Below are 72,089 nucleotides of genomic sequence, written 5' to 3'. Positions count from 1 at the left end.
TGTTGCAGTTTGCTGTTTAAAAATGTTTTTTGTACATAATACATATGTATATATAAACCCAAAAACTGCATAATAAACGCACAAGTTATTTATAGTAAAGATCAGGAGAAAGCGGCACTGACGCCATCTAGTGTCAGTAGCCTGCAACTTGTTAGCTTGCATCGCATGTGTGTGATTACTGTGTTTACTTATGTACACAGGGTATTTCGTAGTCGTACATCTTGACTAACGCGATCTGAAATAAAATCTAATAGAATTAAATCTTATAAAATTAAATCCTATCAGTTAAATGCATTGGTCATTTTCAAAAAAGGGGAGTTCCCGCAAATTTGTAATTTAATGAATGAAATATAGAAAATTCTAAATATTATTTAGTACACTGAAAAAAAAAAGACAATTTCTAAAATCAAGAACATTCATCCTAAATATTTTGTTCTTCAAATAAGATTATTTTAATACCAAATTACCAAAATTAAGATTATTAATCTAAAAATCTTAAATTGTTAGGAAAGTATAAATAAGTACAAATTCGTATTAAGCATATGGCGCTCTGGTTAGAGAGGCCGCTTCAGTTGTGAAGCAGTAGACGGCGGTTCGAATCCCACTCGTAACAAATTAAAATAACATTTAAAAAATTACTAATACACAATAAAATGTAAATAAATCAAAATTTTAAAATAAAACAAATTATTAAAATATATAATAGTTTTTTTTTATTTTATTTTTTAATTTTAATTTTATGAACATTTATTCTTTAAATAAAAACTTGGTCTAATTTTAAATGTTCTTAAAATCAAGATGTGTTCTCTTAATCTAAGAATTTTATGTTTAGTTCTGAGACCAAAAACTTGATACTAGAACATTTTTTTTATCAGTGCATAGCTCTCTGAGATCTGATCAAGAACATCTATTAATATATTTAACATGGTCAGGGTTGTCTTTTATCGCCTTAAGCTTATAAACCCCTTGCAAATTTTGGGTACAGGACTGTATTCGGACTATATTTACGTCTTATATGTAAGTAGTAGATAGTACCCAGTTCTACGCTCTATAGAGAATTTAAATGGATTGCGCTTGGTTTGTCTTCGGTCTGTTCGACAATTTTGACTTGTTTGGTTGGAGTGAGAAAACTTTGGCAACTTTTGGGCTTGCGGCCAGAGCCGAAATGTGCGACTGTCGAAAGTTTCTAGCAACTGTCTCACTTGCTCTCACTCACTCCCACTCTCTCTGCCTCTCTCTCGCTCTCAGTGGAGTGAAGTGCTCTGATTGTGACACTGTCTCCGGCTGTGGTTGCTTGTGGTGCACGTGGTGATGGTGGTGATGGTGGCCTAAGGATGCGGAGACAGACGACGCTTTCATGGCCACAGCGACTTGAGTTCAGCTGCATGGAGGAGGAAGATGTGAGAGGAGTGCGAGGAGTGGGAGAGAGGAAGTAATTAAAACACAACTCAAAAGGACATTTTAATTTAATCCCTTTGAGCTTGTCTAGCTGCTGTCTCGTCGCCATCAGAAACATGCGCCGACCGCCATGGCCAAAAATTGTATTTGCACCCGAGCCCCCACATGCGACTTGAATGTGCATCGATGGGGTAAGTCCCCGAAACCCAAGATACTCATTGTGCCTCCCGCTGCTGCTCCAGTTTTTTAAGCTGCTCGCTCTAGTCCTGCTCCAACTCCTACTTCGGTTTCATCGCCTGCTGTTTCTACTATTACGTCTGCTGCTCCTAGGGATGGATAACGATCTGCTGATTTGTTTATATAGGACAACAGTATTGATTTTTAGTAAGATATATGGAAAATATTCTCATACTTTTAATGAAAATATTGATTTTACATTTAAATGAAGTCATTTCGGCATGTACCTTCCAAATATACTTATAATGATTCATTCGCTGTTCCGATTATACAAATTTTAAATCAACATATGTATTTTTAGTTGGTCAATTTTTTTTTTTTTTAATTAATGGCTTCTTTGTTTAAATTGTTTCTTATATTTTTTGAACTCGTCTTGCCAATATTTGGTGGAAATTATTATTTAATTAGGATATTTTTGAATCTCTTAACGATATGATATTTTCGATACTTCAAAGAAAAAAAAAAAAAAATTAGGTATAATAAATCTTAGAAAAAAGGATATCGGAAAGTAAGATCGAGGATTTCCAATTTTAAACAACTTTTATTTTGATTATATATATTATATATATATATATTTTATTTATATACATTTTTTCTATGTGGAACTTTCTTTGTCAAGCGGAAAAAGCCTCTGCCCAAAATTTACGTGGATGGATTTATATGATTTTGGTCTTAAAATTTTCGTTATTGATTGATCTTTTGAAAGCCGATGAGCACTTTTTGAAATTCTAAAATGGCGGCCCAAAATGGCGTCTCAAAAACTTAAAAAACAGAGGTACCCGTATTAAAAAAATTTTAAAAACCAAAATAAAAGTCAGATTCGACTAGTTTTGGGCTTAAGTTATGAGCAATGAATGTCACTACAAATTTAGTATGATGGACTAGCAAGATCCAACATGGCGAATATATATATATATATATATTTTTTTTCACTTTTCAATTATCTTTTACCAGCTCCAACTCTTTCCCGCACTCCTACTGCTGCTGCTATGGCTCCCCTTAGTCCTGCTCCCTCTCCTGCTCCCTCTCCTGCTCCCTCTCCTGCTCCCTCTCCTGCTCCCTCTCCTGCTCCATCTCCTGCTCCCTCTCCTGCTTCTACTCCTACTTCTGCTCCAACTTGTTCTTCTAATCCGGTTCCTGCCTGTGTTCCTACTCTTGCTTCCACAGTTGTTTCATATTCAGCTTCAACTCCAGCACCTTCCTATATGCCCACTCCTGTTCCTTCTCATCCTCCCTCTCCGGCTCTCCTCCCTGTTGGCTTGTTGTGCTTCAGCCCTGGCATAAATCATAACGCTTCGGCGTTCGCTTTCGCCCGCGCTTTTCCCACATATTTTTATTTGCCAGCATTTGGTCGCCAGTGTGACCAGCTTCAGCTTCAGCTTCAGCTCCTTTTTGAGCTGCTGCTCGTTGCGTTTTATTTATGCCGACAGTTTATTAATGTCAGGCGACGACGCTGCTCCATCGCCAGCTGGAGCGTAAGAGGATGCCCAGCATCAGGCGCCAGCATTGACTCCATCTCCATCTCCATCAACGACTCCGACTCCGACTCCGACTCCATCTTCATATAAATATTTAGCTGCATTCTCTATTCTTCCGTCTCCAATTCTTGGTCTGCGGCTCGGGCTCAGGGCCAGAGCCTGCTTGACTTGTAATTGTATTTGTTTATGGCTATGTGGGTGGTAATACGCTCTCTCTCTCTCCCTCTCTCTCTCTCTGTGTGTGTGTGTGTGTGTGGTTGGCTGGCTCATTTCAATGCCGCAACTTTTGATTTGCACCACCCTGCCCCCGCCCCTCCCCCCGCACTATTTTAGGGGCTGGATGAGCGGAAGAAGCGGAAGCGTCAAACACTCACAGGCTCACATGGAACTAGGTTGACTGCAGCACTTGGCAACCACTTGGACTCCAACTGCAGCTCTTGCTGCATCTCTACCATCTCTCAGCTACATCCCCCGCTCCCCTCTTCCTGCCCCATCTCGAGCTCGCTTTGTTGCTTGTTATGCTAATTAGTTTTCGACGTTGACGTTTCGCCAACAACGCCGGACGACGACGACGACGACGACAGCGACGCTGCCAACGATGTCTTTAATTGGTTCTCATGTTGCACATCGCCAGCCCCCAATTGCCCAGCCCCCTCATTCCCTCATTCCCACTTCCCTCTCCCCTGCTTCTACTAACCCCTCTCGCCAGCACCAAACCAGTTGCCAGCTGCTGCCACTTCGGGCTTGCCACTTGGCAAGTGTTGCAAGTTGCAAGTTGCAACTGCCTCTGCGCTGAATTCATCTCCTTTTTGGACCCTGGACTTCAAAAAGTACAAAGGGTTCATTAAGTGTGTAAGAAATGTGATCAAAATTAACCCGAATAGCATTGAGCAACTTTTATTCGAATTTCTTCATTAAACTTTCAGGACTTTCAGGACGAATATTTGCGAAAAAGTCTAATAAACACAGCTTTATCCAACAGGGGGGCTCCTTCTTGATATATATACAAAATTTGGTTCAAATCGGTTGACTTTATCATATAGCTGTCATAGGAACAATCGGGGTCAAAATCACCTTTAGTATGGAAAACATTTTTGTTTTCTGAGATATCTCAACCAAACTCACAGAATATGCATATAAGTTGGTTCTGCATATTCTGATCAAATTTGGTTCAAATCGGTTGACTTTATCATATAGCTGCCATAGGAACAATCATATTTTATGATCAATACAATACCGAAATGCGATTAAAATGTATGGGAAAAACCTGTACCCTGTACTTCCCAGCGTCTTTATGCACCTCTAGATCTCAGAGACAATAGAAACTACAGACACCACACTTGGTATGTAGATTAATGTATATCCTAAGTAGTTAAATTTTTTTTTTATTTTTTTTTTATATCTTCTTTCATTTGTGTAAAACCAAAAAAGCAAATTATAATTTTAATTAAAATGAAAATTACATAGAAATTAGATTCTGAAAATTTCAACTCTATCGGGGAATAGACTCACAAGTTATTTAAGAAACAATTTTGGACCAAAGGAATAAGAGTAAAATCCTCACAATATAACACACAAATCTAATTATGCGTTTCTTCGCGTATGTATAAGATTTTACTGATAATATACATTTTTATTTATTTTTTTGTCACATTTATTATTAATATGAGCACACTACATGCTACTTAAAGCATTTTCAGAGTCATTTCAAGATTAAACTGAACAGGTAAGTTACAGATTTTTAACATGGCAGGATTCGAGCACAGTTATTTTTCCAAATGTAGTTCTAGTTATGTGACTCTAACTACTGAGCCACAGGACCACACATACTGATAATAGAAGATAGACAAGTACAGGGTCTCTCACAGTTGGGTTCTCTCCACTGTATTCTCTACAACTGGTTTTTTTTGCTGCCACTTTGGCACTGGCAATTAAGTGCAAACTGCATGCAACTTATTTGATTTGCCATTGTTAGCAAAAGCAGCCGCAATTTGAGATTCTACGCCCTCGCCGTGCGGCAAGCACTTGCCCCCAAATGTGTTGCAACATTGCCAGTTCGTTTGATACCAAAAAAAAAAATCCAGTTACTTGAAGTAAATGTTGTGTAAAACAATAACTGTTAGAGACTTTTAGAGCTGTTCTCTTTTCTTGAAAAAATCATCGCCCTTGTCAAGCTGAAACCCTTTGGGAATTATAAAAGACAATTTCTGTTTATTGCTGAAAGAGCTTGTAAAACTCAAAGTTGCAATAAAAAAAGAAAACACTGATCTGATACAAGACATGAGAAAGTTTACTTTTTTTTTCGAAAGATTTGATTTATTTAAGCCTCTTAACTTGCTTAAAAACTAAACATATCTGAACTTGAACGCCAGCTAATACTACTTACAATATATAACTATGCACATACCAAATTTGCTAGTCCTAACCCAATTAAATGCTGAGTTCCGTGAGGTTCTTTATTGGGAAATATTAGAATGGATACCACAATAATACCTATAACTAAACACAATCTAAATGAACAACTTTAGTCACTGTTAGTAGTCAAATATATTTGACATGCTGACACACACACTCACACATACTCACACACACACACATATACACACACACACACACAGTCATTTGCTAGTCGTTTCTGTTTTGTGGCTTTTGTGGTGTTCTGTTCTCGAAATGCATTGATAAAATGAAATGAAAGCTTTTTGCTTTGCATTCCAATTGAAACAGCTCTGTTAAGCACTTGATGTACTCGTAAATATCCAAAAAAAAAAAAAAAATAGAAAACCATTTGAAAATATCCAGTTAGAACTAGATATTTTGAGCCGGAAAATAAACGCAAATCTTTTAGCCGCTAAAATCCGCAATTGTGTTTTGTGTTTCTGTTAGCCTCGCAAAAAATTGTCAACATTTGCAGACACGGCTTGTCCATTGCAAACGTTATGATAATCACCAACAACGATGTGGCAAGCAGTAGGGTGCAACATGAGGGTGTAGCAGGAATCAGAGTGGAACTGTGGAACAGGGGAACAGGGAAAGTGGGCAGCTGAAGTTAAAGCCAGGTAATAAACAATTCCATTTACCGACAGCTGTCAGCAAATAATGAAAAATTTAATAAAAATATACGCACACACACACACACTGAATGTGAGAAGGATAACGGTACATGGTTGCAAGATACAAGGATGCAAGGATGCTGGAAATGCTGATGATGACCACAGTCGAACGTCCCAAACTGTCCACAAACTGTCCAAATATGTTTGGTTTTGTTGCTGTTGTTTTGCGTTGGGGCGTTGGAGTTGAGTGAAACGTTGCCAGGACACGCTTGAAACGGCGCGAAACGAAACGAAATGAAACGGAAGTGCGGGCGGATGTGGCGTGCATGGCACGGCGTTGCCACCCGATCCAATGATGAGCGAAAAATTGACATGCATGTAATTAGTGACATAAGGACATCGACCACTGTCAAACTGACGACTGACTGTCCTTTGCTTGATGACCTCCACACACACACACGCACACACATACACACACACACACACACACACACACATACATAGATATGCTTACATATATCAATTATGCCGTTTATGACGTCGACATGGAAAGTCGCCGTTGACTTTACGTGTGGGCGAAAAATTAATTTTTGGTTACGCAACAACACAGACACAGACACAAATGCAACAGCAACAAGAACAACAACAACAGTAAATACCGTTACCAGTCACATTGAGACAACCCTGGTTACATAACGAACTTTTAATGATCTACAGATGTTACGAGAGAAAGAGAGGGAAATGATCTACGCAGAGAATAAAAAAAAAGTGTATTTATTTTATATAACTGAAACGCACAAGAAAGTGTTTCATTCCAACATTCCACCACTTAAGAAAATGTTTTATGTCAATATCTCAATATTAAAAGTGAATCTAAAAACTTTTAAGTGACTAATTACAGCTAGAAGAGTTTAACAATTGGGAAATAGAGAAATTAGAAAGAAAGATAGTGTTTCATTCCAACATTCCACCACTTAAGAATATGTTTTATTTCAATATCTCAATATTAAAAGTGAATCTAAAAACTGTTAAGCGACAAATTACAGCTAGAAGAGTTTAACAATTGGGAAAAAGAGAAATAAGAAAGAAAGATAGTGTTTCATTCCAACATTCCACCACTTAAGAAAATGTTTTATTTCAATATCTCAATATTAAAAGTAAATCTAAAAACTGTTAAGAGACAAATTACAGCTAGAAGAGATTAATAATTGGAAAATAAAGAAATCAGAGAAGACAGAAAAAAACATTTTATGTTTCATTCCAAAATTCCTATATAAAGGCTTTTGACAGTCTCTTAACTTCTAATTTAAAGAGTAAAATAATTATAGCGCAAAGAGTTAGATTGAGCAGAAAAAAAGACAAAGCGGAAAAATCTTTTTTTTAACATTTTGTTATTAGAAGTATTGTGGAGCTTGCTTAACTTTCTAATAAATTGAGATTTTTAAAAAGGAATGGGAAACTGATGTATATTAGATCAAATAGTGGTTTTAATTTTATTTTTAATTAGGTATATCGAGTTTTAAGCTCAAAATCGATAGTTACCTGTTGATTTCAAGGTTTTCAATTTTTTATATTTATAAATGCAATCGAATAACTTGGCATTTGTAAATGTTATTTGTAAATCATTTGTTATGCCTAAGCTAATAATTCAAACGGGTATTTCTAGTTGATGAATCACAATTCTGTTTTGAAGTACTCAGTATTTGTGAATGTATTCGAATAATTCGTTGCATTCGAAATGCTTAACCAGTCTGGGCAGCAGAGCATGCGATAAAGATGAGGACAACAACTGGCTGGCAACAAAAGGACCAGCTTGGCCGTTGTCCGAGGTGTCCGATAGACCGGGAAAACCAACAACTCGGGCTCGTCTCGTCAGCATCCGCGGTGACCCCTTCACTGTGGACAGCGACATAGGCGTTGGCGTCGTCGTCAGCGTCAGCGTCGTCAGCGTCAGCGTCGTCAGCGTCAGCGTCAGCGTCAGCGTCGACGTCGTCGTCAGTTGTCACATTCACGTTGACTCTTGTGACACGTCGACAAATTGTCAACAACGTTGCCACAGCGTTTACCATGAAGAAACCGAAGCGGCGACCCAAAAAAAAGCTGGTAGGCAACGCTACAGTAGATAGAGCCCGACTTAAAGAGACCCTGTACTTGTTTTTCGAAAACTCACACAAGATTTGTGCGCTATAGTGTCAGTGTTCTACTTTTTTCTTTGGTCCGATCTTTGGTCCGAAATTTGTTACTTAAATAACTTTGCAGTTTATTTTCTGATCGAGATGAAATTTTTAGGAAGATCCCAATTAGCATACCTATCACGTTTCCAAAGACCCTAACACTAAAATTATTTTATAGCTCTAAGGGCAGGTTTTTCAATGTCTTCTTAAATTTTATAGGATAGTTAAATTCAAGTTTGACATTGATTTCTATACATTTTTTAGTCAAAATAGCTGTTGTATGGTTATCAAACCCCTTAAATAGACATTGAAAAACCCTAAAATTCTAAAGCAAACTATATCTGTTTGAATAATAATTTTTTTGTCTCTAGCTTTTATAGTTTCTGAGATTTTATTGTTTTTAAGGACGAACAGACAGGCCTATATCGAAATTTGTTTATACGAAATGTAACTCCCTTTCAACTTTTAGGGTACAGGATCACAAAAATAAAGCAAAAAAAGTAGGTTCATCGTGGTAGGGTAGGGTAGGGTGGGGTAGGGTAGGATAGGGTAGGGTAGGATAGGGTATGGTAGGGTCGTATAGGGTGAAGCGTTGGACTGACCGAAAAAAAAAGGGGCAAAACCTCAAGGCAATGAAGGTTGCTTCTCTATTAGCTGCTGTCCGGCATTTTCACGCCGGATGACGCAACATTTTATGCCGCTCAGTGGATTTGCCACACTTAACAGCAACAACAGCAACAGTGGCTGCCACTAACTGTGGCAGTGGCTGTGGCAGTGACACTGTCCCTGGCCATGCTTCTGTTGATGCTTGCTTGTGATTCTGGTCTCGACTAGTCTTTGGCAACTGGCGTTGGCGTCTGCCACATTTATCAACGCCTCGTTCAGCCAACAACAAGAACACCAATGGTTAGTAGGTGGGGCAGGGTCATCATTGGTGGCGCCACTGCTGCTGCTGCTGCTGCTGTTGCTGCAACTATTCAAGCGCCTCTGCCTATAAAAATGTGCAGTTTTGTGAATTTTGCTCTCGCTACGAAAAATGCAATTCAGCACGATTTGCATTTTGGGTTCATGGACACAGTAGGATCCATAGATGCCATGGATGCACCCCTCTTTGGGTCACTTCAGCACGACGCGTGCCGAGTGGAGAGCGGTGGCATCAAATTGTCGCATGTGGCAAGCCCAAAACTCTCTTTCCCCTTCCCCAAAAAAAAAGCGATAAGCTTTAGGGAAAATCAGCTTGACAAATTTGACGAAAACAAATATTTGTAACCGGTAAAATCGCTCATAATCCCTCTATTTCGTCAGATTTTATCCACTTGATCTTCAACACAAATATATTGAGGCTCCTTACATACATTCACCTTTCTTTTACGAACTTAAGCTCCATTTAGTTAATTTTCCGTCTGTGCATTCACCAAAACTTTTATTATAATTTTGCAGCATGCATTATTATTTTTTCTCTTCAACCAAAGACTCCCCCTTTGGAATTGATTCTGAGTCCTTTCATTTTTCTGTAAAAAATCATGTGAAATCGGTCAGAAATTTTGACTTGTAAAGTTGCCAGGTCAAAGGCTCGACCAACTTCAAACTGTCATAACATTGTCAAATCTGGACCGATTTTCAATCGGAATGTCATTTTGATCTTGGTTTGACCTCTAAATTCATTCTACATTCAAATTTAATTAATTTTACAAAAAAAATTATTTTCCTTTAGATTATGATTTTAATGCCATGGGGTCCCCCCTTTGAAATTTTGAAAATTGAAAATTTTAAATCTCAAGTTTTTGCTTTTAATCGAATCCTTATATCGTAATTAGTATAAAACAACACTTTAAATTTGATTCTGAGTCCTTTCATTTTTCTGTAAAAAATCATGTGAAATCGATCAGAAATTTTGACTTGTAAAGTTGCTAGGTCAAGGGCCCGACCAACTTCAAACTGTCATAACTTTGTCAAACCTGGACCGATTTTCAATCGGAATGTCATTTTGATCTCGGTTTGACCTCTAAATTCGTTCTGCATTCAAATTTAATTAATTTTGTAAAAAAAATTATTTTCCTCCAGATCATGGGTTCGATGCTAAGGGTCCCCCCTTTGGAATTTGGAAAATTTAAAATTTTAAATCTCAAGTTTTTGCTTTTATTCGAATCCTTATATCGTTATTAGTATAAAACAACACTTTAAATTTGATTCTGAGTCCTTTCATTTTTCTGTAAAAAATCATGTCAAATCGGTCAGAAATTTTGACTTGTAAAGTTGTTAGATCAACAGTCAGACCAAGTTCGAACTTTCATAACTTTGCCAAAACTGGACCAATTTTCAAACGGAATGTCATTTTGATCATTGTTCGGCCTCTAAATTCATTCTGCATTCAAATTTAAATAGTATTTCAAAAACATTTTTCCGCTCTTGATCTTGGATTCGATTTTAATGCAAAAATTCAAAGTCGGACCACCTTCAAACATTCAAAATGTTAATTTCATTTGTAGAGTTAGAGCCACAGTTAAGCTTTAAGAGAATCGATTCTGTTTTGAGTGTAAGTATTTAACATTTTATTTTGTGGAAGCTGCACTTGCCACTTGTCGTGGCACAGACAATTGCATTACATTACTTTGGTAAATAATTAAGTGGCGCCTTTAAGAAGAAGAAGTCTGAAGTTACGGCTTCAGCTTCAGCTTCAACTTGACGTGGAGCTTTTAAAGCAGACAGGTCACAGGTCGCAGGTTGATGGAAGAAGAACTCGAGCTTCACATATTTTATCAGGAGCGATTTTAGCCGGCACATTAATCAAAGCAAAAATGCAGGCAAATTTCCATGCGAATGTGTTTCAAGTGCCTTTTACAGTTATAAATTTTTGCACACACAAGTTGCACATACACACACACACACACACACACATGCTAGGGACAGACACATAGACACACTCTTGAGCTGCTCACTCGCAGTGTATGGGATACACTCGAGGCATGCCACACGGCAATGGGGAAAGTGTCAAGTTAATGCCAACAACAACATCAACAGTGTTGCAGGCAGACGTACCTTGACAACAACACACACCCCTTTCCACCTTTCCCCCTCCCCCACCCTCCTCTACCGTTTACACACTGCTCACCGCCCTGCTTGCCACTGGGCGTGGCATTAAGCCACCTTACCAGCCATCTAATGACTGCGTTGACGTCCCCATTTGCTTCACAAAAAACATAACACAGAGAAAGATAGCTATAGAGCCAGAGAAAGCGAGAGAGAGAGTCAGAGGGAGAGATAACACATTGCACTTGGAGAATAAGCTATAATTTAGAATACTACAGAGAATTGTAGATTGTTTTCAGATTACTCTAGAGTCCTTAAGATAAAGTATGTTCCAGATAATTTTCAAGAATGTTTGTTTAAAGTAATGTAATGTTTATAAGAACCCTTTCAAAATACAATATAGTTTTATAAATAATAGTTAAAAATAAAAGATACAAGAATAAATATGAAGAATCGTACATATAAATAATTTTAAGTGGAAATGGGCTATAATTTAACTAAATTATTATATATTTATTTTATATAATGTTAAAATTAGGAAAATATTATTATAATTAAAATAAAAAGTGATATATTAAAAATAAAACAAATTAATACGAGTTCTTTAAATAGATGAATAATTTTACAGAACTTATGGCTAATAACTTTGTAATGGAAATTAATTCATAATAGGGAGACCTTTATTTTATAGCAGTATACTAAAATATATCTTAAAATTTCATTCGTTTCTTAAGTATTCTTTGTCAATTTGCGTCGATCTTCAGGATCTCAGTGCACACAAACAGTAATAGTTTTAGTAGTAATATTATATTTTAAATAATTTGGTAAAACTAACTATTGAACTATTTAACTATTAGATAAATGTGCAACTTGTTCATGCAATATTGCCAACTTGTTCAAGCCGAGTTGCCAGCTTGTTAATTTACAAAAGTTTTATTAATCTTTATAATTATTATTAAAGTTATCTGGCAAGATATTTAATTCAATAATAAAATAGTTTTTAATGTCAAATTTTTCTGAGTGTATGCCTAGTTTATAATGATGCTCATGTTGTTGCTGCTGTTGCTGGTGTAACTGTCGTTTAGTTGCTAAGACGATGCCAACAGTTGGACCTGAGTCTTTAGACAAGTCAAGCGAACTGAAGTTGAGTCACGGGCGTGCACTGACAATGATATGTGCCCTAGGTGAGAGTTCTACACACACACACACACACACACACACACACATATACATCTACTGTCAAGGCCACACGCACACACAGTTGTTGCGCTTCTTGTCAAGCAATTGCTAAGCGAGATGGCCAAGAGATGGTAAAGAGGTGCAGGTGGAGCGCTTTGCACCGGAAATATTGTTGACAGTTGTGGCATATTATCATACAACGGTGTCCCAGGCGCGTGCTTCGTAATTGCTCAACATTTGTCGCCTGGCATTAAAGAGCAACTCGAGCACTCGAAAGTGGAGCGTACTCGTACTTTCCCAGCCCCATTCCCAAGTCCCATCCCAGCCCATTAAATTATATGGAGCATGGTCGTTATGACGACTTATCAATGTAATTGTTATGCCGATTATGGGTTTACAAATCGTATCGTATCGTAGTCTATATTTAAAAGTGCTTTATTGAACTCTTAACTGAGTTCTCTTATTACTTTTGCAAACTTTTTTTGCTTTTAAATAAATATTTAGTTCGCTGGATTTTTAAATTATACAAAATATATTTTTGAAATTATACAAGTTTCTATTACCTTAACTAATTTCTTAGTAATTTATCATATTTAACGTTTAAACTATATTGAAAGAACTGAAATAATTTGAACTCATTAATTTTCTCCTCGTATTGAATTACAATCTGTTTTTTAAAAATTAACTAGTATTTTGGTTCCAAGTTTTTAGATAGAAACTGAAGAAAAAAACTTTGCTTAAAATTGATGGGCTTTAATGTGCTAACTTCAATTTGTTTTCTAACTTTACTTGATAAAAATGTATTATTCTAAATATAACTTCAATTAAAATTCGATAAGAACATGTTTTACAGCAGAATATTAAATGATTAAAATGCAATTTAAAACAATCTCTGAAATATTCTGCATGCTCCAAAGCTTTTAAGCTCTCCGCAAGCTTTTGATAGCTAAAGCTTTTAGTTGAGCTGGCGCCATCTGGCTGCAAGCTTGCAGGCGGTTCAAGTCTGAGCTTAACAAAAGCTTTGCTTCAAAAGCACAAAAAATTCAAATAGCAGGGAAATTTGCCGTCAGAAAATAATTGAATAGACTCAAGCTTAATATACATATGAGATTGTATATTAAACTAACAGTAGGCTATATAAAAATATCAACAGTTATTAAACAATTAATCGATTTATAAAAAAAACATATGAGAAAAATAAGTAAAAGGAAATAAAAATAATGGAGACATTAAAAGAAACAAATATTGCAAGATTATTTTGGCTGGGCAAACAGGGTATTATATGGAAATCATTGAAGGAAAGAATACAACAGGCCAGGACCGATCTGGAGATATATAGGGAATATATAACCCTTTGTCAGATGAGGCTAAACAGTGACGTGCAACTACGCTTTGAGGCGAAGGCGACTATTGATCATCTGGAGAGTCACAACCTGAGATTGGAAAATCAACTGAAGCTGGCACAGCATGAGGTACATGAGGCACATGCCAAAATCTGCAAATATGAATCCCTAAACAAAGATCTTGAGCAGCGTCTTCAACTCCAAGCGGACAAAATCGAATTTCTCGAAGAGAAGTTAATGAAGCTGAGACGTGATACTAAAGATGCCGATCGCAATGCCCAGCAAAGTATGAATCGTGTCAATCAGTTGACGGAATCTCTCGCTCGCACTGATAAAAAGCTGGAGGAAAGTCGCATCAACAATGTCAAACTCGAGGGGGAATTAAGAGCCGCCGCCCGGAATCTTCACTGTGTGGAACGCGCCTTCGAGCGATCTTCCCAACAGGTTCGCAATGCAGATCGCAAGAACGCCGAACTCCAGCAGCGTCTCCACGAGACCGAAACTCGCGCCTTCCAGGCCGAGTTGCACGTCCAGCAGCTGCAACACAACTCCGAGAATCTCAAGCAGCAACTCGAGAAGCGCTCGTACCACACTCTACGCAAATTCATCATCTCTAGGGACTAATTTGATACTCTTTCCCAAATTTTATCAGTGTACCAGGTAGCCAATAGTATATCTAGCACTTAATTTTAATAAATATGCTATTAGTAGTGAGATAAAAAATTATAATCATTTTATTGAATATGTAAAAAAAAAATGTATCTTCGATATGCCGAAGTTTCAATACTCTAGCAGAGTTCAAATTCAATGTGATCAGTTGTTATAAATATATTCATTAAATTTTAAATGTAAGACGTCTTCACATACTTATTCTCCTTACAAAAGTTTTCACCTTAAATTGAAATCTTATATTTAGGACAAAAAACTAAAACTAACTACCATATTAAAAAAAAAAAAAAACATTATTTGTACAACTGTCTTTTTATTTCAAAATTAAAGCTTATCTTATGATATAATATTAACATCAAATTTTAGATATATTTAATATTTCTTGAGTTTTTCTAATGATAATATTTCAACAGCTACACATTATAATGAAAGAACTAAAAAAAAAAATTATAATTGACTGTGATAGATTGGGCTTCTTAGCTTCTAATCTCACTCTGCTAGGGTATTATTATACAGAAATAAGGCTATGCATGCTTATGTGGCTGAATCTGAAAGAGAATATCATCGGTGTTGCGAAACTTCAGCGAAATACCCTCGACAAACTGAAGCTGATCCAATTGCAGATCGCTGTGGAACTCAAAGCTAGTCAAAAGTTTGACCAAAAACACCTTCATGATGAAGAAACTATAGCGACGACCTGAAAGACAGGTGATTATTTAATCAATAATCATCATAAATCAGTACATCATTTAGTTGACTTGCCAATACAGGTTCGCAATCCCTTGGAAAAGGGCAAGAAACTGTAGGAGTGTCGACGCTGAGAATTTTGTCCTCCTGTCTGTTCATGTTGTTCCTCCTCCTGCTCCAAGGCCTGTTGATGTTGCAGGAAACGTTGAGGCTCAAACTGTTTGGCTCTATCGCCCCACCAGGCTGCATCGCGTTGCATGTTGAACGTATCCAAGACAATAATCGTATTCTGTGGCACGATTGCCTCACGCTCAGCCAACTGAAAATCGCGACTCACATGCCGCAAATTCATCGGCACTGTCGCCAGCAGACGCAACGCCTCATTAACAAAGGCGTCCAGATATCGCAGCTGCTGCAGCTGCTCGACGCCCACATAGCTGGCGTCGTTGCCATGCGGCAACACGGTGGCAATTTCTGCACGCAAACGTTCCTGGCAATCGCCTTTGTGGGTGGCCAGGCAGAGCAGAGCAATCATTATGCTATTGGACACCGTCTCAAAGGACTGTGAAATGCAAAAGTAGATAAATTATCAATGCTAATGCTAATGCTTATGCTAATGCTAATGCTAATGCTAATGCTAATGCTAATGCTAATGCTAATGCTAATGCTAATGCTAATGCTAATGCTAATGCTAATGCTAATGCTAATGCTAATGCTAATGCTAATGCTAATGCTAATGCTGATGCTGATGCTAATGCTGATGCTGATGCCAATGCTAATGCTGATGCTGCTGCTAATGCTGAATGCTAATGCTAATGCTGATGCTGATGCTGATGCTGATGCTTCAGTGCTGATCTGATGCTGATGCTGATGCTGATGCCAATGCTGATGCTAATGCTGATGCTGATGCTTGCTTGATGCTGATGCTAATGCTTCTGATGCTGATGCTGATGCTAATGCTGATGCTGAATGCTAAATGCTTGCTGATGCTGATGCTGAGTGCTGATGCTTGCTGCTAATGCTATGCTGATGCTGATGCTGTGCTGCTGATGCTATGCTGATGCTTGCTTGCTGATGCTGCTGATGCTAAATGCTGATAATGCTGATGCTGCTAATGCTGATGCTAATGCTAATGCTATGCAATGCTAATGCTAAATGCTAATGCTAATGCTAATGCTAATGCTAATGCTAATGCTAATGCTAATGCTAATGCTAATGCTAATGCTAATGCTTATGCTTACCACCAACACCATCGACTGTGCCTCATCCTCAATATCCTGTAGTGTTAGTTCCCCATTGGCCGCCAATTGAAACATTTGCTCGATGAATATGCGACGCTGCCAGGTGACATCCTCAGCATCATCGATGGAATTGCGTAGCTGCCAGTTGCGATGTTTGCGCTGCACAATTTGTGCCACAAAATCCACAAGCAGCTGGTTGCATGCCTCAGCCTCGGCATACAATTGGGGCTCCAATAGGCGATGCAGCAAATCGATTTGCAGCCAAGGCTTGACAGTCTTAATAGCTGAGATTTCGAGCAGCCTATTAAAAGTACACAGACACACACACCCATGATTACGAGAAACTTTTGGGGGGCAAGTGGGGCAATTAGTGTCCGGATGGGGCCACATACTCACCGCTTGTAGGTGGTGGCAATGTGAGCGTCATCAGCTTGTGTGAAATTTGTTGGTGTTCCCATAATGGTGACTGCAATGAAAGGTAACGTCGCATTAAAAATGAGATAGAGGAAGAAAGAGAGGTAGACAGAGACAGATGACACATTTGTGGCAGCTTAGAGATGTCAGTTGTCATGCAGGTAAAAGTGTTCACATCAACTGACGACAACAGAATTCTCAATAACCTCTTAAGCTTTATATTTGGAATACCAACCGATTGCCTTTAGTCTCCATCTGCAAAAGGTCATTAAATTCTCTATGACAACTAATTTAAATTAGCCTCAAACTGTAGCCGGACTATAAAATGCGTTTCGTTAGTTTCAGTAAGTATATTAAATTATATGATTTCATAATTTTACTCTATACATGCTACTTTCTAAAAACACAACTAAAAAGTTGAAATAATAATGTTTTCATAAAATATTTATTTTCTTTGCGCCAAACAATTTGAAGTGCTGAGAAAAACTCTCCCGAGACGAGTGCTTCCAGCTTTTATTATTTTAATGCAGTGTACCCATTGAAAATGAAATTAAACTTTTAAAAAAGAATAACAGAATATTTTATGTCTAGACATTTACCAATTTTTGTACATTTTCAGATAGATATTTTTGTCTCCTAACAATATTTAAAAAAAAAATAAGTTTTTTTTCTGCAAGGAAATGTTTGTAGGGCATCTTCTTAGCCGAGCACTGTCTGGCACATGTTCTAGCTTATTTTCTTTGAGGTTTCAAATCCCTGATGAGACATCAACTCTTAAGCACTTTCCTCCGCTGCACTTAACTTTGTTTCATGTTGTTCACTTAAATTTCCCTCCATCTCCTTGTACACTTATTAAACTATTAAAGTTAGAAGTTATCATAAACTATTAACTTATTAAATTACCATTTTCTTAAGTTGAGACATTAAACACAAAAGAAGTTTTCCTTTAGCTATCGACTTTCATATTTTAGCCTAAAAGCTTAAGGACAACAAATGTAAATGTTTTAACGTCAAATTATGTAATTCAATTATGATCACTAAAGTGAAGCTTATGTGTGACAAACTTGAGAGGAGTAAACAGAGTGCTAAGATGCTGAAACTGATCGCTAGACCGTGTTACCCTTTATACAAAATAGTTTCTCAAATATCTTATGCAATTATAATGCGAATCTGATGAAATTTCTAGATTTTAAGCAAAAAGTTTAGACGTTGTTATTGTGAAGAGGTCGTGCCAAAATTGAATTACTATATCTGTATATCTGTACTATAAGGTTTGCTGAAAATACCTTTTTTGTATGGGTTTCTTCATGGCATAAACCTATTTCTGTTTGCGGACTGTTATGGCTTCTATATGTTACCAATTTTATTATTCTGAAGTTCCAATCTCTTATATATTTTTGTATACATTATTGAATCGAATATCATCATATGCTGCAGTCAAATCATAATTGACAGCTACTATAAACAGAGAAGACATGTTAACATTAGACCCCCTACTCCTCTTCCGTTCTGTGAGGTCTACTATGAGTATATTTACTAACTGAATGACACTTTGTCTCAATGCCTCAATGATTGTTGTTGTTGTTGTTGTTGTTGTTTGGGTTCCGCGTACGTGAGTCGCATGGAAACTGGACAAACGTGTCGTCGCGCCGTGATAGCCAACGACTGACCTGCGACTTAGACAGGGCTTTCTAGATGGAATTATGGAATTACGGATTACTCACGGCAGGATACTTCTAGTACCGCACGGCTCAGCATATCCTCGGCATCCTTGAACTTAACGGCATCGCCATGCAACTGAGATTGTGTCGCAAATTGCTCGACAAGCTGATTGCCAACCGAGTTGAAGACATCAAAGAAACTGATCACAATATTGTGATTGAAGGCGGGATTCAGTTGCTTGCGACGCAGTTTCCACTTTTGGCCTGACCAAGTATATAAAGAATTCAGTCACTTGCCACAACTGACAACAACAACAACAGCTTACCACGCGCATGCAACAGTCCCTTGCGTGCAAAGAATCCCTCCTGCATGAAGGTCTTGTCCAGACACTCGGCTGCATTCAATACGCATTCCATGCCAGCGGGATCATCTATATAGAGTAGGGCCCGCGTGCCGATCAATATGGCCAATGGACGTTTAAATAAAACACGCAGACGCGTCACCTTGTCCAAAATGCCTGAGAAAGAGGAAAATACTTAGTAGAGTCACCCTAATTTTCTGGTTTTACCTGCTCTTTTCACTACAAAATACATGCACATTTTTCTACGTCGCTACACCTTTTCCATTTAAGGCCTCGAAATTCAGACCAGAAACTTCCGTTGGGGAAAAGTTTTCTATGAAAAAGTTGTCAAATTCTTCTGTTTCTCTTTACGGCACCGTTTATTAAGTTGAACTTTAGACCTACCAGAACATTTTCTAATCTACACCATTTACATTCATTTTTTAATAATCTCTCTCTATTACAAAATGTTTATAATTTTTGTTGCGTTATTTACAAGTTAATGAAAAAATGTACATTTATTTCTCAATAATCTCTCTCTATTACAAAATGTTTATAATTTTTTTTTGCGTTATTTACAAGTAATTGAAGTTTGTACATTTGTAGGGAATTATACAGGCAACAATTGTAGACTTATGTATACAATGTAATCCATTTAAAAAATTTTTATGTCTAAGGAATTTGTAATTCCCTCTTTCCACCATTAATTCAATGTATTTTTTTCCATTTTAACACTTTTTTTTTTTAACAATTATAAATGTACATTTGAAGATTATCATATTAACATACGTAGGAAAATTTGTACTATTTGCATGACAAAAATATATACACAAATTACAATTACTGAAGAGAGTACTTTTTTCAAAAATAGCAACATTTGTTTAAAAACGGAGCAAAAAAAATAAACGAAATATAACTTGTAGTAGAAGAATAAAAGTATTGCAATAATAACTCAACTGTCTGGATGCAAATTGATGCAGAGCAGAAACCAGAGCAGAGGCTGTTGTGCCACGCCCCTCCAGCCATTCAGCTGCCAAATGAGACGCCAACATTTGCGCTGCTGCCAACCGAGCAGCAGCGTCAGCAGCGTGCCACACACCCACAATGCCACGTACAAGTGCATCACTCTTATTGTTAACAATTGTTATTGTTGTTGTTTGGTTTGACGTTAATGCGGTGCTTTATAGGCAGCTCAGACTTTAATATAAACGTTTCTTAACCAATTTGCCCGATTTCGATTAGAGCTCCGTTCGCTTGGCCAACAGAAACACAACTGAAACGCTTTAAACAATAAATGCGCCCTCTTGGCCAACAATATTCAGCATTCAAACAATCAGTTAATAAAGAAATTTGCTTATTAGTTACCGCCACACACTTTAACACATTGCACATTTGCCTTACACTTTGTTTCTATTTTTTTTTTCCAATTAATTAATCTTTTTTTTTTTTGGGCAACGCTACGTGTTTCGTCAAATCGCCAACATGCCGCATTACTAAAGCGTCGTTAAATTATCCAAATACAAGTACAGTCAGGTCTACATATAGTGAATAAATTCTTGCAAGGCCAGTTCACAATATTCAGATTCTTCACAATTTAGAATTAAAATTTTGTATGTTGTTTGTACGTATGTTATTATTAAAATAAGTACACTGAAATTGCTAAAACTAAGATTATTAATCCAAAAAATCTTAAAATAAGAATAAAAGTCTTAAATTGTTAGGAAAGTATAACTTGGTACTATTTCGAATCAAACAAATGGTGACACCGTGGCGCTCTGGTTCGAATCCCACCCGTAACAAATTAAAATAACATTTAATAACTTACTAAAGCAGAATAAAATGTAAATAAATTAAAATTTAAAAATAAAAAAAATTATATAGATCAATAATAAAATTTATTTATTTTTTTTAATTTTAAGAACATTTATTCTTAAAATAAGAACTTAGTCTTATTTAAAATGTACTTAAAATCAAGTTGTGTTCTCTTAATTTAAGAATTTTGTGTTCTGAGACCAAAATCTTGATTTTAGAACATTTTTTTTATCAGTGTAGTTAAATCACCGTAAAAGTAATATTTTTTCGAACTACCAAATTTAAGTGGTTTTTCATAAACAAAAATGTAGGTGTTCATTATATCGAGTGCTCACTATGTTCAGACATGACTGTATTATCGAATTTCGATCGACGTTAGTTATTAACAATTAAAAATATTTTAAGCTTTTGAGCAAATAAGCAGAAATAGGCATTCCTTTGCAATAACTCCTCCTACTACAACTATTAGTTAATATACTACTTTTCTACTAGTTTTACTAATACTATGACTGAATATACTACTTTTTTACCAGTTCTGCTACTAATATTGCTTAATATACTACTTTTTCGCCAAGTTCCACTACAACAGTTTCTTATAATACTTCCATCATAACCCTACTACTATGACTTATTATACTACTTCTACTACTAATAATACTACTATTATTATTTATCTTAAATGTATAAAAAAAAAGGCTTTTATGAAATGTAGCTATCTAAATTATAAATATTAAAATTAAAAAATTATGGTCTTATTATCACATTGTCAAGAGCGGAAAGTGAAAGTTGCAGTTGAGCAATGCCTTTAATAGACATGCCTGAGAGCAGGTAATACCGATGGAAAAATGCAAACAGCAAAAGTCGCACGTGGCATTTATAGGAATTTATTAAAAATTCCTTGTTGAAGCTGAGCGAAAGAAATGTGAACCGCAACGAGGCAACGGAATGTCAAAGTCACTTTCATTATGAAAAACAAAAGGCACGGAAACCACAATAGGAACGACAACGACGGCCATTAACGCCATTGATGTGATGACGAAAGCGGGCAAAGAGTGGGAGAGAGAGAGAGAGAGAGAGTGGGAGAGAGAGAGAGACAGATATAATCGAAGGGACAGGAACATGAAGAATTTCTTGATTAAGTTATGGGAATGTCGAGTTTACAAACGTCATGAGTGTTAGCTTCCTTTGTCTGTCTTCCTCTCTCACTTTCTCACTCTCTCCCTCTCTCTCTCCCACTCGGTGCTACTCTTTTGTTTGTCCAATCGTGAGCTGGCAGCATCAAGTCAATAAAGCATACTGATTAATGTCAAATTGTTGTTGCGTTTCGCCTTTTTGCATAAATTATGCATAAATCGCAAGCATTTGCCATCCGCTGTTGTCCTTTGTCCTCTGTCCTTTGTCCTCTGTCCGTTGTCCTTTCTCTGGTTTTAAAGCCCGAATACCAATGTGTCGCAATGTGTCCTTGTTTCTGGTTTGGAGTCCCTTGTCTCATGGTTTTTGTCGCCACGCACATTCCAAGCCAACTTCCCTTTGAATCCCCCGCCAGACTTCATTCTTTACAGCATTTAAGCTGTTTTAAGTCGCTTAACACACACTGCAAATAAAGCAATCAAATTGATTCAAAAACGCAACTCTCGTATACCCTGTAAAAACGATATATATCACAATAGGTAAAAACGGTGTAGGTTCTAGTATCAATAAATATTTATTTCAAAATTTTAATATTTCCAGCTCTGTCTAGCCCAACATAAAAGCAATTTCATTTAATCGCAACTAGCTTAATTTCTATTTTAACCACACCTATTCTAAGTCCAAAAACAATCTATGAATATTTAGTGAATACTTCAATATATTATAATTTAGTTCTTTTAACTGTAACTGAATTTTTTATCTCTTAATTTGCTTGCATCTGTTACAACTCTATTAATTTAAAATATATTTTTAATTATGGAACAACTCTAATATAAAATATATTTTAAATTATGGAACAACTCTATCAATATCAAATATATTTTTTCAGCACAAGTTAAGATGCTTTTGTGGGTAATAAGGGTAGAAAGCGGTTACAATGTAACTGAAGTTGATGTAACCCAAAATAACTGAATGACTGAATGTGTCAGTCAAATGTTGTTGACTTCTTTTGGATCGTCTCTTAAATATATATCCTGTAAAAATAAAATGAAATTAAAAAGAGGATATATGACTTATAAACTCTAAAATTATGTTATAATTGCAAAGAAAACTGTAATCTATTAATTTATGTGTTAAGTTACGGATTAAGTACGGATAATAATTCAAATATACCTTATACAGTAAATTTAAAAAATTATCCGTATGAAAATTTTAGGATAATCAAACTCAAGATAAAGACTACACAATTTGTTATTGGAAACGTATTTTATTTATACAAAACTATTCAGATTTTAAAATATTTTTTTTTAATATATTTTTTAATCATTAAATAAATAAGGTTAAGTTATACTGATAGGAGGGTATCTAATAGTTGCGCCAAGAACCCAAAATTCTACTTATTTGTTTTTCTTATATTTTTGTTTTTTGGATTGTTTTTCGCCGCTTTTCTGCTTGATGCCGAAAATGCGGAAAAGCCATCATAAAAAATGAAAATACGAGACAGCGCCAGCAACAACAACAACAACAACAACAGCAATAATCAGGCACAAAAATTGTGAATCTGTGTATAAATTTAATTTCCCCACACGAGAATTTGACATAATCAAATTTTTTAAATGCAAGCGATTTAAAGGCCACACTCCAAAAAAAAAAATAAAGTACCCCGAAATGTGTGTGTGTGTGTGTCTGTGTGGGGTATGATGGGTTCGTCTCTTGCGTTGACATATGAAATATTAACGGGTCCAACGCACATCATACAAAAGTCAAGTGCATGGGGGGCGTGGCAGAGAGAGAGGAGGCGGGCGGGGCGAGTCGCGCAATTTGCCATCAAGCGTAAAAACAAATTTACTTTAACGAGGCCAAAAAAAAAAAGCGGCACAGACAAAGAGAGGCAGTGTAGGAGAGAGCGAGAGTTGCCAGACTGTTGAAACGGCTGAGAAAGTGCCAGACTGTCAAAATGCCAGTCAGTCAGACTGTTTGTATATAAATTAGAGTACATCAAAAGTTTGCGACATTACAATTTTCTTCTAGACACACACACACACACGCACACATATGTGCGATTCGTGTGCACAGATAAATGTTTTAGCAAAATGAAGATGAAGACGATGATGAGACTGTAATGATGTCCCACCTTCCACACACGCATTGCAAAAATACTTGAAGTGAAGACAGTGGGCGATTTGACCGATTTTGCGTAACGAAAACCCATAAAAAATTGTTAACCTTTTTATTTTATTTTTTAAATATAATAAATTCATTTTCGTTTTTAATTTAAAATGTTTTTTTTTTTTAACTTTTTTAGCTACTATTGAATGTTAAAATAATCCAAAATTTTGTTGTAATCAGTACTCGAATTTAATTACGATTCATCACGCTTCTTAGGAAAATAAATAAGATATATATTATATATATTTAAATCAAATGTAAATGGATTTTAACGATCGGAAAATTTTATTTTGATACGACAGATCGGCCAAATCGCCCACTGTGACACAAGAACAGGGATGGAAAGTGGAATGGGTTGAAGAAGGGGGAAGGCAGGGGAAGTAGGAACTTAGAAGCACCTGATTAAATGTGCTTTGCATGCGTGTGCGTGTGCGCAAATGCAATGACAAGCAGCCAAAATACATATACACCACACACACACACACACACACACACACACAAACAGACACACACACACAGACACACTCACGTATTGCCTTTATGTTGCGTTACGCATGTGGCCACTTGACTTTCTACCTTGAAATTTTTTGATTCACTTACGGACTGCGCCACAGAAACTCTGCTGCTTTACTAGGCGAGCATGCTCGACTAGCACATACCCTACCACATACCCTACCATGAGTAGTTATAGTGCTTAATAAGCGCCTGTTTGCATATAATCCCTATACGCATGACTAAAGGCAAGTTTTCAAATTGCCTGACCGACTAGTAGATACCCTAACATGCCCCACATATTTTTGTTAAGCAATTGTTTTCAAACTGCAGCAAAAAGCATACATGTACTTAATTTTGTCTGCAATAAGAACAAAGCCAGTATTAAAATGGTCTGCTTGACTAGCAGATACCCTAGAAAGACTATCACATAAATACCATCTGCAGTAAACATTAAGCATGCTTTTACAACTAGAAGATACCCTAGAATGTCCTACATGCGATTTTTTTTGGAGTTTTTAGCAGGAAACTAACACATACTTAGCAATTTCTTCAATAGGTGATAAACTTGCCTGCTCGGCTAGCAGATATCCTAGCAAAGACTTATTTTAAAAAAAGCAAAGCAAAATTTCAAAGAATCAAATTTTACAAAAGTACATCTAAAATACAAATCTATAATACCCTTTATAGTCTATGACAGGGTGTCTAACAATATATGATGTGCACATAATCTGGAAAAACCTTTGTCCTGCTCACGATTCACTTGGTTTATTACAGTAGCTGATGTCGTTGTTGTTTTTTGTTTGTTGTTGTGCTCTAGAAACGCCTGTCAAGGAACTGTCAGTTGTCTCCATGTGGTTCATAGAATACCACAAATGGAATGACAATGCTCATATTTAAATATTCACTTTGGCTGGCCTCAAAAGTGAAACAGTCACTCCCTCTTTTCCCCGCGCTGTACCACAAAGGGTTAAGTTATTTGTCCTGAAAGTCACAAAATGAATTTATAGTGCAAATCTACTTAAAATCATTGTTTATATTGAGTCATAAAGGAATTATTTTAAGAATATCTCGACTAGCAAATTTTTGTATGCCCTGTTGTCTCTTGTAATAGAAATCAAACCTATTTCATGGATTTCTATCAATCATCATTTCAATCATTTCATCTCTAGGCTTATCATTAAAGAATATATGTATGTACATATGTATGTACTGACGTAAGAACTTTGACTTTGACTATCTGTATAATTATTTATATTAATAATATTTCTTCATACATATTTATTCAGACAAAAAATGTTCACTTAACAGTATCAATCAAACAACAATATGTATATACATATGTATATGGAAAATATATAGAGTGTTTTAGCTTTAGCTATAAAACTGGCAAATTGGCGATGGCACTACGAGATTCGCATTTTTACTTACATTTATTTATTTGCAAAACCTTTTAAAACCTGGCGGTTCTCCTTAGAGAACCTTCACTGTGTACTCTTGATATATTTAATATTGGAACATTGTTTTGTTAGAGTGAGCAGTTTTATTTGCGCTGCAAAAGATCAAGTTCATTTAGGACAACAACTTGCCTGCAATTTAATACAAATGATGATCGCTATCTATACCCTATAACCATTGAAAATTATACGATGGTATTGAGCAATTCAATAAAACGGGAAAAATCAAGTTAGTATCTGCCTAATTATTTCATCACAAGTAGATAATAATATCTTCAAAGTTGAATATCTGGTCGTGACAAAATTTGTAAGATTGTGTACAAAAGTAGTACGACAAATTTAGGTAAGCGTATCTAAGGGCCTGGGTGCAGGGTATCTTGTAGTCGTTCACATGCGGTCTTACTTGTTGTTATTCTGTCCGAACGATTTTTTACGATTTGCTTATACACATTCTACTCGTTCATTTACATATACATACATAAGTATGCAGTTACTTTATGCTCAATTTACGCCTTAAAAATTCTTATCTGCATTTGTATCATAGAACTAACTGAACTGTCTAGAGATGTGCTCTTGATGATAACAATGAAAATTATAAGAGTTCAATAAAATGTATCAAGATATTACAATCAATAAATTAGAAAACATTTTTATTTATTTATTTATTTATTTATTTATTTATATAATTGAATATTAGAAATTAAGATAGTTATAGCCAGAGCAGCAAAAGCCTTCAGACTGTTTTTTTTTTTTAAGTTTACTAGTTAAAGTACATTGATTAATGCTGAGATAAGATTCACAAAATTATTAATATTTATTGGCCTCTGTGAGGAGTTGGGATGGAGGGGGATTTTCAAGAGGGTGCATTGATTAAGAATTTATCGACAGTGATTCGTGAAGCGTTCAATCTAGTGTAACATTTATTGCAATCTGAATCTAGTGAAGATAAACTTTTTTAAATTTCAAAAAAATATTTATTATTAAAATATTAAGTAATTAAAATTATATGGAATTTTTTTCGTGAAAGTTATACGATAGTTTCACAACTCATCGACTCACGCACATCTGTAGCTTGAAAAGCCTATCGGCTCCGATCAAGACGATCGATGTGATTTGAAGCGATCGAGGTGAATCAGTGCAAGTCGAGAACTTCAACAATGCGGACGTGTTTAATCCTATTGATCTTTGTGGCGGGTGCTCTGTCCCTTTGTAGTCTGAGCCCTCGGGATCCGTTCCCAATGGTCGCCAAGAGAATTGGCAGCAAAACGGCGATCCTCAAAGGATCTTCAACGCCAACGTTGCGTCTCTCTCTCAATGAGACGGTAATTTTCTATTGTCCACAAGGCCTTGAGATCGGTAGAGAGGACTATGATTACTATCGCGACGCAATAAATAGGCCAACGGCAGAACTGACATGTGCTGAAGATGGTCTTTATTCCAATGGCCAACGGATCCAAGACTATACACAAACTATACTTGTAAAATGCAGTACCGCTGACAGTCAAATTTTTTATGAGAGCACTAAAAGCTTGTCGGGCTGCGATGCGGATGCAATGACACTGATCGTTGGCTATAAGCTGCCAGGATTATCGGATGTGAAGCAATTGGCCATGTGTTACGATTTGGGTGCATCCCGACTACGTTTCGTCAAATTCATGGCATATCCGCCCCAGAATATATTGTTGGACATGTCGAAAACTGATCAAGTGCTCAATGAACTGAATTTGGACAAAGTTATTGATAGTTTGCCCGATTATTTTCACTATACCAGCGATTCAGAGTTCCAACAGCTCGTATCTGATCAGAAACAGTTTGGGGAACTCTACGACTCAAAATTATTTGAATATTCCAGCCTGTTGCAGGATCAACAACAGTTAAAGGATCTAGACGACTACAAATATCTGCTAAAAATTGTGTGGCTTCGATCATTGCGCCAAGGCAACTGGAAGCATTGGCTGGAAGCGTTGCGCGTTGCCAGCGATGACAATGACGAGAAGTTCGAGTTGCGCATAGGAGTTTCAGGGGTGGCAACACTGCCACTTGCCCAACGGTGCAATGTCAGTCGCAGTTTGCAGCTGGAGGACGGAAAGGGCAACTCTCTCACAGTGCCTGCGTATATTTGGGCTCATGTTCGCTCTCTGCAGCCAGAGGGAAATGCCGCCGATGAATTTGTTCTTGTCGCACACAATTCCCCTTACGTAAGCGCTCTCTCTTTCTCTCAACAAGAATTTTTAACACTCAGCACTACATTTATTCGCACACACAACAACAGTTGACTAAAACAAAAATATATATATTTTTTTAACAATATTAAGGAATATTATTAATACATATTTTTTAAGCAAAAGAAATTTAAAAAATCGATAAATAATAGTATTAGGAAGGTTGAATTTTGTGCGGTTTTTCGACAAATTATTTGTGTGTGCGAATTAATGTTGGGCTGACTGTACATGCACTCAAGCTCTCCTTCATTATCTTTCTCTCTCCATCTCCATCTATCTCCACTTTCGTCTTTCTGCTTGCAGTCCAATGTCTTGGAGTTGAGCACATTCTGTGATGATATTTGTGCTGAGATCCCGTGGCTGAGCAACAGTCTCTTTGGCGAATTACACTTGTTGCCGATGTACGGAGTTGTTCACTGCTGTCGCATGGATGCAGTTGATAAGCTAACGGAATTTCCATTTGATAAACAGCAACAACAACCGTTGTTATCAGAAGAAGCATCGACTACGAAGCCGACACCTACTGGAATTTAATGAATTAAATAAATTACAATTCAAATAAAATTACTAATTGCAAATCAATTAAAATTGTCAAAAATAACACTAAAGTAACTAAATATATAAAATTTTTGCAGCTTCAATTACTTGTTTATGTTTAAATAGCTAATAACAAAAACATTTTTTACTACACCTGGTAACTCTGATACATTTATTTTATAAAATCGTCGCGAACTCAAGAATTCACTAATACATTTTTTTTTGTTTTCTGTTGGTTTACAATTTTAGAACTTTTACATATTAAGAACTTTGCCTCCGTCAATCTGCAATATTATTTATAAAAATATCTTTTCCTATATACGAGTACAGAAAATGTTTACACAGCATTATCAATGTAGCAACAAATTTGTTTTTCATATATGGCATTTTTCATTTCCTGGGTTAATTTTGCTTCCTTTTAAGATCTCTCGCTGATTGGTTCAATATATTAAATATTTCGGATTCCTCGTCTTGTTTTTTACGCTGTGACCATCAAAATTTGTCAACAAAAAAAAAATGTACTATGGTATTGAGCAGTTGAATGTTATTTAAAAAGTGTATATACATTTCTTTGATGATTTGGAACTTACATATGCTTAAAATATAAGTATATTTGGATCTGAAATTTTCATCACAATCACATAATATTGTCTTCCGAGTTTGTCCAGTAATGCATATTTTTAAATATACTAATGGAAGGAGAAGATAACTTTGTGTGTTTGTGAAATACGTATACGTATTAGCTTATCTAAGAGCCTGAACCATGTAGGCGTTCACATGCGATCTTACTTGTTGTTTTGTTGTCTGAGCGACTTTTGCTGATTTGCCTGAAACACAGCATTTAATACATACATACATAAATTTCTTATCAGCACTTGTGACATGTTTGCACATACATAAGTACATATATAGCAAATTTATTAAAAAGGGGGTTTTGAATTATAGTTTCCCACAGTGTCGATATGTTGATGGAACTAACTGAACTGTCTAGAGATGTGCTCTTAACGATTACAAGGAAAATTATAAGAGTGGCATTAAATTTATTGTATTAGTTTTACAAAATTTTTATTTGTATGTAATGTATGTAACAGGCAGAAGGGAGCGTGGCAGATCCCCCAAAGTATATATATTCTTGATCAGGATCAACAGCCGAGTCGATTGAGCCATGTCCGTCTGTCCGTCCGTCTGTCTGTCCGTCTGTTTGACCATAAGACCAAGAGCTAGAGACTTCAAGCTTGATATGTAGGTTCCTGGATACCATACGCAGATCAAGTTTGTTTTTATTTTTGGATCGGGCCACTATACTATATAGCTGCCATAGGAACGATACATCGAAAATGAAGTTTTAGTATGAACATGGTTTTTGTTTGTTGAGATATCAGAGCCAAACTGATAGAATATGCATCTTTGCTGGTATTATGCATACTGAAGAAAAAAAAACTTGGTTTTGTCTAACCCGGCCGAAATTCGTTCAAATCGGGCGATCATATCATATAGCTGTCATAGGACCGGTCGGTCAAAAATCAACTTTTAGTATGAAAAAGTTTTTGTTTTTTGAGATATATTAACCAAACTGTTTGCATTTAAGTTGGTGCTCGACTGTAGCCGCATCTCACCGCGAGCGAAGCGAGCAGGGGGCGGAGTGCCCTTGTTTAATATTAATGTCTTGATATTGCTCAGCTGTCAAGCGCAACTTCTTTGTTTCTATTTAATTATATGTACCCTATATAAAATATTTTTATGAAATATTTGTTGAATTTCCGTGATAACTATACGATAGTTACATAACTCACGCGACTCACGAACATGTTCAGCCTAAAACGCCTCTTGGCTCAGATAAAGACCATCGAGGCGAATCAGTGCAAGTCGAGAGCTTCAACAATGCGGACGTGTTTAATCCTATTGATATTTGTGGCGGGTGCTCTGTCCCTTTGTAGTCTGAGCCCTCGGGATCCGTTCCCAATGGTCGCCAAGAGAATTGGCAGCAAAACGGCGATCCTCAAAGGATCTTCAACGCCAACGTTGCGTCTCTCTCTCAACGAGACGGTAATCTTCTATTGTCCCCAAGGCCTTGAGATCAGTAGAGTTGAAAATACCAATTATTATAACGGGTACTATAACTCAAACAACAATTACAACGATAACAAGAAAAAAATAAATGGGCCCACGGCTAACCTGAAGTGTGGAAAAGATGGTATCTATTCGGATGGCACCCGGATCCAAGAATCTATAACTGGTAGTTATATTAAATGCAGTACCGCTGCGAGTCAAGTACTTTATGAGAGCACTAAAAGCTTGTCGGGCTGCGATGCGGATGCAATGACACTGATCGTTGGCTATAAGCTGCCAGGATTATCGGATGTGAAGCAATTGGCCATGTGTTACGATTTGGGTGCATCACGACTACGTTTCGTCAAATTCATGGCATATCCGCCCCAGAATATATTGTTGGACATGTCGAAAACTGATCAAGTGCTCAATGAACTGAATTTGGACAAAGTTATTGATAGTTTGCCCGATTATTTTCACTATACCAGCGATTCAGAGTTCCAACAGCTCATATCTGATCAGAAACAGTTTGGGGAACTCTACGATTCAAAATTATTTGAATATTCCAGCCTGTTGCAGGATCAACAACAGTTGAAGGACCTAGACGACTACAAATATCTGCTGAAAATTGTGTGGCTTCGATCATTGCGCCAAGGCAACTGGAAGCATTGGCTGGAAGCGTTGCGCGTTGCCAACGATGACAATGACGAGAAGTTCGAGTTGCGCATAGGAGTTTCAGGGGTGGCAACACTGCCACTTGCCCAACGGTGCAATGTCAGTCGCAGTTTGCAGCTGGAGGACGGAAAGGGCAACTCTCTCACAGTGCCTGCGTATATTTGGGCTCATGTTCGCTCTCTGCAGCCAGAGGGAAATGCCGCCGATGAATTTGTTCTTGTCGCACACAATTCCCCCTACGTAAGCTCTCTCACAACAACATTTACTCGTACATCCAAAAATTTTTGTGAAAAAAAGCTTTCTACTTTATCATTATTTGGTCTCTAATTTTATTCTGCATAAAAATTGAAAAACTCAATCTTTTGTTTCCCACTGTCCCTATTTTACGTACTTTCCTCTTAATGCTATTTCAGAACTTCAAACTGTCATAGCTATGTCAAATTTTAAAATTTAAATTTTTAAAATTTTATCATTATTATCTTTTTTCTATACTTTTCCTTCTTTACAAAATATAAAATATATATCTTATTTGAGCTGTTTTCACAATCTTTATATTATTTTAATGCTTAATTCGTTGTGTAAAAGGCCGATTATATTTAATGCGCAATTTATTTCAAAATAACTGATTTTATTATCTGTAAATCAATTAAACTTTGAACGTTGAAGCTTTAAAACTCCATCAGTAACTCTTTCTCCCTGTTAATCTTGTTTTGTCACAGGTCAATGTCTTGGAGTTGGGCACACTCTGTGATGATATTTGTTCTGAGATCCCGTGGCTGAGCAACAGTCTCTTTGGTGGATTACACTTGTTGCCGATGTACGGAGTTGTTCACTGCTGTCGCATGGATGCAGTTGATAAGCTAACGGAATTTCCATTTGATAAACAGCAACAACAACCGATGTTATCAGAAGAAGTGTTAACTACGATTTCGACAACTACTAATGATGTCGATTTTCCAAAATTCGATTTCGACAACTACTAATTTTATAAAGAATAAATAACAATTCATCAGTGTATAATATACACTGTATATCATAAAATATATAATTTAAAATTAATCAAACTTATCAAAATAAAAAATATCCATAAAAAAAAAGCATTTTTTTTTAATTTAAAAATCTGTTTTAACATTATAATTTATTTTTGACAACCTTCCAGTACGAGTTATATTGAGAGTCGAATTGAAACAAGTATTATACGAAATAAATACTAAAGTGGCAGCTGCACTGTGGATAATTTAAGAGCTGAGAAACAAGAGGGACACTTAAAATGCGTGTACAATGATAACAAAGTGCATAAAAAACGTTTTGATTTATATATATAATTTAAAATAAAAAGGTCTCACACATGTGGCGTTTGTAATGACCGTTCGCTGATTCGAATTTAGTTGGAAAAGAGGTTAAAAAAAAAAGACAACAACATCCACAGAGTCCCATATCATTCATTTTATATATATGTATGTGAATCTGTGTGAGCACTGCGCCAATGAATATTAAAACAACAACTTTGTGTAGTATGTGTGTGTTTGAAGTACCCTGTACCTATCGAAATTGGTTCTTAACTTTAGGTGACAGCTTGCAAATATATATGTAAAATATACTTTTTTAACTGCAAAATGTATATACTTTTGTTCCTATTATTAAAAAATGTGTAATTTCAAACATTATTAAAAATGTAGAACTTTTTATTACATAAAGCAAAGTATGTAAAACATGTATATGTATTATCAGACATTTTAATAAATTCAGTTGCAGGGTATCTGCCAGTCGAGCACACATTTAATTTTGTTTTATTTTTTGTCATTTTTGTTTTTAATATGTATGATACTCGTACCGTTAAAAACTTTTAATTGGATTGCAACCGTTTTAATACTTTCATAACGCCAAACGCGCTTCCTTTTCGTCGTACACAACTGAAAATCAATTAAAATGCCGCTCAGTCAACGCGTTGAAGGCTAAAATCAGCGACCAGTCAAACAGAGCTTCCCCCCCTCCCCCTCCTCTCTTCCCAATAACACAGACATAGACTGTAGGCCATCATCTGGCGGCCAAGTGGCCGGCCAAATCGATTTGTAACCACAAAGTATTGAGCCCACAGAGTTCAACAACTATCTATCGAACAAGGCAACAGCAAAATAAACAAAAAAAAAACAAAAGGTTTCATTCAAATGAATAAACTTACAATTTTAATAGGTTAGAAACCAGTCCGGATTACACTTTCGTATTCATTTCATATTAAACAACTTAATCGAACAGTTGGAAACATGTTAAGATGCATTGAAATGGAAGAAAGATAAAAGTATTTTTGGTGCTAGTGACTAAAATAAATTTATGCATATTCCTAGTAAGTTTCTTTCTGTATTTAATATAGATTTTGACTTCAAAACAATCCCAGTTGAATTCCAATAATAGTTTTGAGTTTTTTTAGAATAATAAAAGTTATTTTTTTTAAACTAAAATATATTTTATTATTTTTATTCCGTCTCTTGTACTTTAATAAGTTTTTAGGAAAAGTGACTTAATTTTCAACTCAAATAACTTTATAAAAGCGAAAGTGATTTATTTAGAATATTAAATAAAAATTAAATTGAATTTAACTATTTTTTTTGCAAAATATTAACCTTTTCAAATGTTTTTGTTTGTATTTCAAATCAACTGCTTCGTTCTGATCTCATGTTGATTTTCTGCAACTAAAAGTTCAACAGTTGCCAGTTTTTGGGTTTCAATTTGAAAAGCCTGCTTAAGGCAAATTACTCTTTGATTCCATCTCCCAAAAGAATTAAAACAATAGTTTTTTTAGTTTTTTATACTGGTATGGTGGTCATTTTTTTTTTATTTTTTTATTAGATAATTGATTTTTGGTTTAGCGCGAAGGCTTTTGTATATAGTTTGTATTTTATTTTATTTTATATATATTTTTTATTTTTTTTGTGTTATAGTTTTCTTTTTATATAAATTTTCATCTACATACATATACATATATAGTTTTTGGGTCTTTTGTTTTGGTTTTGGTTTTTGTTTTAGCCGTAGAACAATTATCACATCTTACATATATGTAGCTACACTTAAACGTATCCATTAAATGTTTGTGCATATGTATTTCTCTTCTTTCCGTCTGTCAACATCATTGTTTTACTTGTCATTTTGTATATATATAAATCCTTGTAAAACTATGTGGAAATTCTCAGCTTTCCCATTACGACATTGTCAGCTGGTCATCAGCAGCAACAACAACAATAACAATAGGCTAATTTGAATGCCAGTTTCATTCACAACACTTTGTTCAAATGAGTGTGAATAAGTATGATTGATTGTGCGAATGTGTGCGTTTATTCAAGCAAATTTCTTAAGCTGATGCTATAGTTCATGACGTGACAAGTTCTCTAACGTGACACGTATTTTTGAGTCGTGTCACGACTCATGTGCATCTCAAAATACAAACAGCATGAATGTTAATTGAAACTAAGTATTTATGAATACATGTAGTTTGTTTGTATTGATCTCAAAAGGCTTTGAAGTCTGTGAATAGTGACGAATGAGTATGTGAATATGTATGAATAAGAGAATGTCAAAGCTTCAACTTCAAGTTTAAATTAGTGTGTGAATAAGTGCATCAAAGGTTTGAATACTCACAAATTGTAGTGCATTTATATTTCACGTTTAAGATGAGTGTTTGATTAGCTTGTGAATACATTCAAAAAGCATACCTAACTATGTGAATGAGTTTCCTATGCTTGATTAGCTTGTGAATGCATTCAACATTGGCTTTTACCATTTACTGTGCATGATTAGCTGTGCTGAATATGAATGTGAGTGTTGTGACTGTTGTGAGTATTGTGAATTCAATTGAATCGGAACTTTTGCCTGGCTGTTGGCATTGTCCGAAAAATGCAGCCCCAACGGATAGATGAACATTCTGTACATTCGTTTTGTGTCGTTTTGTGCACCGCACATGAGACTCCTTCTGGGCCTTGGTAATTAGAGTTGGCCAATTCATTGTCTCGCTGTTGCAATTGCAGTCGCATCCTTTTATCCTGCCACTCATGCCGACTGACTCAAAAGTTGGCTCATTTATATTGTATAAACAGTGCCGTTAGCTCATTGAAAACTGAACTTTTCCAGCTGCTGCCTTGCCACCTTGCCACCTTGCCACCTGCCCCCGAGCGTCGGCCTTCCACAATTTTTCAATTCCCTTTCCCTTTCACTTTTGATTTTTCTTTTAGCTTTCTTTCTCATCGTTTTCTTTGGCCTCTCCTTTTTTATGTCATTGCGCTGAAAAGTATGCTACCATTTTCTCTGCAAGCATTTCAAAGGCGGTTTCTCAAACAAAAATAAACAAAAAAAATATATTTAAAAAAAAAAACAAATTCATTAGTTATTTAAAGAAAGTTTTCACATTCGCTCGCTTGCTTCTTTTGTCTTTTTTGCCGATTTCATTTCACGATAATGTTGCTGCTGATGACAATTTACAAAAAAAAAAATAAAACTGAAGAAAAACAGTGTCTTTTTAAGTTCTGCATTTCACTTTCGCAACAATTTCACATCAAAGTGGTAAAAAAAAAAAACGGGTAGAGTTTGAAGCGAAAGCGAAATTCAGAATTAACAAACAGTGTGTCTGTGTGTGTGTGTGTGTGTGTGTGTGTCCCACCCGAAATCCCAATCCCGCCCCCACCGAAAATGCAATCTAATCCATTACAACTACAATTCGAATCAGTATTCGCATTCGCATTCGCATTCGTATTCGTATTCCATTCTAGTAGATGCATTCGCCGAGTAAATCGCATTCACCCTTCTCCAATGGCTTTAGCCAGAGTGGATTGTAGTTGGGGCACAATTTGCGATGGATGGGCATTTTGATTTGCACTGGCGTCGTTGATATACCCTCCCAGTTGTGACCCTCAAACCGCTGTCCGTCCGATCTATTGCATTGCATGCTTAGAGGCTCCTGGATATACATCGTATATAGCTGGTCAACTCGGGGCTGTGTCCATTCGATGCTGCGATAATTCACAGAACGTGCACCGTTCAAATGAATGCCATGCTGATGCTCCTTCCTATGCGTTAGAAAGTAACAGAAACAACAACAGAGAGAGAGAGAGAGAGAGAGTGAGATAGCGAAATGAGAATAGCAGATAAAGTCATGTGACTGCCACGCAGCCAACTGAATGTCGCCACATTAGGTGGCATTTTCAATTAGAAAATACTCGCAATTTCCTTTTATTCCCTGGCTTAAATGTGGCATCTCATTGCACTCATTGCAAATGACTTTAAATATTTTAGATAAATGCATGTTATATTCAAACTTATTTCAAGCTATTGCTAATATAATGAGCTTACATTTAAGATACTTTCTTTTTGTTTTACAAGTTTACTTTGAGTTTAATTTAATTTTAAAAGCTGACTTTCAAAGCAAATATGTTGTGAATAATTCCGAGTGTCTTAAGCTATATGTATAAAACTATATGTATAAAAATGTTTGTCCTGACTGACTGACTGATATTTGTGCAACCCAAACGGTAAGAACAAGAAAGCTGAAATTTTGACACAACATAACTAAGTTAAATAATTTAATTTTCGAACAAAGCTGTTTAGTAAAACATTGTCAAAATTTTACAGCATTTAAAATGTATTTGAATAGTTCAATTATCAATCCATCCATATATATAAAACTGTTTGTCCTAACTGACTGACTGACTGACTGATATTTGTGCAGCCCAAACGGTATGAACAAGGAAGCTGAAATTTTGACACAACTTAGGTAATTCAAATAAATTAATTTTCGAACAAAGCTGTTAAGTAACACATTGTCAAAATTTAACAGCATTTAAAAGGTATTTAAATAGTTCAAATATCAATCAAAACTGACGGTAATCGGAAGTTAATTTAATTGATTGATTGAACCTGAAACGATTAAAAAGTTTTTAGAATAATGGAAATGTTTAACAAGTCTTGCGAGTATTTGTATAAACAAATTCAAATAATTCTTGCGTTTTCAATTGAAAACAAGTAACCAATTATATGCAAATGATTCAAATTATTCAAGTTAAAAGCCCAGCTTAACTTATTTTATAGTTATTTGGTTAATCGAATCTTGACAGTATTTAAAACAAATGCTGCAATCAAATGCACTTAAAACTACTTGAATTCAAGTTTGTAAAATACTAAGTGAAATATGTATTTCAAGTGCTTTCTTTGCTCACAGAATAGCTTAAAAGTGTTGGAAACTTTATAGAGATCTACGCAAGGGGCTGTCACACAGTTATCTTTTCTTTTGTTTCATCTCTTATCCATGGGCAACTCCTTAAAGTGTCAAATTGTACAAAATATATACTTTTGTAGTTTACAGGATTTTGGTTTGCGCACCTTTTGCTATGCTTAACACCTCGTAAATCTTCATAACTTGGTCGGTTGGCCGTGCAGCTGCTTATTGAATCAGCTGGCTTTTGTCTAGAAGCCTTTAAACCATTTTAGGCCATTGTATATTTACCGCAATTCTCACCCAAAATGCCCCACAAAATTCAAAGCCAAAACTCGCAAGTCTCTAATCTAATGTAAACTTTTTTTTGTTTTCTTTTCTATATTTTGTTTGCTGTTGTTGTTATGGCTGTTGTTGTTGTAGGGACCAAGCCCAGACAGAATGATTCGGGGTCTGGCCCTAACACGAACTTGGGAGTTTTCTGGTGTCGTTATGGTTCTCATTCTCCTTTTCGCTCCCGTTCTGGCCATGCCCATTAACGTTGGCAATTAGCGTGCACCTTGGCGTTGCTCGCTTTTGAGACAGGCAGGAAGTTGAAGACATTTCCGTTATGAATACTGCGTACGAACGGAGACCGAAGAAGATGAAATGGATAGAGCAAGAGAGGGAAAGAGGGAGAGTGGCAAAAGGGGCCACAACCGGAGCCACAACAAACGCCGGAATGCCAAAGTTTTGCCTTTGATGACGAAAAGCGTAGAAAAAGCAAAAGAAAGAACGAAACGCTTCAGAGCACAGTGGGACGAGATGCAAAATCTCGTAACAAAAAGTTACTTATGATTTCTTACAATCAAGAACAAATGAGACGATAGAATAAATCTAATTTGGTAAAAAAAAAACAACTCAAAAATAAATTAAGAAAAATAAAGATCAACTTCTAAAATCAAAAACACTCATCTTAAATATTTTGTTTTTCAAAAATCTTAGTTCTGAGACCAAAATCTTGATTTTAGAAAAAATTTTTTATCAGTGTACAATTTTATATTTAAAACAAACAACTCACTGACTTAATTTGCTTTGAAATCAATTTTAGTCATTTAAATGATTATTGAAAAAAAATACATGTAAATCAACTAGAAATAAATTCTTTAAAACTTAACACTAAATTAATTAATTTTAATAAAATAATAATATTGAGTTAAAAAGATATGATAAGAAGAAATAATTCTAAATATTTGCTTTAATATAATTTTACTACGAAATTGCTGCATTTGACCCACTGTGTGATGCCCTTGGCCACACCCTTTCCACCCACTATAACCGAAGACAAAGATCCGCTTACCGTTTCATATAGATAAAGTAATTCTCGAGCGTCTCCTCCGACACAGAACTCTTGCACACTTCCAGCTTGGTGGCCGGATAGTAATGGATATAGTTGACGCACATTTCATCGCTAATGGAGAAACCTCCCAACGTGGCATTCGTATCGGCAAGCGTATTATAATAGCAGGTGGTCACCAATGCATCGCCCTGGCAAAAGACGGATTAATGAAGAATCAGACATAAAAAGTGAAATACGTTATTGAAAAAAAGAAAGAAAAAAAACATATCTTTGGAAAGTTGAAGATTTTATGCCCTACAAAGGAAAGCCTAAGTAATAATATAGGTTAAGTCTCATTTAAAAGAAAACAAAAAAAAAATGTTTTTTATTAAGTTAAGTACTCTGAAAAAAAAAAGAAAATTTTCATATAAATCTTTCATTTTCTTTCAATAGTTGCTACGAGAGTCAATTGATATTGTAATCAAATTTTAAAAGAAAATTGATTTAGGATCCAAAGAATGTCATTTAGTAGATAAAAGTGTAGTACTCCGATTGAAATAAATTTTTATGAAAATTTTTTGAATTTTTTTGAATCAGAAAAATTTTGTATGAAAAGGAATAATTTTTAGCAATTTTCAAAAAATCATAAAAAATATAAGCAAAGAGATTTTGGAAAAATTCTTTTTGCAGTCACTATTAGAATTGTTTGAAGTAACTCTTTGCATTCAAATATTTTTTAAGCCCGAGAAAAAAAGTTTTAAAATTTGACTGAATTCTACATCATTCGAACAGGCTTAAAATGAACTTTTCATTGATGTTAAAATGTTGAAGTTAGTTAAAATTATGAGTAGATTTAACTTTACATTTTGTCAAAATAAATATGCCGACCACTGTAGAATATATCCTTATATGCTACGTGTACCGTGTATAAAATAAATGGAGATATCTCGAAAATATCTCGACTTACCGGCAATACTCGGGGCTTATAATGCAGCGTGCGCATCTCCTGAAAATGATTGGAGTAGTAATCATCGCGATTCACCTCCCTCAACTCCTGTTCGCCGCGAAAATGTCGCGTCAAGACGCGAACACCACGCAAATGTGTGTGTAACTGCGATCCAAAGATGATGATGCCCGTGCGCGGCAATGCCGAGCGTGTACAGTCAGCCACACAGTAGCCGCTCAGTGGGAATGCCGTCTGTGCCGGCGGTATGGCCATTTTATCGGTATATTCTAGTCCCAATTCCATGACAGCGGCATCGTATTGCCGTAGAGTCTTTGACAATTTGATGCGAAATCCGGAGTTATCCACAAGACCTGCGGGGCGTATGATTAATAATAATGCAATTGCTGACAAATTGGGTGGTTGTGCGTGTGCGTGTGTGTGTGTGTGTATACACTCACTCACGCTCTCAGACTCACACACTCTCACAAGTGTTGAGTGGTGCACTCGACATTCTGTTTGCCAGGCTCTTGTGGCCATGTAATGCGCGAGGACGATGCCAACACAAGGACACTTCAAGCAGCAATAATGACATTGCTCCTGTTCTCGCTGGCAATGGCAATGGCAATAGCAATAGCCCCCTCCCTCTCCCTCCCGCTCTTCGCTCTTGTATTTATTTATACAAAAGTTTTAATGAAATCTCCCCTCGGAATTCCTTAGCCTCCCTCATTTCAACAACTCTTTTCACTCTCTGTTTGTTTGCAACACTTGAAACTCCCACATTTCAAGTGGCCCCACGAGAGGGAAGAACTCTTCACCAGTCCTCAAAATCGAATTACGACATAGTCAATGTGACCAAACTTTCTACGGTTTCCAGTGTTGGTAAATTAACCAAAATACATGTAGAACGCCAAAAAAACAGGAAGCTCATCAATCAACCAAATTTAATTACAACATTGTCATTGTTAATGCGACCTACAATACTTTCTGCCAGTGTTGGTAAGTTAATACAAAACTCTATTGTCCTAAAGTATGAAGAACAGTCGCATCAACTTCAAACTTTCGTAACTTTGTCAAAACTTGACCGATTTTCAAACAGAATGTAATTTTGACCATGGTTCGGCATCTTTATTCACTCTACATTCAAAAAAAAAATATCTAAAAAAATATTTTCCCTTAGATTCCACTGGATACTGATTTCGATGCTAAGGGTCCCCCCTTTGGAAATTTGAAAATTTAAAATTTAAAATCTCAAGTTTTCACTTTTAATCAACTCCTTATATCATAATTAGTATAAAACAACACTTTAAACTTGCTTCTAAGACCTTTAATTTTTTGGTAAAAAATCATGTCAAATTTGACAAAAAATTTGACTTGTAAATTGTTAGGTGAAGAGTCAGACCAACTTTGAACTTTCATAACTTTGTCAAAACTTGACCGATTTTCAAACAGAATGCCATTTTGATCATGGCTCGGCATCTTTATTCATTCTGCATTCAAATTTTATTGAATTCGTTAAAAAAAATATTTTCCTCTAGATTCTACTTGATACTGAATTCGGTGCTAAGGGTCCCCCCTTTGAAATTTTGAAAATTTAAAATTTTAAATCTCAAGCTTTCACTTTCAATCAACTCCTTATATCGTTATTAGTATAAAACAACACTTAAAATTTGATTCTGAGACCTTTCATTTTTCTGTAAAAAATCATGGGAAATTGGTCAAAAATTTTGACTCGTAAAGTTGTTAGATTAACAGTCAGACCAACTTCAAACTTTCATAACTTTGTCAATACTGAACCGATTTTCGAACGGAATGTCATTTTGATCATGAGTTGGCTTCTTTATTCATTCTGCATTCAAATTTTATTAAATTCGTTAAAAAAAATATTTTCCTCTAGATACTGATTTCGATGCTAAGGGTCCCCCCTTTAAAATTTTGAAAATTGAAAATTTTAAATCTCAAGTTTTCACTTTTAATCAACTCCTTTTATCGTTATTAGCAAAAAACAACACTTTAAACTTGATTCTGAGACCTTTCATTTTCTTGCAAAAAATCATGTGAAATTTGACACAAATTTTAGCTTGTAAAGTTGTCAGGTGGAGAGTCAGACCAACTTCGAACTTTCATAACTTTGTCAAAACTTGACCGATTTTCAAACGGAATGTCATTTTGATCATGACTCGGCATCTTAATTCATTCTGCATTCAAATTTTATTGAATTCGTTAAAACAAATATTTTCCTCTTAATTCTACTTGATACTGATTTCGATGCTAAGGGTCCCCCCTTTGAAATTTTGAAATTTGAAAATTTCAAATCTCAAGTTTTCACTTTTAATCAACTCCTTATATTGTTATTAGTGTAAAACAACACTTTAAACTTGATTCTGAGACCTTTCATTTTCTTGTAAAAAATCATGTCAAATTTAACAAAAATTTTAGCTTGTAAAGTTGTTAGGTAAGGAGTCAGACCAACTTCGAAGTTTCATAACTTTGTCAAAACTTGACCGATTCTCGAACGGAATATCATTTTGATCATGAGTTGGCTTCTATATTCATTCTGCATTCAAATTTTATTAAATTCGTTAAAAAAAATATTTTCCTAAAATTCTACTTGACTTTAAATCAAATTCTTAAGTCATAATTAGTATAAAACAGCAGCTTGACATTTTTGAATTTTTAAAAATGATGTGTTACACCGTTGTACCTACCTGTCTGTAGTTCCGGATTATTGAAATGCACCTCGAGTCGCACATAGGGATTAAAGCCAGGACCTCCGATGGGCAAACCAGCCTCAGGTGGATAGGTAAAGGTGCTCGCACCCATCGCCCAGAGTGCCATCACCTTGGAGCAGACCTTGGCCTCCGGTGGCAGCTGCTCGCAATCGCCATTGTAGAGTGGAATGTCCACATGGGCATCTGTCTCGCAGTGGAAGACCTCCATGTGATGGACAATACCAGGAGTTTTGATGATCGGCTCGAATTGAACAATATGCAGACGATGCTTGACAAGATCATCCAGACGCTGCACATGACACCAATAGGTTGTCTCACGATTCGGCACTGCCGCCTGCTCCAGCGTTATTTCAATTTGATCCAAATCACTAAAGGAGAAGATAAATAAAATAACGCTATTTCAAAGGAAAATTAACATTTTAGCTCCACTTACGTTTCGGGTATGAGAATCTTGTCGGCCCGCAGCAATTGCAACATCTTTAGACCTGCCTCATGTGGTGCACTTACATTGGGTAAAGCAAACTGATGATCCTCGAGGGATAGCTCCGATTCACCACGTGCCCAAACCACATACATGGTGCCCTCCTAATATGGAGTCACATAATGATTAATCATAAGTTTAACTCAATTAGTTAATGCTGCAATTACATACATGAAGTCGCAAATCGAGCGGATCACAAGTATCAAATTTGCGTTTAAAGGCCAGCGTAAACTCATCCATTTTGAAGACCTCACAGTCCTGCTGATAATCCTTTCGCACCCAACGCCCATCGGGACTGGTGTACGTGTCGGTGACAACATTGAAGAATCCATTCTGATTCTCAAAGAAACAAATATCCGCATCGGCGAGGCCACCACGCTTCGAGAAGCCCAAATAGAACCAACGATGCTGCTCATTGAACGCATTCTGCAAATGGAAGAGCACCTCCTGCTTATACCAGTCAACCATCCAGCTCAGCTTGATCTCTTTATCATCCAGATAGATCTCATGGAGCTTTGTATCCGAGAGACCTGCAGATGGAAGAGGGGAAAAAGAACACATGAGATTGTATAGTTATAAAAATGTTAGTTAAGTTAGTTAGCACTTAAAAGATATAAAGATTTGAGAATTGTAGAGATTCCTGGTCTGAAACATTTAAAAAATTTGATATACAAGCACAATTTGTACGACTTTCGGCAATGAAATACAGAAAAGGATTTTTTTTATTTTTATCATTATAATTCTTATAATTTTCTCAATCTTAGGATTTTAAGAATTTTCGGTGCTGCATTGTCTAAACTAAGAGTTATATTTAAAATTGTCCAACAACATTTACAGTATTTTCTATTTATAATGGCCTAAAAATAAAAATCATTCAATTTCCTAAAACTTATGTTCTAATAAGTCTATTTAAAATGTCTTTTTATATAGAAAACTATAAAAACTTTAGCTAACATATAGACTAAATTGTAAATTACTAAGAACTTAAGTGTCCAAGAGACTTTCATCAGCTTATCTACATTAGGAAAAAACTATTGTTTTTTGTGAAAGTTAGTTGACATCCTTTGAGGGTTTTAAACACTTCTTACAATAAAATAAACTGTCAATGTCAAAGTTGACTAGCACAAGCTCTTTTATGCAAAGATATCTCAAAGTTGTAGTCTAGTTTCTGTAGAAGCTGTTGCCGTAGCTTCTCTATCAAAACTTTTAGTTATCTCAGCTCAGTGATTTTCGACTTGAATTGTCTTTTTTTTCTGCTATTTTAGCTGTTATTTGACTATGGTTTTTAGCTGGCATTTTATGACATGCTCCAAATTAATGATTGCAATTAAAGCACGTCTACAGTTGCGAGTTACGACCTACGAGTTGGAAGTTCCGTATTCCAAGTTCAGAGTTACGATTTCCCCGAGTACATGACGCGATAATCAAGTTGCCTTCGTACTAATTACCAAAATAGAAGCAAAATAAAACGAATTCAATCTTTCAGCTATGTTATCTTTGTATTCTCTTTGGCTCTCGGAACCACAGTGTTGTTGGGTCCCGATTGTCCAAATGTCCAGTGCAGCAGCAGTCGCCGTACAAGGACCAGGTCATTAGATTTATGTTACCAAAGGCTTTGGCCAGGCAGCAGAACATCAATTACAACTACAACAAGCGCTTGACTAGCCATGAACGTGCCGAAGAGAGAAAGCGAGAGCGAGAGCGAGAGCTAGAGGGAGACAGAGAAAGAGAGACGGGAAGGGAGAAGGAGGTAACAGACAGTCAGTGGAGCGGCAGTAACTAGAAAGAAAACCCAATAAAATGTCAAATCCAATTGGCAAACATACACCAAAGAACACACACACACACACACACACACACACACACACGCACGCACACTCACAAGGATATCGTGTGAACGTACCAGAGTTTGCAAAAGTATATCAAACTGTTTGACAGCGTAGAAGTAGCTACACTGAGAAAAAAAATTAAAGCATTTGGTAGCTTAAAGCAAAGTTGCAATCAAGATTGATAATTTATAACTCTAGTGGGAGTTTTGATTTAATTTTTAATTAGAAAAAATATAAAATATAATTTCAAAGTAATATAGAATAAATAGAAACCAAATAGTTACAGAATAAGTGCCAAAATATTATAGTTATAAAATTAATAAGCACGATTGATAATTTATAACTCTAGTGGGAGCTTTGATTTCATTTTTAATTAGAAAAAATATAAAATATGATTTCAAAGTAATATAGAATAAATAAAAACAAAATAGTTACCGAATAAGTGCCAAAATATTATAGTTATAAAATTAATAACACATTAATATGAAAACTATATCAATTATATACTATACCAACCCCCAACATAATTTTTATAATATCATTTGCCTAAAACACATACAAAATTCTATTCGAAGTCGAAAACATTTTTTAATTCCAGCTTACACATCAAGAATTTTTTAATATAATCGTAGAGTTCAAAATGTAAGCTACGAAGAAATAAATAAATTTTTTTTTAAATAATTGAAATTTAAAAATATATTAATTTTCAAGACTCAGATTATAATCATTAATTTTTGAAGGTTATACCAATTCCATAATTAACGCATTTGTCACTAAATACCTGAAGATATTTTTATGCACAGAGTCTGAATTTTTTTCAGTGCAACGATAGAACGGGAGTTAGATGTCGAACAAAAAGCTATGGTAGAAACACTCGATTACAATCAAAAGTGACAGCGATTCGTGGGTTTTTCATCGAGGTATTGAGTTTTGGTTGAGATATCCAAAGAGAAAGAGAAAGAGAGAGAGAGAGTGGTAAAAGTTCTGTTGGTTCTGTTGTCCATGGCATTTCTATTGCGTTGATGAATTTTTGGTGTGGCAAGTTCCTAGACTTGCTACAGCGGAAGTAATATGCCCCAAAGAGTTGCTCTACTCGTAACGCTTAAGGTATGCCAACTCCATGGAGAGTTTCACTTGTGTCGATACTAAAATTGATTTGTTATCCTACATATGTCTAACAGCAAACATACACACCGCACACACACACACACACACTCCACTCACATATATCATTGCCAAACGTTGTCCGCGCCATCTCTCGTTTCTGTTTGTTCTGCAATCCACAAAAAAAAAAAAAAAAAAAAAAAAAAATGAAAGAAAGTAGGAAAATTTCTCATTTCTCCACTTTTACCATTTCCATACAACGACTGCGTTCACGTTGCCGTCCTCTCAAGTGGAAATAGCAACGACAGCGGTAATAAACAACAAATTGCACTCATTGTTCAGTTTCGTCGTTTACCATTTGTAAAATGGCAACAAATTCGCTTAGCGTACACGTATGAATAAATGAATAAATTCGAGTATGTATTCAAACTTAGCATATTCGCATGTCAATCATATTTTGAATTAGCTGCAAACTCATTGAGCATAATTCCATAATTTCCATAATCAAATGTCAAGGATTTTGAATGTCAAAGCGTCGTTTGCTCATATCTTGATTCAAATATCAAAATTGTAATTACAGATTATGTAAGCTAAAAAGCATTTTAATTTAATTTAAGCTAAACACACATAGCAAAACTTACTTGCTCTAAAAGTAATAGTTTTAAAAGCAGTAGTTTATTAAAGGGAATGTATGAAAGACTTTTTCTCACATCAAATTCAAGCTTCACTTTTAGAAAAAGAATAACAAAAGAGCAAAGCAATAATATACAAAAAATCTGTAAGAGTATTCAGACTTCACGTAACTTGATGCTTCTTTATGTTTAACATATAAATGAAAGCTTAAAATTGTATTTTACATTTCTGAGCTGAAGTTGAAAATATATTTGTGTACAACTATCTTTTTAATAAAATCTAAACATTTGAGTTATTTAATCTAAGCTTGACATATGATTTAAATATATGTCAAAAAACATACACCTATTTCTATATACACACAGCGACACACACAAACTGCATTGAGCATTCAGGACACATCGAAAAAGTTTTAATTTTGTAGAAATTCGATTTGTGTTGCCTACTTTTCAGCGCTACTGCACAAAAAGTCTAAGCCAAGAACAAAAACTATGCGCCCAGCAAATTGTTAAAGGCAGTCGAACATCACAGAAACAACTCGAGCCACCTAAACCACCCAACCACCCAACCACCCGACTAGTGTATAGCCCTCTAGCATCGCTATTCAATTGCTTCATTGCTCGATTGCTTTGTCTCAACTTTTCAATTGCAGTTTCATTCACACTTAACAGCTTTTTACCCCGCCGGGCAATTTAAGAAGCGCCCAGCAACAACTACAAAAACAACTACGGCGACAGCAACAACAACAGCAACAACAACAACAATACAAATACATTGCACACATAACTGTAAATTTAATAAACTTGTCCGGAGTTTATTGCATTTGCTTGACTGCGCCTCAATGTTGTGTGTTCCTAATAAAAAAAAAAAAAAAAAAAAAAAAAAAAACCAAAAAAAAACGAAAAAGTTGTTCGTGTTTTTTTATACTCTCGTAGAGGGCATTTCAATTTGTTAACACAATGTGTAACGCAATGATGGTGGCTTGGCAAACTTATTTAAGTATATACAGTATGGTAACTAATAGTTTAATTTAAAAAAAATTGAGTAAAGCTTAATTTATCTCATAAATTCATTCTAAACTTGATCGAATTGCCTTAAGAAACTATAATAATGTAAGAAACCAATAAAATGAATTATTATTATATTTTAAAATTTCATTCGGTTTATACACTACAAAAAAGGACCAACTTCTAAAATCAAGAACATTAATCTTAAGTATTTTGTTCATTAAATAAGATTATTTTATGACCAAATTACTAAAACTAAGATTATTAATCTAAAATATCTTAAAATCTTAACATAAGATTAAGAATCTTAAATTGTTTGGAAAGTATAAATAGGTACTATTTCGTATCAAACAAATGGTGGCACAGTGGTGCGGCGGTTCGAATCCCACTCGTAACAAATTAAAAGAACATTTATAAAATTAATAAATTTACTCAAACATATTTAAATATAAATAAATTTAAATTTAAAAAATAAAAAAAATCATAGATATAAAAAATAATTTTTATTTATATTATTTTTTTATTTTAATTTTAAAAACATTTATTCTAAAAATAAGAACTTGGTCTTAATTAAAATGTTCTTGAAATCAAGATGTGCTCTCATATTTTAAGAATTTTATGTTCTTAAGGTATTTTTTAGACCAAAAATCTTAGTTCTGGGACCAAGATCTTGATTTTACATTTTTTTTATCAGTGTCATCTTATGAAAAATATTTTTGCTTAAAAAAAAAGTGTAGGACAAATTGGCATTGTCTTGTTTATGGTGAGGACTTTCTTTTAATTGATCGTAGGAACGATCAGTTGAAAATTAATACGAGGGTATCAAATCTTTGATATACAGAAGAAATCCTTTCATACTCTCATTTTTTTCATGCTGAACTTGAAATGTCATTTTGACGGCTCGGCTTTGGCTTTGTGGAGGGGAAAAGATGAGGAGGAGGAGGAGGAGGAGGAGGATAAGGATGGGGAGAAGGCGCTGCTTGAAACGTGCATGGCTTGGCAGTAAGGAGCAGCGCATAGTTGAACGTTTTCCCTTTTTGAAACGACAACTTGGTTCGCTTTAGGATGACGATGCCGATGACGATGAAGATGACGGTGATGAGATGAGCATTCGGCATGCCAAGGCGCACAGGAATTTTTCTTATTATACTTAAGCTGCATGCGAACCAACTTGTCGTAGTTGGCTCTTCTCTCTAAAAATATTTTTAATAATGCTTAAGAGGCAGCTGGCATTGCTGTTAGTCCAACTGATGTCATTATTCTAAACGTTAGTTGCACAATTCTACAATTGCTATGGTAGCTGCTTTCTCCACTTTTCTGAATCTTTTCAAACAAGCTTATTGAATTCTTTTCGTATTTCTGCAATTGCCATGTCCGCAGTTGAGTTTGTCCTTTTTGGTCAGTCACTTTAATAGAAATTGACTGCTCTGTTGTCCGCTTCTTGTCACATTGAGTTATGAAATGGAGGGCGTGTCTGCCCATTACGACAATCTTGCACACTCTTTCCACTCTCTCAGTCCCACTCCCACTCCCTTCCACCGCCTTCCACCGCCTTTGATTGTGACAAATATTTGTACAAAAATGTTGCTCGCTTTCGTTGCGGGTCAACGTTGAGGTTTGCCACAGTTCCATAAATTTTGTAGGATTTATTGTGTGCAACGCGCACATTAATCAAGCTCTATATACACTATACTGTACATCAATAGATCCAGATATTTGGTATAGTATATTGTTGTTTTTTTTTTTTTTTTTTTTGAATAATTTATTGGAAATCTGTTGGCATTTTGATGAACTGACTCGAAATGAGCTCACGTTTTGCATTATTATGGCACTTATTGTTGACCAGGTTAATGTAATTGCAACGCAAAGTGCTTTCGCGTCCTTTTACCTACCCATCCATGCCCTCCTCCCCTAGATTCTCGTCGTTCTGTCTCACTCATCCACTTCACATTGACATTTGTGAATAATGGCGCTCTTAAGTCAATAAATTACGAGTAGGAAAAAAAGAAATACGCCAGTAAATGTCAGTCAATGCATTTTGAATGTCTGCACAAAGGCAAATTGCAAAGCATCAAAGCGAGAAGCTTAACGAGAAGTTATTGTGTACTATCTTGAGATATGAGATTGAGCTACAAGTTGTCAAAGCTCAACAGATCGCGAAATTAAATGAAATTGAAGAGACAAAAAACTAGACAAGGTAAAAGTAAAAACTAAACGATTAAAGATTGACTACAGAAGTTTAATGAAAAATAAAGCATAAAGCAACGGAAGTTTCAAGTTTCCACTTAAATCCTAAATTAGAAAAGATAGGCAAAAAGAAGCTAACAACAAAACGAATGAGCAGCAAATAGAAAAGTGACACGAAAATTAAAGCGAGAAGCAACGAAACGATACCGAATTTGAGTGAAAAAAGTAAGAGAAGTAGAACCAAGCAAAGCGTAAAGTTCAGATGAATTATCATCAGATAAGCGTGAACTGCAAGTTCTCCGTTAAGCGTGCCAAAGCGTAAAGTTACAATGATTAATCATGGAACATGAGCATGAGCTACAAGTTGTTTGAGCTATTAGTTAGCTGATGTATTATCATCAGATAAGCGTGAACTACATGTTGTCAAAGTGTGTACAAAATTCTAAAAAGGAGAAGACAGAAAATAAAAAACTTTAATAACAAACGAGTTTTCTTTTGTTACTTAAAATAATACACTTAAAAAATATAACTTTTTATCGAAATTTATATAAGGTTCCAAAAGAACCACTTCTGCCTATTACTTTTTAAAGATAACAGTAGACTCGAGTCAGTTTAAACTTTTTTCGAAATTGTTTTCAGGTAAAACTTTTCCTTAAATTTTAAAATATATTTTTAAAGATTTTTTAACGTAATACCTTTAATACCTTTTCATTTTGAAATGCTGGGAAAAATTCTATAAAAAAATTATTTTCCAATAGTTTATTCGGATCATGATAAAGATTAAGACATACAATTCTATTTTAGTTGTTTTAATTAAAAAAAAAAAAACCATGTCAGACGGTGCTGTCATTTGTCTAGAAGAGCCAAAGCAATAATTTAAACAAAAATGCCAGCAAAAACTACAGAAAGAAACAAAGTAAGAAGCAAGAAAAAAAGCAATATATGTCAATTAACGAAAAGCGAAGCATAAAAGTAATATAAAGAGAAATGAAAATCGAAAAGAGAAGCAAAGTAATAAGCAAAGGTAGCAATAAAGTTCAAAATTAATTGAGAAGCGTGCAAACCAATATGCCAGCTTATAAACCTTTCCACATCAGCACTTTTCAAACGAAAAGTGTGACCAGCTCATTCAAATTGAGTACATGATTGAGCCATTATTACATTGAATGCCTTTGTGAGCCTTCAATAGCATCATGCGGCCTGAGTACTTGGGTGGAGGATCTGCCTAAAAGCTCCATCGATTGCCAAGCCGGATTTACGGTTCTCAAAATGCGTTCTCGTTGCAGCTAACAGGCCATATGTGACCCCATGCTGAATGCGCGTTGAATGCCGAATGCCACCAGCCACAAATCCAGAGGGGGAGTAAAAAGTAAGAGAAACAAGTGGGCGGCAACAGTCGAGCACACTCGACAGCAGAATACCCTGTGCCCAGGTACTCTGTATAAATTGTTGATTTTCGACTGAGCGTCTCTATGGTAGCTATATGATATAGTAGACCGATTTGAACCAAATATGGCCAGGATGTATAATACCAGGCCAGATGCGTATTCTATCAGTTTGGTTAAGATATCTCAATAAACAAAAAACTTTTTCATACTAAAACTTTATTTACGACCGAGCGTTTCTATGGTAGCTATATGATATAGTAAGCCGATTAGGACCAAATTTGATCAGGTTGTATAATACCAGCCCAGATGCGTATTCTATCAGTTTGGTTACGATATCTCAATAAACAAAAAACTTTTTCATACTAAAACTTTATTTTCGACCGAGCGTCTCTAAGGTAGTATATGATATATTGAGCCGATTTAAACCAAATATGGTCAAGATGTATAATACCAGCCCAGATGCGTATTCTATCAGTTTGGTTAAGATATCTCAATAAACAAAAAACTTTTTCATACTAAAACTTAATTTTTGACCGAGCGTTTCTATGGTAGCTATATGATATAGTGAGCCGATTAGGACCAAATTTGATCAGGTTGTATAATACCAGCCCAGATGCGTTTTCTATCAGTTTGGTTACGATATCTCAATAAACAAAAAACTTTTTCATACTAAAACTTTATTTTCGACTTAGCGTCTCTATGGCAGCTATATGATACAGTAGTCCGATTTGAACCCAATTCGGTCAGGATGTATAATACCAGCTCAAATGTATATTGTGTCAGATTGGTTGAGATATCTCAAAAAACCAAGAAGTTTTTCATACTTAAACTTCATTTTCGATCTATCGTTCGTATGGCAGCTATATGATATAGGGGTCCGATCCATAAATAAATAACAAACTTGATCTACGTACGGTATCCAGGAACATACATTCTGCCAAACACATTATACCCTGTTTTGCACATTTTCAATGGGCTCAGGGTATAAAAAGTAGGTGGGAGTGGGAAGGAGTGAGAAGGAGGAACTGCGCGTATAGCCATAAAAGTGAGCATTTGCATCCGATGCGAAACGCAGGATAACGTGACTCCTCCATGCCACTAAATGTCGCAGTGTCCTGCATAAACAAGAGCAACCAAATTGCCACAAGAAGTACGCATAACGTGGAACCAGTCCCAGTCCCACTTCCAGTTCCAGTCCCAGTCTCTGGTCCAGGTCCAGGGCCATGGCCAATGCTGCCAAATGGCCGACAGTTGCGGCTCTGGTTCCAGTGATAAATAAATTAAAAGGCACACGCGAAACGGCAGGAAGCCCAAAAACTGCCCAAAGCTGAAACCAACCTAATAAAGCTGACCACGTAGAGAGCAGACCAGAAGTATGGGGCACAGCATGTGGTGGCAGTGGGCAACCGACAAGCACATGTGTGTAGTGTTGGACAGCAACCAAATCAAAAAAAAAAACAAGTAAGTACGCTTCAGTGAAGGTGCTCGACTTCTCGATGCCTAGTGCCTGTATCTTCGCAGCCGTTTAACCCGAGTACCATAATAAAAGAATAAAATAATACAAAAAAAATTAGAGAACTTTTTCGGATCCGTTACAGTTAAGCGAGACTAACCTTAAAATTTTTAAGACCGAAACCGAAACCAATCGATTGTACCAGTACGGTTTCGGTACATTTACCAAAAATTATTTTTTTTTATTTTCTACAATTGATGTAGAAATATTATTTTGCTTTATATTAATTAATAACATTAAATTTTAGTAAGATTTTTCTGAAAATTTAAAAACAAATTTTAAACTTGATTTTTTCTTGCAAAAAAAAACATGAGTAATTGGGCAACAATTTTGACTTGTAAAGTTGTTAGGTCAAGAGTCAAACCAACTTCAAACTTTCATAACTTTGTCAAAACTTGACCGATTTTCAAACAGAATGTCATTTTGATCATGGTTCGGCATCTAAATTCATTCTGCATTCAAATTTTATTAAATTCCTTCAAAAAAATATTTTCCTCTAAATTCTACTTGACACTGATTTCGATGCTAAGGGTCCCCCCTTTGAAATTTTGAAAATTGAAAATTTTAATTCTCAAGTTTTTACTTTTAATCAGCTCCTTATATCGTAATTAGTATAAAACAACACTTTTAACTTGATTCTGAGACCATTCATTTTCTTGTAAAAAATCATGGGAAATTTAACAAAAATTTTGATTGTAAAATTGCTAGGTCAAAAGTCTGACCATCTCCAAACTAGCATAACTTTGTCAAAACTGACCCGATTTTCAAACGGAATATCATTTTGATCATGGTTTTGCTTCTTTATTCATTCTGCATTACAATTTTAAATAATTTTTTTCCCAAAATCCGATTTGTCTTTTTGTGCTCGAAAATTCATAATGTTAAATCTCAAGTTGCAGCTTTAGCATTACCGAAACGGAAAGGACAAATCTAAAATAGAACCTTTAACCAGAATAATTGTTTCGGGATGTTCCGAAATTTGCTGAGTATCCAGCATAGTATTATCACCCAAATTGGTTGCTCTAATTCTGACAGACAGTCAGTGTCACAAATCTATAAGCTTCTATACACTTTCAGTACTGGGCTAATGAAAACCAGCGGCTTGTGGCCACGTTGGGGTCCAAAAATGTGGATAGAAGGCGGAACGTAGGCTGAAAACCGCAGCCCGAAACCAAATTGATAAAAAAAAAAATCAGTTCACAGCGGGCGTTTCATTTCCACGGTCGGACACAGGACACAGAGGGCAGAAGGACGTGTCGGGAGTTGGGTATGCTGTTCTAAGGACTCGGTGCCGTGCGTTTATTTCGAAATTTGATGTCGACGCTAACAAGCACGAGAAATCAAATAAATCATCAAAACTTTAAACTTTGAAATATACTTAGTTTTGTAGTATCGATAAGTATCGATAAGTGCATGGAAATCCTTTGTAAAATTTTCACGTTTATCAAAGCATAGAAAAAGTCGTTTAAACTGTGCGAAAACTTTGTTATTTGGAAAAAAAGTTCCTCAAATTTAGCTATTAGATTGCTGGTAAAAAAAATGAAAATATAATTCGCGTAAAATGCATTCAAAAGCAATTGAGATTGTTTGGTATTCTCATCAGCACACTGTTGATAAACCGGAATGCATTGAATTTAATAATGCTTTAGGTGGTTTCCTACCAAACGATGTAAGCTGAGCTATTTCAATGCTCAAAGTGTAAGTTTAAAAATTGAAAAACTGTTTGTGAGAGCCTTACGAATTTGTCAAAAGCAATTAAAAAAAAAACTCCCAGAATATTACAAATAAATAGCAATATTGTAATAAAGCATTTTTTAAAGCTTCTTCACAAAATCAAATTTATTTGTGTATGTATTGCTGTTGTATAAATCTGTGAACCAGATAGCAACAAAATAAAAACGAATATATATCGAATTTATTATGTTTAGTCAGTACAAATAATGTTAGATCATTTAAGAATTTTGTAAATGACCAAAAACATTTAAAATCTAAAAATATTTAATTCATTTGATTAATTTCACTTAGTTTAAGTTGAGTAAAATAAAGAAATAAACTCTCAGTGATTTGTGAAAGATATTCCATAATTTATTAACTCTCTTGCAAATTTTAGGGTCTTGGGTTGAAGTAAATAGCTCTTCAGACATTTTTGTCGGCTGTGCAAATAAATATTTGGTAAACTTAAATTGTTTGCTGATGCTGATGCGGTCCGTTGGTTCAGATCTGTTCAGCGGTTCGTCGGTTGCTTTAGTTTCTGTTCGGTTCGCTACGGTTTGGTTTGGTTTGGTTTTTGGTTTTGTTTTGTTTCAGTCTGTTGCCCACGCATGTCCTTCCCCAAAAAAAAAAAAGGGAAAAAAAATATACCAGACCATCGGCAACGTCACCACCTTTAGGAACCTTTTCATACGTATGTGTGAAAGTGTGTGTGTGCCGTGGCCAAATTAGGTTTCATCTGCCAGTTGCCTTTTTCACTCTGTTTGCAAACTAATTTACCGTTAGTTATTGCTATGGTGTGTGTGTGTGTGTGTGTGTGTGTGTATCTTCATATCTTACGAGCTAGCTTACAAACAAGAGTGTAGCCCAGCATGTGTTTCTCTCACGCTTCCCTCTGCTTCGCCTACAAATTGTAATCGTATCTACTTCTTTGCTCATCTTGAGCTTGCATATGCTGGCCATTTGTCTGCCACGCCTCGACCATAAATTATACGCTCTTGGCCAAGGCAAAAGCCCAATACACACACATAGACAACAACAACAACAAAGTTGTCACTTATAAATGTGTAGTTATTTCCATTAAGTTGTTGTCATCACTCTGACATTCCTTTGAGTCTCATCTCGCCTCGACCCAGACACTTGTCGAAATTCTTGCTGAGGTCACAGCACACAAGCCGCTAGGTAATCTACGGCTCAACATTGCGAGGGCTGCCGAGGGGTAAAGTAAAGCATTGCGGCCAACCGACTTAATCACAAGTAAACGACGCCCCCTTAAACAACCTCAACTCACACTGTGCACACAAATTCACGGGCAAATTCAGCAAATAAATTTGTTGAGCACCTTTTAGTTAATATATTTTAGTATATTTGTCAAAACAGAGAGACAGAGAAAATAGTTGTCGAGTGAGAAATGCTTACAAATTGGGATTTTCTACCTTTGCAGTTTCCTTTAAGTTGGTCACATTGTTTGAGTATGGCTACAGAGCTGGATTTTAAGGTATTTCTAATAACAATTTTCGCAAGTTGAAGACAAGTGCCATATGGAAAGCGGCAATATTTAATTATTATTGAAACTAAAAAAAAAAAAACAATTTTAAAACAACAATAATTATAGTTGTTTATTGCAGTAAGTAATGTTTAGAAATGTACGTAATCGTAGAATTCTGGTTGGCTTATATTTTCAGGCACTGGTTGTCGAAAATAACACACATCTTATTATGCTGCCCACTTACCTACCAACCAAATCTGCAGTGTCAGCCATTCATTTGGTTAATGACATTGTGTGGTGGCTGCTGCGGCAAAACTCTCTCACACACACACACACACACACCCGTAAAGTATCTGTGTGTATGGATGAAAGAGCTAAGCAGCGGCATAGGCTGAAAAGTAACTCAAAGATGCTTTTCAGCCAACAAGACCCATAAACTTGGCACTGACTACTACAGGCTGACAAGTGACAGGGCGACAGCAGCAAGCTGTCCATACACTGAGCGAAAATAAAGTGTTGAGATCAAGGCTGCCTTCTGATCAAATTTATTACGAATAAGTTATTTTATTTTCCAATTTTTCCCATTTATCTTGATTCTTGAAAATTTAAATTTCTAATATTTGAAGGAATTTAACTTAAAAATACGATTTATATATGTTTTATTTATTTATATATTTTCAGACTTTTTATATTCAAGCCTTAAACGTTAGCGCGAATGTTGAGATCAAGACTGCCTTCTGATCAAATTTATTACAAATAAATTATATAATATTTTTTTCAAATTTTCCCCATTTATCTTGATTTTTGAAAATTTTTCTAATATTTGAAGGAATTTAAATTAAAAATACGATTTATAAATGTATCATTTATTTATATATTTTCTGATTTTTTAATTTAAGACTGCCTTCTGATCAAATTTATTACGAATAAGGTATTTTATTTTCAAATTTTTCCCATTTAAATTGATTCTTGAAAATTTTAATTTCTAATATTTGAAGGAATTTTACTTAAAAATACGATTTATAAATGTCTTAGTTATTTATATATTTTCTGACTTTTTAATTCAAGCCTTAAATGTTAGCGCGAATACGAAAATCATAAGATTCCTGTAATAATATTTTTTCTTTTGATAAAAAAAATGGTAAAATAAAGATTATAAAAATTATACACTTATTAAATTAACATCGAAAAAGACTTACTGAAAAATATATATTGAAATTTATTTATTAAAAAAAAAATAGACTTTGATTTAAATTAATGAAGCAATTTTTTTGAGTGTAGTTTTACGCCTTTTCAACCTGAGTTGCTGAGTAGTTGTTGTTCTTTGTGCATATAAAAGTCAGCGACACTTTGCATTCAGGCAGCATCAGAGGCCGGTTTTAGCTGCCCCGTCGCTCGTTTTGCTTGAATTATTTCAGGCAACAGCAGCTTTTGTGCTAATGCAGCAAACCCCACCCCCCAACCCCCGCTCCACGCCTCGCGTTAGACAAACACAACACCCAACACATGGACACCGCACCCCTCGCTAACCACTTGGGAAAACTGCAGAGCAAAAACATGGCAAAATATGAAAATGAAAATGGAATATGAATTTGAAAAATTAAAAAAAAAAAATAGAAGAGAAATGTAACTAAATTAAATGAAATGAAATGTAGCTACCCATCAGCATGTGTGTGCGTGTGTGTGTGTGTGTGTTTGTTCTGTCTGTATTTGTGTTTGTTTATATTGTATCTGCGATACTTTTATTTTTTTGCATATTTACATACAGTCGCGGTCATAAAAAGCGTCGCGCTTCAATTTGCATGACAAATTGAGACTATTTGTTGCTGAAAATTTGATGGCGCAATTTTTAAGTTTTCCATATTCTCTTTCTTCAAATAATATAATTGGTAATGTTTTTTTATTAGCCTTTCCATTAAGATCTGAATTAAGATTAAATTTATTATTTCAAAGCACTAAGCTTTTAAAAATTACAGCTTGTAGAAGAAAACTTTGCAGAGTGATACAATACGTTGGATAAACTTTATAAATTATGTTAGATATTATAAAAAATAGATTTTTATCGAATTTTAAATAATATTTAATATAAGAATAGAGTAGCACTAATAGCTACAACTTTCAACTTAAAGCTCATTATATTTTTTGCTTGCTATTTTTATTTTAATTTTGTTGTATACAAAATCACTATACTAATTGATAATATCTATAAAAATATCTTATTTTAGGCATTATTGAGTGTAAATATAACTTATAATTAAATATTAATAGCAACTAATGTAAGTGCAACTTTTGCTTTCAATTTTAAGCACATTAAAGCTCCTCGTACAAAATTCCCTCAATTATATGCACTCAATTTAAGCAATGTTCAGAAACTATTCACATTTGCTGGCTAATTTAAACTGGTAACACAGACACATATTAGTGCTGCTAAATTTAATCTACGTAATATTCAGCTAATGTCATTAGGTATAACTAATATAAAAGGACAACATTGTTGGGTTGTCTGTGCATTGCGCTGATCCAAGTGCGCTTTAGTGCCTTAATAATAGCTTAACATTTGCATAGATTATATCCGTGTGCACACTCTCACACACACACGCACACACACACACACACACACACACACACACATGCATGTATGTGTAGAGGTGTTCTATGCAAATAGGAATCGCATATGCAGCACTTTGATTCAATTTGGTTCAAGTTTTTATCGCACACAGGGCAGCTGAGCCGAAGAAGATGGCAAAAACACACACATACAGACACCTGCACCTCTGTGTACACACACATACACACACACACACACACGCACACACACTAAGTTGCAGTCAGTTTGTACTAATGAGTTTCAAATGCAAAAACCACTAGACGCTTTCGCCGCTTTCCCACTCGAGGCTTTCCCACTTGCCACTTGATGCATTGCACTTCAACGCTGCTTTCGAAGGGTTTTTCACTTATTTTCTTCTTCCTTACACTCGTTTTTTTTTTTTTTAATGCTGCGCATCGTTGACCCAATTCGCTGAATATTTGGTTATAATCAAACGCCATCGACATTAACGTGGCGCATATAAAACGTTCATACATAAAGCACAAATCAAAGCAACAAAAGTAGTTGATAAGTGTCATTCGGCATGGTGAATATTGAATACCCTAAGCTTGTGTTCGACAGCTCGAATCGGGTCAGTACTTTTAAGTTTTGTACTTTTGCTTCAACTCAAGTTGAAAATCGATGAGAAACTTTCTTATTTAAAATGTCTGCTTATAGTTATCTTACCCTTAAATTATGCAATAAATATTTTAACTGCAATTGCTGATAAAGTAAAATCAAGTAAAATCTAGAAACTATATATTAGATTTGATGGCTTTTTAACGTATTTTATGTATCGTATAATAATAAATCATAGGATTGGTTCAGACTTTTATAGCCTCTTGAATAAAAAGGGAACTTAGACTAGCAAATATCATAACAATATCTTGAATTAGAGATCAGTTTACATGCAACTTAAAGATGAATAGAAATCGGTTACATGCTAAGAAATTTAGTAGCTACTTAGTTTCGTTATTGCAAGCTTATTACTAATTTCATTAAAAAATTCATTTAAACTTCTCTGAACTTAACAGACCTCGTGGAAAACTAAGATAATATATAACTTAAAAGTTGAGAACAACAAAGAAAGCAAGAAGAGAAAGAGAAGAAAAATAAGTAAAGTCGAGAAACTAGCAGCTGTGTAAAGACAAATCTTCAGCTAATGAGTTAAGAATTGGGACATTGTCATATTAAGAAATTCGTTGAAAATGCGCCACAGGGAAAATTTCTAATTGGTTACATGACAAAATGAAAATGAAAGCGTAGCACAAATTAAATTATGCCGCAAAATGTGGCAACCAGATAATTACGTATATATATATATATATATATATATATATATATATATATATATATATGTATATATGCATGTGTTTGTGTGTGTGTTTTGTGTGCGCAAGAGTGTCTCGTTGTCTGCCGCGTGAAGGCGCCGCAAATTTAATCAAGCAAAAATCAATTTAAAATAGATTCACTCAGCTCGCTAATTGATGTGCCGCCAGCAAATTAACAAATATTTGCCAACAGCCAACAGCAGCAAGCAGGCAGCTAATTAAACACTTTTCACATCATAAGAACCCGGCCAAAACTGAGGCTTAAATGCTAGGCAACCGTTAGCTGCTAGCTGACAGCAAGCGGCAAGCAGAGTTGCGGTATTTTAGACATGAGCAAATTACTTGGAAATGGCGTTTTGACACTTTGCCTGCCGGCTTTCATGGGGCGTCTCATTTGCGTGTGGGCGTGGTCCTAACGAGTTAACAGCAACTACTTAATAGCAGCAACAACAACAACAAGTTGAACAACGAATTGAATTTTAATTTCAAATACAAATTGACAGCTTTTGGGAAAAATAATATATATACATACAATAAATATTTATTATATATTTTGCCCTTTTTTCAAATGCTCTGTAATTACAGAAACCAAAGGGTATGCATTATTAAATGTATTGAACAGCTGATTTCAAGAATTAAATTTAACTTTGTATAAAGAATTTATATTTTTATTTTTGTATAGTGCATTTTTATTAAAATTTGAGAGAATTTTTAGTATATTTAAAATTTCCTTCTCAATGTTAAAAAGCAAACTACAGAGCATCTTCTAGTCCAACACACTCAACTTAAGCAAAGCCAAGTTGTTTACTTCAGCACTTGTTCTGTACTTAAATGCAAGCAAAGATAGGCCATGATAAAGGCCAAAGGAAAAGCAAATGAACAAATAAAAAGGTTGAATACGTAAAGAAGGGTTTGAAAACTGTAAGCACTTTCAAGTGCAAAAATAATGAAAGAAAATAATTGTTTTGAATGAGATTTGATAAGCCGATTGAGACAAGTAAACAGAACCATAGCTCAAAAAATGCCATTTGCAGTCTAAGAATAGAAATTACATTTACAGCTTTCTACACATCTGTCTCGTAAGTCAACAGTAAATTTTGACAGCTTAACTAAATGAAAACTAAAAGTGACTAAATGATAAAAAAATAAATACTAAAAAGTTTTGTTGATAGCATAAATAAACTTAGCTAATGGAATTTAAGGACAAGTGTCATTTTCTAAATTAGTTTCTAAAACTATAACTAAAATTATTGCAAATGAAGGATTTTTAGTTACTCAGTCTTTTAAATTACAGAAACAGAATTATGAAACTTATAAAAATTTTTACACTCGACCTTAAGATTTTTTGAATAAATATATTTACATATGTATATCACAATTTTATTGGCTAAAATAGAAACCGGTGAGGAAATCTAAATTTTTTACCATACAGAAATATGAAACCCGTACAAAACAATTAATTTAAAATATATATATTTAATACATAAATCTAAAACTTTTTGACAACGTAGAAGGAGGCTAATTTCCTTGCCTTGTGAAGAAATTAACTTCAAGAAGTTATTTAAAAAACTTTTAACTAAATGCTTTAAATTTTAAAAAACAATCTATTAAATATATGCCCAAGTAGATACAGCAAATTTTCGAAAAAAAAAAAATCAAATGCATATTTATTATTATTTTGTATTTCTGAGAATAGTTTAGCTAAAATTCAGGACATAAATAAAGCTGTCTAAAGCCGACTTAGCTGTGACCAGTGTTGAGTAGCGCATAGTTTGCCGACACACACATCCTATTTAAATACGCTACATTAAACAGAATCTGAATACTCGTAGAGCAGCTTTTAGTAGAAGTAAAAAAAAAAGATATGACAAGTAAAGTTGAAGGTAAAACTAACTGTCACCTGTTACTAGGTAAGTGGTTGCATAAAGCCACGATTAAGCCCAAACTGATAAAATGGGCACGCGCTTTGCATCGATTTCTAACACTGTACGGGAAAAATACCAAGATGAAGAAAATCTTATTGGACAGCATTTTGCTTGAGCGCGCTTTAAGTGACAGTCACGCCTCAGACCATGTGTGTGTGATTGTGTGTGTGTGTGGAGAAGTGTAGGAGAATGGGAAGGGTTAGGGGATGGGAATGGGGCAACAGAATGTGATGTGTCGCTTCATAAAGCCACATGAAGCGGAAATGAGCGTGTAATGTTAACGGAAATGCGTTGAACGACGCCATCTTGCCAAAAACGAACTAAAATGGTGGCACATTTTACACGCTGCAACGCGTTGCAGCTTCCAATATATGTATATCTATCTATACTATATAGGTAGTCTATGCTAGAGGGGCGATAAGTGTGTGTACGGTGCAGAGAGGGGAGGAATCGGAATTGGCTTGGCTTATTTCAGGATCCCCCAGAGCAACAGTAAAGTGTTAAATTGTGTTGCCAGTTGAGTCGCGTTACCAAAATAAGACGATGATAAAAAAAATGACAGCACGTAGCGAGTGTCAAGCTGAAAACTGCATGACAAACTAAATACCCTGTAATATGACTTTTAAAGACCATTCATATAGTCAAAATCATGTAAGTCAGTAAAACATTTTTTTGTTTGCTAATTTTCTCAATTTAATGAGTTAGTTAATGCTTGACTATCGAGATACCCTGTAAATAAATCTTACACTACTCTGTCATACATATAAAAGTTTTTAGGCAACCATTCAAAACTTTATTTAATGTGTCGTGAAGATAAATGAAAGATCGTTCGAAAATACTCGTTTAGCTAGATACCCTGTAAATTGATAGTGACTAGTGCCTAAAAATGTAGCACTAGGAATTAAAATATTTAAATAAATACATAATTTTATTAAATGTGGCGTGAAGATAAATGAAAGATCGTTCGAAAATGCTCGTTTAGCTAGATACCCTGTAAATTGATAATAGTGACTAGTGCCTTAAAATGCAGCACTAGGAATCAAAATAATTAAATAAAAACATAATTTTATTTAATGTGGCGTGAAGATAAATGAAAGATCGTTCGAAAATGCTCGTTTAGCTAGATACCCTGTAAATTGATAATAGTGACTAGTGCCTTAAAATGCAGCACTAGGAATCAAAATAATAAAATATATAATAATTATTAAAATAAAAGATCTGCGATACGCTATGAAATTTAACAATAAATTAGTAAGCTGGTTTTTCCATTTAACAAAAAAAATAAAAAATATTTTAAATTCATAAGGTAGCGAAAAATTCACCAATGATCCAGAACATATTTATAATAATAATTATATAACTAAGAAAATAACTAACAAGACAACACAACTAAAAGTTTCTCTGGCTACTGGGTATAAAGCTGCGCAAAAAGAATATAAAAGAATGGTATGGAATGAAATGAAATGAATTGGAATGGTATGGTATGGGAATGGAATGGGAATGACTGGGAGAATGTGGTGGGGCTGCAGGCAGCGTTGCACTCTGGGGAATCCCCGAGTGAACGTGAATGCCACAGTTGAAAAAGAGTGAGGAAATAAAGTGCGATAGATAGATGGACAAATAGATGCGGCAAGGTGGCAAACGAGATGCGATTACATACATACCTCGTACATTTGTACATACATACTCGTACATCATTGGTTATTTATTGGTTTCCACTAAATAAATCGACTCGAAATTGGCAAACGTCGCAAAATGGACATTATTGGCCCTTTATTTTATTTTTGTATTTTTTTTTTTTCTTTTGGTGATTTTGGAACGCCACGTTCAACATGCACATCCGTTGAAACCTCACACACGTTTCATGCTGAAACTGGAGCACAAAATACACTTTGAAATCGGTTCTATGTAGAACGAGGGTAGTTTGAGCCGTAACAGATTATTTCTTAAATAAATAGTCTATAATAATGCATTAAGTGATTGGAAGCTTGAGCTACAACTTTAATTATGCTATGTCGTATTATATGGGATCGTGTTTGTGATCGGCTTGATCCACTTTATAGTTATCCATCTATTTAAACTTTCTATCTATCTAAATTTTAAAGAGCTGCTTTCATGTTATCAGCAATTTTTTTAGCAATGAATGGAAGTTTGAAGCTCCTTTTTTTAATATTAATCATAAGAATAACAACAAAAAATTATTATCAATAAAAATGTAGAACTTCTGCTACTTATGAACATACTTAAGCGTTTTAAATTTCTTATTCTTAATACTTTTTAGTAGCCGAATCATAAAAAACCTAGAAATTTTGTATCTACAAAGTTTTTAGTTCTTTTTCTAAATCCTAAAATAAGAATAACATTAGAAATATTATAAAGAAAGCATTGATTTCTGCTGCATACATATTTAAATACTAAAAATTTCATAATAAACGAATCATTATGAATATATCAAATTTGTAAATAAAAAAATACTTTGCAGTAGTAAGCAAATGATTATATTACTTAAGAGCATTAGAAACGACTTAAGCTACCCTCGCAAATCAAAATGCTGCTTGTCGGCACGAGATCCAAAAAACTTTTGGCCCAAATAAAAACGAAAATGTTGTCAAGTTTGGTTGCTGTGCCCCAGCGAGCGGACACATGTTTAAGTTTATTATTTATTCAGTCAAGTTTTCACTTTGCTGCCACAACACACAGACAGACACACACACTTGAAGTTATCTGTGTGTGGGTGGTCTATTTGCTGGCCTATTGATTGTTGGCATCTTTTGACATGGACGCCTCATTAGCCAAAAACGCTGGCGCTCATTTTGCGTGTAATTCGCTTGATTGTCGGCTGATTGCAACCGCAAAATACTTTTGCATACATTTTTTTTTTTTTTTTTTTTTTTTTTGGAATCTTGCTCCCCAAAGATTATGGCGCACGATTATTAGACAGCATTTACCGATGTCACGTGAAGTCGACTTTCTCTCCTCTCTCTCTCTCTAACCACCCTCTCCTAAATGGCCTGCTCCTGTTTGGCTTGCGATGAGCAGGCAAAATTTTTTTTTTTTTTTTTGGGGCTGCTGTCGAGGGATTTGGCTTTGACAAGCGAACAGGCGATACGAACGATAAGAATGGCAATAACTTTAAAAGTCGCTATGGGCTGCCCCTCCAGAAGAACAACCACAAAAACATCAGCAACAACAGCAACAACAACAAGAACAAGTTATCGGTATGCGGGCAAGCTTTAGTTGTCTGTCTCTGTGAGTGTATATTTTTTGAAAATCATTTGCCATTATGCTTGTCTTACATTAGTCACTGCCCTCCCCTTTTAAGCCTACACTTTTATACCTTTATTTAGGCAGTGAATGTCGAAAAAAGTAATGCAAAAGAAGAAGAAAAAGAAGGTCATGAATTGATAAACCATGTCACATTAATAAAATCATATCTCATTCTTCAAATAGCTGATTAACGATAGTGCCATGATTTTGCTACCAGCTCAAAACGATGGAATTAAAACACTCTTTTATAATTATGGATTTGAAACAATGCCGTTTAGAGTCATATAATCACTTATTTTTTAGTGAGTAACTGAACACGAGAGTTCTATTTTTATCCGACATTGCAACGGTTTTTTTATTTTTTTATAAATTTTAAAGAGTCTTTTTTCATGATCAGAATTAAATTTTTAATTTGATAAAGTTAAAGTTTTTGAATAATTTTTAAAACTGCAATTTTAATATTTAAAATCTTATTTGTTACGATCTTCAAATTGTTCAATTAAAAACTAAAAATCAAAACAAATTAAAAATGGCAATAATTAAATTTTCTAAATTTACGTTTAGTGATTTTTATTTTAAAATGTAATATATATTGACTCGTGTTATCTTAAGTAATTTCATTAGCTCTATCGCTAGGAAAAAAAAAACAAAAAAAAAATAAATAAGTAATATAAAACATAAATAGAAAATAACCATATGTAACGGTTTTCTTTTAAGTGGCAAATACATAGATACATATATGATCTTCTCTTCAGTACCAATTAGTCTAAAAACCACATAAATGTTATTCAAAATTTTAAGCCGCTTTTTATATATTTTTTTCCCATAGAATGCTCATTATCTGCCTGGACATTATTTGTCTTCTACTCATGTGAATTATTTCAAAGATTGAAAATTCACATCTCCGTTAACCTATTCAACTTTTCGAATAGCCTCTTATGTTAAGCCAATGAAAGTTATAATAGAGTTAGCCACCGTGCTCAGTGGCTAGTGGAAAAACGCATATGCATACGCATATATACAAATATTTAGTGGAAACAGTTCAGTCAACCGTAAATCTTGGCAGCAAGTTGAGCAGTCTCAGCTGTCACTTGGAGTAGAGAGTGAGGGAGAGAGGGAAGGGTATAGAGAGTTACTATAGCCGTACCCCTGAGGTCGGTAGCAACGAACTTTAACGGGGATTTGCGCCAAGCCAGCTTAGCGTCAGTCCAAACAAAAAAACACTTCACAAAGAACAACAGCAACAACTGCAGGAACAAGTTGTAGAAGAATGAGGAGAAGAGCACTAAAAGTAAGCGCCATGCACACACACTAAAAAACAAAAAACTGCAGCTGGGCACACTACACAAAAAACAGAAAACAAAAAGAAAAATGAAAAAAAAAGAGAACAGAAGTAGAAGTAAAAAAAAAACTAAAGTATAAACAAAGGCGCTTTGGGAAACTAAACGCGCGCTCGTAAAGCTTTCAATTACAATTAATAAAAATTTACGCGAATTAAATAAACACAGCAAGAAAAGGGGGAAAATAAATAAAATAAAAATTTCAAAAAGCAAGCACAAAATGGCGCAGGTGCGAGAAAAGCATTTGTCGAGCAAATGAAAATGTGTGTAATACGCGACCCGGTTCCGGTTGCAAAAATCGACTGAATGGCAATGAGGAAATGGGTTAGCTTATCGCTTCTAACAAGCCAATGTCAGGCCATATATATATATATATGTATATATACTTATACCACATATATGTACATATATACTCGCTTTGTATGTTGTTCTTGTAGGGTATATTAACATGCCCAGCGAGTGGATTAAACAAATTGAATTGTTCGGCACAATATGACCCCGACTGCCATTAAACAGTGAACATAGCAGACAGTCTGTTGTGAGTAGGGATGACTTTGGGTCTGAGGGTCATGGAGTGGGGGGATACATGGGGTATATGGAGTCGAGACTGTAAGGCAGAAAAACAAAGCCAAGTTAAGCCAGGGCAATCGACGAGGCTGCCTTCTTCCAAGATGCACGCAGCGAGAAATCGCAGACAACAAGAAACAACTCAATAAACAAACAACTTTGCTCTAGGCTGCGTATAAGCGACTATTAGATACGCTGTAAAAATTCTGCCAAATGTACCTTTCAATACAAATTGTGTAACGAAACTACTAATTAGTATTTACTACGACATACAAAAAAACTTCTTCATTATACCGAATTGTTTTTAGAAAATGTTTATTTTTAGTGTGCTAAAACATGATTGGTACAGGGTATAAGAATAGCAAGCAAGTGAAATTCAATTGAGAGTTGCCTGCACGTCTAGCCAATACCCTGCAGCAAGGTCGACACATTTCTGCTTATCATTTAGGTGGGTATATTAAATTGAGCAGAAATCGAAATAAAAAAAATATAAAAAAATAAATGAGTTTTAAATATATTTTTAATTAGAGAATCTTAAGAAAATAATACTAAAAAAACTAAAAAAAATAATATAAAAACAAATGGTTTGCCAATCAAATTGTTTTTTTTTTTTTATTATCGAAAGGCTGCTTTTTTCTTTATTAACTAAGAATTTTCGTATAAAAAATGCGTCTAGAACCAACAAATTTAAGTCAAATTTTAACAGTAAGAATTCACTCCTGTTAAGGAATACAGAATATATATCATATAAAATTCCTATACACAAAAGCTCTTAATTCGCAACTATTCCACTTGCTTTACTACAGAGTATGTCAGAGAAAAACAAGCGAATAAAATGAATATGGAACTTGAAAAACTTGGAAGCTGGAAATGGGGCGAAGGCACGCCACATGCTGAAGAGAATTCTGTGATTTTGTTTTAGTTTTGGCTAAAAGGAGCTGTTGGGAAGGGGCATGTTATTGTGTTTATGGAGCACTTTGGCTGTGGCATGACAAACATTCGCGTGATGCCCTTTAGTCGACACTAATCAGACGCTCTTAACTAGCGGGCATTTCCCAAGTGTATGTAAATCCATCAGTTGAGCCATCAGACACTAAAATTCTTATGTATATCTTCTTAATATGTATTCATTTGATTTGCATTTAGACGCAAGAATTCATGAGTATTTTTCATGGCATCGAAGAATATGCGCATAAACCGACGAAGGATAAAGATAAGCCAAAGAATTTGTGGTATGGGGAATGTCGTCAATCCATCAATCGGTTGGTCAACAGCGCATCTATTCCATTTTGATGGCTTATTAAACAGCGTGTGAACCAACAGAGCAATCGCACTTGTTGCACCGTTTATGAGGCCAGCGAGAAATGGCGATAAACGTAACCTTAATATTGTTATCGGTATAAAAGTTAAGGAAATTTCTAGAGATTTCAAAAGCATAGTTTTTCAACGAGTCAATGTAGGCAGCAGTTATATAGATAAGAAACAATGTAATCGATTAAAGCTGTACGATATAATTTGCAAAAGTTATCGAAGCAATTATCGAACTAGCTGGATATTAATAAACTTTGAAATAAAACCTACTGGAGATAGCTCCAAATCATCACCTCAAAATGTATCCACATAAAATCGTTATCGTTTCGTATTGGCAATAACTTGAAGCTCAATATTGTTATCGAAATGTCAGTCACATGTACCAAATCATTTACAAATTGATTGAGAAACATAGGGACATCGCTTTAGTTATCTTGAAATGTGTACTGTTATCGATTAAATCTAAATGCACGTAGATTTCACAGTGATCGTTAAAATTTTGCATCTCTAGCCAATAAATAATCGTTCAAAAAAAAAAAAAACACACATTGATAGGCAAATGTTATTCTGCACTCAGCTATGCAAAATCTATTGCCATTTAATCGTTATCGATCAATGTCAGACCATACAGACACACCCACACACACACATACACACAGACTACACACAGTTACACAGAGTGGGGCACCTGGCACAGCATCTGCAATTCGTTTTGTGGCAGCAACGGCGCACAGTGGGACATTAGGGCAAGAAGGCGGTACAAAAATCAAGTTTTCGTTGAAAGCGCTTGTTAAGGTATATATGCATTCGATTAAGAATTCTTCAAGGATTACAAATCCAAAATGTTTTTAAAATCAGGTAACATTATGGGCGTGGCAGCCTCTCAAAGTTGACCTTTCTTTTTAAAGCTGAGTTGTAGACAAGTGATTCGACCGATAATTATGTTTTTAGTTTCATATGAAACTACGTTCATTTCTTATTATTCACTGGTTTACTTTTTATCGCAGCGGTGTTTTATTGGTTCAAAAGATATGATTTTTGTTCAGCAAAATCAGAGATTGTGCCACTGTGCGGCGCCACAAATGTTTTGTACTTTTTGTTGGCCCAATGAAGGATACATTTGTAGGTTCTATTGATTTTTAATGCGCGTCTTGTTGGCAACCGTCGCTGTCGCTGTCGCAGTCGCTGTCGGGCCATTGGGCAACCCGGAGCCAACTACTTTGAACTTTCACCAACAAGGAAGCTGTCGCGTAGGCGAGTCCTTTCGCTCTCACTCTCACTCGCATTCACACTCACACTCTTGCTGGGTGGGTGTGCATTTAAATGCTTGTCAACAGGAGAAAAAAAATATAAAGATGCAAACAAACAAACGTGTCACAAGCACAAGCACACGCGTGAGGCAATGAAAGCCGTGCTCATGCGGCTCGACATCCTTGTGATAACTTAATGCCACACGCATGCTTTTGCATACAACATACAAGTACAACACGGCGTATGCGTTACTTTTGCAGCTGCCATAAAGCAGCAGCTGCTTTAAACACGATAAGGCCAACGATAGCTCGAAGGAAGTAAGGTAATCCGACAGATAGCATGGGAGAGATTAAAATCAAGTTAAAGTTTTATAATGAGCAAAGTTGCGCGAAGCACGTGAATTACTCATGTGATCGTTTTATATCACGTTTTCACTGCAACTGCATTTAGTATTTTTGCATTTTATATTTCGCGCCATACATTTCTTTGTGGCAGCTAATGGTGGGAAAATGGACATTGAAAATTCAAATTTTGATGCAGAATTGAAATAGAGGACAAAAAATGATAAAATTAACATTCCGCAAGGAAATCGCTTCAAATTTGACAAAGTTATGACAGTTTAAAGTTTGTGAAAAAGTGATAAGGGGAAAATATGGGAAGAATTAACATTGATCGAGAGTATAAAAAAATGGACAATGAGAGTAAAAAATTTAATTTTTTAATTGTGATGCAGAATCAAAATAGAAGTTAAACGATGATAAAATGGACATTCCGCAAGGAAATCGGTTCAAATTTGACAACGTTATGACAGTTTAAAGTTTGTTAAAAAGTGATAAGGGGAAAATATGGGAAGAATGAACATTAATCGAGAGTATGCAAAAAATGGACAATGAGAGTAAAAAATTTAATTTTTTAATTGTGATGCAGAACCAAAATAGAAGTAAAACGATGATAACATGGACATTCCGCAAGGAAATCGCTTCAAATTTGACAACGTTATGACAGTTTAAAGTTTGTCAAAAAGTGATAGGGGGAAAGTATGGGAAGAATGAACATTAATCGAGAGTACGAAAAAAATGGACAATGAGAGTAAAAAATTTAATTGTGATGCAGAATCAAAATAGAAGTAAAACAATGATAAAATAGACATTCCGCAAGGAAATCGATTCAAATCTGACAAAGTTATGATAGTTTAAAGTTTGAAAAAGTGTCAAGGGGAAAATATGGGAAGAATGAACATTAATCGAGTGTATAAAAAAAATGGACAGTGATGGAAAGAAAAAGTATTATCCAATTTTGATGCAGAATCAAAATATAAGTCACATATTGATAAAATTGACATTCCTCAAGGAAATCGGTTAAGCTTTGACAAAGTTATGGCAGTTTAAAGTTTGTGAAAAAGTGTCAAGGGAAAAATATGGGAAGAATAAAGATTGATGGAGAGTATGAAAAAAATGGACAGTGAAGGTAAAAAATTTAATTTTCCAATTGTGATGCAGAATCAAAATAGTAGTCAAACAATGATAAAATTGACATTCCGCAAGGAAATCGATTCAAATCTGACAAAGTTATGATAGTCTAAAGTTTGTGCAAAAGTGTCAAGGGGAAGTGTTGGAAAGAATGAACATTAATCGAGAGTATGAGAAAAATGGACAATGATGAAAAGAAGAAAAAGTATTATCCAATTTTGATGCAGAATCTAAATATAAGCCAAATATTGATAAAAATGACATTCCGCAAGGAAATCGGTCCAAATTTGACAAAGTTATGACAGTTAACATTTTGTGAAAAAGAAATAAATTTACTTTTCCAATTGTGATGCAGAATCAAAATAGAAGTCAAACAATAATAAAATGGACGTTCCGCAAGGAAGTCGGTTAAGTTTTGACAAAGTTATGACGGTTTGAATTTTTTAAAAAGCGTCAAATATATTTTTAGATGCAAATCGTGAATAAAACTGTACTTACGATTGGAGTAGGCGCTCAGTGGTCGCGTCAACAGCGTCAGCATCAGCAGCGTTAACATCACTGGCAGCAGCTGCGTCGACTGTCTCTGCCGCTGCCTCTGCTGCTGCTGCTGCTCGTGTTGTTGTTGTTGTTGTTGTGTTAGCGGTTGCTGCATCTGATTTTGTTGTTGCCGCTGTCGCTTGTTGACATCCGTTTGGCATTTGCCTGGTTGAGTGCTTTGATGCAGCGACATTTTTGACAGCAGCGATAATCGTTTACTGCTTATCGTTTATCGCTTATCGCTTTTGTTGTTGTCGTTGACTTTGGCTGCTGTTGCCGTTGTAACTGTAATTGTGCTAATTGTTTCAGCTGTTGTTGTTGTTGATGTTGTTATTATAACTACTGATTGTTTGAATATAAAACGTAAGTTAATAAAGCGTAAGCAATGCATGTCAATGATACAAAATCAGTGGATGACTAGAAAATACCCTGTGATAAGCACAAAATTACATAAGTAATGGGTATATGCATAATATTACACGACATACAGATACCCTGTCTCAAAGATTAGTTAGTAAAACACACTTT

General features: G+C 35.2%; 5 protein-coding genes across 5 annotated transcripts; 3 read left to right on the top strand and 2 right to left on the bottom strand.

The window, feature by feature from the left end:
- The first annotated feature begins 13,907 nt into the window (after positions 1–13,907).
- LOC117785725 (tropomyosin alpha-1 chain-like) lies at positions 13,908–14,513 on the top strand. Its single transcript, XM_034623936.1, has one exon. It carries the CDS (start codon positions 13,908–13,910, stop codon positions 14,511–14,513), a length of 606 nt encoding a protein of 201 aa, XP_034479827.1.
- Positions 14,514–14,600: 87 nt separating this feature from the next.
- On the bottom strand, positions 14,601–20,150 carry LOC117788295 (probable cytochrome P450 318a1). Its single transcript, XM_034627022.1, has 7 exons — positions 19,860–20,150; positions 18,888–19,079; positions 18,625–18,825; positions 16,883–16,952; positions 16,487–16,787; positions 15,321–15,807; positions 14,601–15,255 (listed from the first exon to the last, which is right to left on the bottom strand). Exons 1-7 carry the CDS (start codon positions 20,023–20,025, stop codon positions 15,083–15,085), a joined length of 1,590 nt encoding a protein of 529 aa, XP_034482913.1. The 5' UTR covers positions 20,026–20,150; the 3' UTR covers positions 14,601–15,082.
- Positions 20,151–27,112: 6,962 nt separating this feature from the next.
- LOC117793568 lies at positions 27,113–28,786 on the top strand. Its single transcript, XM_034633921.1, has 2 exons — positions 27,113–28,161; positions 28,489–28,786. Exons 1-2 carry the CDS (start codon positions 27,121–27,123, stop codon positions 28,717–28,719), a joined length of 1,272 nt encoding a protein of 423 aa, XP_034489812.1. The 5' UTR covers positions 27,113–27,120; the 3' UTR covers positions 28,720–28,786.
- A 1,786-nt stretch (positions 28,787–30,572) lies between these two features.
- Positions 30,573–32,465, top strand: LOC117793629. The gene is made up of 2 exons (XM_034633996.1): positions 30,573–31,686; positions 32,166–32,465. Exons 1-2 carry the CDS (start codon positions 30,604–30,606, stop codon positions 32,427–32,429), a joined length of 1,347 nt encoding a protein of 448 aa, XP_034489887.1. The 5' UTR covers positions 30,573–30,603; the 3' UTR covers positions 32,430–32,465.
- A 3,671-nt stretch (positions 32,466–36,136) lies between these two features.
- Positions 36,137–71,880, bottom strand: LOC117784491 (tyramine beta-hydroxylase). Its single transcript, XM_034622245.1, has 7 exons — positions 71,523–71,880; positions 43,288–43,646; positions 43,069–43,220; positions 42,612–43,003; positions 39,928–40,277; positions 38,982–39,169; positions 36,137–36,500 (listed from the first exon to the last, which is right to left on the bottom strand). Exons 1-7 carry the CDS (start codon positions 71,752–71,754, stop codon positions 36,200–36,202), a joined length of 1,974 nt encoding a protein of 657 aa, XP_034478136.1. The 5' UTR covers positions 71,755–71,880; the 3' UTR covers positions 36,137–36,199.
- Between the last annotated feature and the right edge of the window lie 209 nt (positions 71,881–72,089).

This window comes from Drosophila innubila, chromosome X (assembly GCF_004354385.1).
Source record: "Drosophila innubila isolate TH190305 chromosome X, UK_Dinn_1.0, whole genome shotgun sequence".
Lineage (NCBI taxonomy): Eukaryota > Metazoa > Arthropoda > Insecta > Diptera > Drosophilidae > Drosophila > Drosophila innubila.
This window is presented reverse-complemented; position numbering and strand designations above follow the sequence as displayed.

Coding starts and splice junctions, on each gene's coding strand:
- LOC117785725 (XM_034623936.1), top strand. CDS start 13,908: ATGAGGCTAAACAGTGACGTGCAACTACGCTTTGAGGCGAAGGCGACT.
- LOC117788295 (XM_034627022.1), bottom strand. CDS start 20,025: ATGCACTTGTACGTGGCATTGTGGGTGTGTGGCACGCTGCTGACGCTG. Junction 16,788..16,882: donor ATTGCCACCACCTACAAGCG/GTGAGTATGTGG, acceptor TACTTTTAATAG/GCTGCTCGAAATCTCAGCTA. Junction 15,256..15,320: donor GGGATTGCGAACCTGTATTG/GCAAGTCAACTA, acceptor CCTGTCTTTCAG/GTCGTCGCTATAGTTTCTTC.
- LOC117793568 (XM_034633921.1), top strand. CDS start 27,121: ATGCGGACGTGTTTAATCCTATTGATCTTTGTGGCGGGTGCTCTGTCC. Junction 28,162..28,488: donor TCGCACACAATTCCCCTTAC/GTAAGCGCTCTC, acceptor TTCTGCTTGCAG/TCCAATGTCTTGGAGTTGAG.
- LOC117793629 (XM_034633996.1), top strand. CDS start 30,604: ATGCGGACGTGTTTAATCCTATTGATATTTGTGGCGGGTGCTCTGTCC. Junction 31,687..32,165: donor TCGCACACAATTCCCCCTAC/GTAAGCTCTCTC, acceptor GTTTTGTCACAG/GTCAATGTCTTGGAGTTGGG.
- LOC117784491 (XM_034622245.1), bottom strand. CDS start 71,754: ATGTCGCTGCATCAAAGCACTCAACCAGGCAAATGCCAAACGGATGTC. Junction 43,221..43,287: donor CGCTCGATTTGCGACTTCAT/GTATGTAATTGC, acceptor ACTCCATATTAG/GAGGGCACCATGTATGTGGT. Junction 36,501..38,981: donor TACTTTATCTATATGAAACG/GTAAGCGGATCT, acceptor TCTAACGCATAG/GAAGGAGCATCAGCATGGCA.